The sequence below is a fragment of the Mesoplodon mirus genome (genome assembly GCF_964341445.2).
Source record: "Mesoplodon mirus genome assembly, chromosome: 5".
NCBI lineage: Eukaryota > Metazoa > Chordata > Mammalia > Artiodactyla > Ziphiidae > Mesoplodon > Mesoplodon mirus.
In genome coordinates this window covers 179,376,557-179,447,916 of record NC_138980.1, presented here as the reverse complement: position 1 = coordinate 179,447,916, position 71,360 = coordinate 179,376,557, and the positions used below count along the sequence as shown (strand labels likewise).

The window sequence follows — 71,360 nt, the reverse complement described above, 5'->3', positions numbered from 1 at the left end:
AGTCGCCCGCCAGGTAGATGCTTCCCAAGCACCGGGTGGTTCAGGTTCAGCTCCTTGAATCTCACAATAGGCTGGTGTCCCAGGGGTGGGGGGATGGGGGCTTGTTTAGCCCCTTCCCTGAGTCCTGTGACCAGCTGGGCAAAGCAGACACACACACACACACACACACACACACACACACACACACAGGTGACCAGAGAGCCAGTCTCACTTCCTCCCAAACCGTAAGCCTGAGGGAGGGACAGAAAAGCCAGTGTCCCCTCGAGAGGCTGGCATTCATCACGCAGGACGCCTGCCGCTGGGATTTGCTCACCAACACCAGCCCCTGCCGAGAGAGGCAAACCTCCCTGTCCTGGTGGAGCTTGCTGTCTAGAGGGAGGGAAGCAGACAGAGAGCGAAGCACACTAGCTGCTAGAGGCCATGTGGAAGCGCAGGTGCCAACGCGACCGACCGCGAGGGTTTATGACAACAGGTGAGCACCTGGGCGGGGCCCGCGGCTTCAGATGATGAGAGAGAGGGCTTGGGAGACATCTCAGCTCCCAGACTCTGGGTGACACCTGACGCCACCGCTGTGGCTTTTATGCACATCATGCCAGTGAAGACCTCTACTAGGACTCTACTCTAGAAGACCTCTACTAGGACTGTCACCCCTGGAGGGTCACAGCCAGCCAGGCAGAGGCTAAACACCCACACAGACACACCTGGCCACCCTTCAGCCCCGTGAGAGAATAGGGAAGAGCCTCATCCATCCGACTCCTGGGATCCAAGTCCTAGAACAACAGAGATCTACGGAGATCCCCGCCCCTAACCCAGACCTACTTAACCCAAGGTCATGTCAGTCGTGCCAGCAACACAGCCTCTCCTGAAATCTAACCGGAAGCACAGGGAAAGCCCACCTCCCAAGATGATGGCACTAACCTGAAGGCACCCACTTGCCCACCACCATCACCCCTTCAACTTTGGTCCCTTTGAGGAGTGAATAATCAAAACTCCTTGACACTATTATTTCTCATTTCTTAAGTCTGCGTGGGGCTGTCTAGTGGTCTCTTGCACATCTTTTTCTGCAAATTACCTGTGTCTCTCCTTTGCCTACTTTTCTCTCAAATTGTTCATCTCTTAGTGATTTGAAGAAGCTATTTACATAGCATGGAGGTGATGTTATCTGTTATACATACGGCAAATATTTTCTCTCAGTGTGTCACTTTGTAAAAATCTTTATGATGTCTTTTATCTTTATCAAATCACTGAACTGTTTAAATAAAAGTTTTTTATATACCTTTCCAGTTCATTCTCTTGGATTTTCATACATAGATAATTATCTGACCTGCAAATGATGGCAGTGTTGATCCCTTCTTTCCCTCACTTCTTCTCTTGTCCTCACTGTACTGACCAGGACTGTCGATGTGGACTAATTGTTACTCAGTTCTGGTTTCCAATATTTTTACCCTTAAGTATGATGTTTGATACAGGATTTCTGTCAAATACCCTTCATGAAGTTAAAAAAGTTCCCTTCTATTCTTAGCTTATTTTTACTTTTAAGGTAAGGAATGAGTCTTGAATTTCATTAAGTCAGTATTTTAATTTTTCTCCTTTGATTTTAATTTTTCTCCTTATGATTCCTTATGTAGCTGTATTAAATGTATACATTCATAGTTTATTTTATAATGTAAATATATAATAAATAATATCTACAGTATATATAATAAAATATATAATTATATAGAGAATGTAATTCCTTATGCCCCGTGAATACATCATAGCACATCCCTTATTTTAATTCCCGGCTTGTCTTGTCTCACTCATGTTTTACTCAGGTCTTTTCACATCTGTGGTAGTGATGTGTCAGCAGCAGGGTTTCCTTTTTTGTATGTGTCCTTGACCACTTGGGGCCTCCTGGGTATGCCCACATAGAATGATGGGGGAAATGTCCTAACGTTTTCTATAAAGTGAATTTAACATAGGAAAGAGGTGTTCCCGGAAAATTTGGCAAAGCTCACCTGGAACTGCCCCTGGGCCTCGTGCCTGTTTGGGGCGAGGAGGTGGGTGCGTCTCCAACCGCCCTTTCCCTATGTTTCTCTCCGTGTCTTGGAACAAATCTGGTGATTTCCTGTATGTTTTCATTTCACCCATGTCTTCCAGCCCATTGGCACAAAGGGGGGTGGATGTGTCCTTGCACACTTACGAGTCTCTCCAGTAGTGCAGCTGCCTTCTCTCACTGTCTCTTTCTTCCTTGAGCAGTTACCAGAGATGTGCCTGTTTTACTGGTCTTTCCAAAAGCTTCTGAATGATCGGTCACCCCTAATGCGTATGTGTTCTATGTCATTACTTTGTGTTTGCTCAGGCTTGTTAATTGATACTCAAATCCCTATATTCTACTTTGCTTGTCAATTTCTGATAGATGTTATTATTAAAATTTCTTAATATAACTGTGGATTTGTCAATTTCTTCTTCTACTGGTAATATTTTTTGCTTTTTTAGTATTTTGTTGTAAGGTGTTTTAAGGTTAAAGGCTGTTATATGTTTTTGGTAGATTATTTCTTTTATAAGTATAAAATATATAAAATATTCCTGTTTTTCCCATTTAATGTCTTACAATGAATTCTGTTTTATTTGATATTAATATCAACATGCCTGATATCTGTCCTCATTTAAAATGCACATATTCCCTGACCAATAAATGTCACTGCTAGGAATTTATTCTAACCCACATGCCACACAGTATTTGAAATGAAAGGTACAAGGTTATTCTTGCAGGCTTTTGGGGTAGTAACAAAGGACCGGAAACAACCCAAGTGTCTATTCACAAGGTTTTGGCTAAATGGGGGATCCTCTGCCCGCTAAGAAAGAACGAAGCTCCAGATGTACTGATATGAAATCATTTCCAAGCTGCATTATTAAATAAAAGCAAATGCTAGGAGCAGAACATTCTGTATAGAAGTCATATTTGTGTAAAAGGGAGAAAATACCTGCATGGAATATCTCTGGAAGAATATGCAGGAAATGACTGATGCTCATGGCTGCCATGGAGTAGAAAGGGGGCCGGGCGAGGGTGGGGGGAGGCATCTTGCTGATCTGAACCCCTCAAATACTGAACGCTGTAAATGTTGGACTCTTCCAAATAATATTAAAGTAAAACACCCACACCTCCATCTTTGGTTAGTGTTTGCCTGTGTCCGTCTCGTTTCAATTGTTTGAGCTGTTTTGTCTTTCTTGTGTTTTCTTGTTATTTCTATCCTTTTTCCCCATTCTTCGCTCCCCTTAGCTGATAAAATTTTGTTACCTTTTTCCTCTAGTGGATGGGAAGTCATAATTCCTATTTTTATGTCTCTACCATGTTGACAAACACATGTCAGTTGTGTAGGGGATGCACCATGCTTGGGCACACAGCCCAGCCCTGCTTCCTTCCCTGGGCCTAGCGTTCTTATCCAAACTTCCTGCATGCATATCTCCAGCCCGGGGCTGTTTCCCAGGGAACCTAACTAAAACATGCATTGCTGAATCAGCCTTAGAGAACTGTCACCTCCCTCCCAAGCAGGACAGGCCCTCAGCACACCTCAACCTTCCCTCACCCACTGGACTTGACTTGCTGATTATCATTGGGAAGCAGACCGCTGCCCACTTCTATATTTATATGTACTTTATGTCTCTGCCTTTCCAAAGATTGGGCCACGCAAACGGTCCAACGCTACTAATGAGAGATCGGTTATTAAAAGGCATATCTGAACGTTGGCGCTGGTTGAATCCCATTAGTGCATGCTCTGGACCCTTTCTACTGTTTGTACTTGTCATTGTTTAAAACTGGCTTAAATAGTTAGACATTTTGTTACTGGGAAATGCTATCTGTTGCAACCAAAATCCACCTGGAAAAACAAACCACAGATATTTATTTTTATTTTAAAAAGTGTAGCCATTCTCCTGACACCAATGACAATCTTATAAATAATCTAATTGGAACACAAATGTGCATAATTTCCCAGGTGCTTGGATACTTTTAATGCAAGGCCGATGTTTTCCAGGTTTTATGAGTTTCTCATTCCCTACTTTAAAACTATCTTCAATACTGAAGTTTGACTTTAAGGATGGGAGAGCTGGTGATGGAAACTGGTGCTTGAAAATCAAAGAATGGGGTCCATTACACAGTTCCGTATTTCCTGCCGAGACCAGTTCCTGAGCTGCTACCCCTTGCATGAAACACCCCCTCCCCGAGCCCATGAAAAGAAGTGAGAGCAGAAGCATATGAACCAGGTGGTGCTATGCGGTTCCCGGGCTTTCCCTCCGTGTCTGACTGCCTTAGTCACTCCTGAGACTGAGGACCTTTGCAGCAACAGAACCTGTGAGCAAGAACCACAGTTTAAGCTGCATGTACTTCACCCCAGCTGATCTCTGTCTGCCTGATCAAAAGGTTTTATCCAAGAGGGAAAAGAAACAAAGGCTACGGACTTCGCTGGTGGTGCAGTGGATAAGAATCCGCCTGCCAGTGCAGGGGGACACGGGTTCCATCCCTGGTCCGGGAATATCCCACATGCCACGGAGCAAATAAGCCCGTGTGCCACAACTACTGAGCCTGCGCTTTAGAGCTTGTGCACCACAGCTACTGAAGCCCACATGTCACAACTACTGAAGCCCGCACACCTAGAGCCCGTGCTCTGTAACAAAAGAAGCCACTGCAAGGAGAAGCCCGCACATCGCAGCGAAGAGTAGCCCCCGCTCGCCACACCTAGGGAGAGCCTGCTCACAGCAACGAAGAACCAATGCAGCCAAAAATAAATAAAATTAAATCTTAAAAAAAGAAAAAAGAAACAAGGGCTTAGCAGTGAATGCCTTGTCCTAGCAGCCTAAAAAAATCAGCCTCCACGTTGAAACACTTGCTGTCAAGTGCTGTCCCCAGTGTGTCCCACTCTGTCACAACTTCAGCCCTATCAGGTGGGTGCTGTCATTATGCCCATTTCACAGATGAGGAAATGGAGGCCCAGAGATGTTAAGAAACTTGCCCGGGCTCACACAGTCAGTCAATCAGTCAGTAAGTGACTATATCAGTTATCTATGGCTGCATAACAAATCACCCCAGGATTTAGTGGCTTGAAACATTTGTCATCTCGTGGTTTCTGTGGATCAGGAATTTGGGTCTTTTCTGGGTCTCCGTCTTCAAGGTGTCTCACGAGGCTCAGTCATCTCAAGACTTGACTAAGGATCGACCCGCTTCCAGGCCCACCTACACAGCTGTTGGCAGGATTCAGTGCCGTGTGAGTTGCTGCCCGAGGGCCCTCAGCTCTTTGCTCCTTCAACACAGCACTCACGTCATCAAAGTGAGTGAGCCAGGGCAGAGATGTGCCGGGAAGAGCTAACACAGTAGGGCTGAGACCACTGTCCTCAGAAAGGCCTGAATGCAAGGCTGGCCTCTGGGAACTTGAATTTTGGGAGTGTTCCGCCCACCCTAACTGATTGGGAGGGTTTCTGTGCCTCGACTGTTTATGCAATGTCCTGAACACCTGCTTTCCTTGTGGAAGGCTGGGATTTTGAATGTGCCAGGCAGGGGGTGCCTACATGACCAGCCCTGGTACAAACCTTGGGCTCTGAGTCTCTGATGAGCTTCCTGGTGGACAGCACTTCACACGTATGTCACAACTGGCTGAATGATTCTCCCAGTCCACTGGGAGAGGACTCTTGGTTTCCTCCCGCCTTTTTGATGGCGGGAGTGTTCCTCTGCATGGTTAGGCATCATTAATTTCACCAGTGCCCTTGCCATGGGCTTTGCAGGTCTTTCCGGTTTTGTTACCATAAACGATGTTGCATTGCATGATGTAGACACATCATTTTGCTCACTTGCAAGTGCAGGAAGTGGACTTGCTGGGTCAGAGTTATGTATATTTGTCATTCTTTTTTAGGAACTTTATTTTATCATCTTCTCTAAGGTGGTATTCCAAAGCTCAAAGGAAACAGGCTTTTAAGTGAAAAATTTGTCTCCCAGGTTGCCTCACCTGCAACCAATCCACCGCTATTTCTGGACGTGTGGGTCTCCTTCAGAGATGCCCTCTAGGCAAATATGAGCGGTATCTGTGTCCTGGCAAGAAAACGTTCGTTCTTCAGCCAGATCGGTCTTTTCTCCTGCAACGCCCTCTTTTCAGAGCTGAAACCCCTCACCAAATGTTGATTAGAACTGGAGAGAGACCTTCAGTGTAAGTGTTCATGTTAAGAACATCCTTGTCAATTTTTATTTTTGGTTTTTAAACGGCTCATCAGGCTTAGCCATACACCATCCTCCTCTAGCTTATTTTTAATAAAAGGGATTTTTTTTTAAGAAGCTTTCTTCTCCCTGTAGAGTCTGTGCTTCTTCCTAGCTGCTTCGTCCTGTTTGCTTTGATCCCTATATTCAATGACAGAGACTGTTTCCAGGTGTCTGGGGAATCCTTGGTTGTCTCCTCTTGACTATGCGAGGGCTCCAAGGCGTCTCAGCTGCACTGCTGGGGAGAATGCCACCTGAGGGGGGACTCTGGGCGGCCAGCTCTGGGAATCCTGAGGCCACGCTTTAGATTTTTCCCCTGGAGCTGGACAGGTTCCAGAGAAGTGTCTTCCAATAATCTCCCACGGGGAGACCAGCTGCCCCAAACATTCGGGAACCCAGGGAAGGGCCGCCTGTGGACGGCTGCACAGCGGACTGCTTCTCGGCTGTGCTCACCACTGATTTCAGGGCTCACTCTCTCAGTTCTCTTATTACTACCGTGCAGTTTGCTTTCCAGCTTCTGAAATTGTGTTGCTTCTGTACTGCCCTCTGTTTCTGTTTGTTAAAATATGGTTACTGGAGCTTCCCTGGTGGCTCAGTGGTTGAGAGTCCGCCTGCCAATGCAGGTGACACGGGTTCGTGCCCCGGTCCAGGAAGATCCCACGTGCCGCGGAGCAGCTGGGCCCGTGAGCCATGGCCACTGAGCCTGCGCGTCCGGAGCCTGTGCTCCACAACGGGAGAGGCCACAACAGTGGGAGGTCCGCGTACCGCAAAAAAAAAAAAAAAAAAAAAAATATATATATATATATATATATATGGTTACTGTAGTTTTACTAGGGCTTCGGGGGACAGTGAAATTAGATGCCTGGATTCAATCCATGTCTCAAACCAAACCCTCCTAATTATCCTCTGCTTCGAGAAAAGCTCATAAATTTACACTTGACAAAAAAGTTTAGAGGTTTTAAATAGCCTTAATTTTAAAAGAAGCAAGAAAACATATACTCATATATCACATTTATTCCTCTGGAGGTTCACTCCTTACTGGCCATTTTGAAAAGCTGCTGAAACCATGAAAATGTGATCACTAAAAAGCAGCCCTTGCAATGCAGCCATCCCTTAAAAGGGGAGGTGTCCTGCGACAGAGGCCCCACCCACAACCGAACTGCCAGCTGTGCTCCTGTAGGTCAAGACTCCTTTAGAAATTGGAATCCTGTTAATTCAGGGAAGGAGCAGGAGGTCTGAAGAAAAAAAATTGAATTTATTTTTTCAAAAGGTAATGAAGCCTTGCTTATGTAAATAATAATAATAAATGTTATATACCAATTGTTGTACCCCTAATTAGGGAATCAGGGGAAATTCAAATTCAAATTTAAATTTGAATTATTTTATGTTTTGGTAACTAAAGTTCCCGTATTTATCAAAACAGCCTACCTGCAGGCTGCTCATAATGTGATAAAAAAAATAAACTACTGTGTTTTAAAGAAAAAACAAACATACAAAAACAAAAAAATTGGAATCCTGGCTTTGTCACTTACTCTGTATGATGTCTGGTAGTTACTTATTTTTGCTTCAATTTCTTTATCTGTCAGTAGGGGTGATAATACCCCCCCCCATTAGGCTGCTGTATTGAATGAGTCACATATCACTTGTCAGTTTATTGTCTCATGGCTCCAGGTTCATCCATCACTGCCCTCTCAGCCAAAACGGATCTGGGTCCTTGAAACAGTTCTGGCAGTTCTGTCACTAGAGGGCACTAGAGAGACACTGCAGGAAGAAGGGGTTTGGCCTCAAGATTCTGGTGTCCTTGCTCCCCAGCTGCCCCACTGTGTGCAGCTGCCCCACTGTGTGCAGCTGCCCGGTGTCCAGCTCCTGCAGGGTGCAATGGCCAGCAGCGCCCAGCAGCCAGCAGCCTTCCCCGGCACCCTAAAGGGCAGATTTCCAGCAAATTCCACCAGCGCAGAGCCGTAGCAATGTCCCTGCGGTCACACCCTCCTCCACAAATCCCGAGGTGAGGAGGGACGGGCTCTTCCCGAGGTGCCCTCGCGCACGGCTAGCTGCTCCTTCTGTCATCCCCACACCCTTCACCATTCTCTTTACTTTTCACCAGCCAAGCCCTCATTACCCCGACCCCACTACCGTAAGCCATCCTTCCTATTAAATTTCCCGTTCCCACAAACTACTATGTGGTTTCTCCTGGTCACACCTGACTGATACGAGTCAGTGTAAGTAAATCACTTCAATATCATTGGCAAAGGCCCGACACTGTCCTGTTAAATGACTGTTATTACCTAGGACTTCGTTTGCTTATACATTAAATTGGGATGAGATCTAAATACTCAAGGGTGTTTTATCGACTGTGTGGGCCCACCGTAACTATGATGCAGTGTGGACAGACCCGGGTTTGAATTATGGTTCTGTCATTTAATATTGGTCGTGACAATCTAACCATGCCAATAGAGACTACAGCTACACAAAATGTTTGTACAGTACCTCAACTGAACAAATGTTAGCCATCTTTACTGCAAAGAAAACAGCAAGGGTTCTCATTTGCCTTTAAGGTTACATAAACCAATGGTCCTCAACCTGATCACAAGTCAGGTCATATGGGGTTTAGACTCCACCCGGTCGTAAGAAATAAGTCTCCGAGCTTCCCTGGTGGCACAGTGGTTGAGAGTCCGCCTGCCGATGCAGGGGACGTGGGTTCGTGCCCCAGTCCGGGAAGATCCCACATGCCGCGGAGCAGCTGGGCCAATGGGCCATGGCCGCTGAGCCTGTGCATCCGGAGCCTGTGCTCCGCAACGGGAGAGGCCACAACAGGGGAGAGGCCACAACACTGAAGAGGCCCGCGTACCACAAAAAAAAAAAAAAAAGAAAAAAAAAGAAAAAAAGAGTCTCCAATAATAGGGCCAGAAATCTGCATTTTAAAGAAGCTCTGGAGAAACTTGAACAGAACTAAGAGCTCCCCCTTCCCTTTGGTTGGTGAAGTTGGCCCTGGCACAGCTGGTGGGAACTGGAAGGGCCAAGGTCTGAGGCTTTCAGCTCCAGTGAAAGAGGGGATTAGTACCTTCAAATGTTGAACAAATAGAAATAGGAGAATCAGGGCTATGCTGCTTATGTGGGAAAAACGGGAAGATAAATATGGAAGGGGGACTATAACAGAACCAGGTGTTGGGTTGGAATCAGAGGTATTGGTGTGACATGGTTTTAAACAATGTACAGGTAACGCATACAGATGTACAAATGTAAGGTGTGTGCACACACACACATTTACTTCCTAGCTCTCTCTGCTGAGAGGGTCTGTAAGAAACAACACCCCAGTAGCCGTGAGCACACCTAATACCAGACGTTGGTTTCTAACTACCGGGTTCCACTAAAAGGATCCGGGGATCCGGGGTGGCTCCAGGCCTGGACCATCACTGTGCCAGAAAGAAGCATGATGGGGACATGTGGAAGGATGTTAGAACCGACTAGAAGCAGCTCCCATCAGCATATCCTGGGACAATGACAGTAACATATAGCTTACTGAATAAAATAGGAATCCTTGAGTCCACATGATATAAATGAATAAAGAAGTAAATAGGGGAGAGGGGAAAAGTGTTTAGTGTAGAATGCAAACTAATAATGTAGAGGAGTGATAAAATCGCAAATTATCATTTTGCAGATCTCATGGTAAATACTGGTTCAGAAAAAATTACCAAGAAATGCTAAAGCTGGTAAAGTTTGACAACAAAGAGATACATAGTCAGAGTATCTCCCTGCAAAATACCTGTTATGGTTTTAAGTGAAGAAATGTGGAGGCAGTTTTACTCAAGTAAAACTTAACTAGGAAGCGACAAATCCACATCACGAGCCTCTTGATATGCTCCTGGTGCCCTGGTTTTTAGCAAAGACATGCTGAAGTACTAAGGGATAATGAAACATGTCTGCAACTAACTCAAATGGTTCAGAAAAAAAATTAGTTATACACACACAGACACAGGAATTTAGGTGAAGGGTAAATAGGAATTCTTCACACTACTGAGCTGGAAAGTATTTCAAAATCAAGAGACTTAGGAGACAAATCAACCAAACACAGCGTGTGGTCTATTTGTCCAAACCAATTTAAAAAACAAACTGAGAATAAGCAAATGTGAACATTAACTGAGCTATCTGTGGGGTTTTTTGGTCTTTATTTCTTCCCCATCTCCCAGCAACCACTTTTCCACTGCTTTTTTCTGAGTTCAACTTTTCTGTTTTAGATTCCACGCATAAACGGCACCTTGTCGTATTGTCTTTCTGCCTTATTTCACTCAGCACAACGCCCAAGGTCCATCCATGTTGTCACAATGGCAGGGCTGCTCTCTTTTTTACGGCTGAATAATATCCCATTGTATGTATATGCGCCACTTCTTTACCCATTCATCTGTTGATGAACACTTAGGTTTACCCGTTTCCGTACCCTGGCTATTGTAAATGACATTATGACTAACATGGGGGTGCAGATATCTCTTGGAGATAAGTTTCATTCCCTTTGGATAAATACCGAGAAGACTACTGAATCATCTGGGAGTTCTATTTTTCATTTCTTGAAGAACCTCCAGACTGTTTTCCACTCCCACCATCAGTGTACCAGGGTTCTCTCTTCCCCATGCCCTCACCAGCCTTTCTTCTTTTAGGTAATAGTCATCCTAACAAACTGTGAGGTGACATCTCATTGGGGTTTTGATTTGCATTTCCCTGATGACTGCTGATGCTGAGCACTTTTTCATGTATCTGTGGCCATTTGTCTTCTTTGGGAAAATGCCTACTTAAGTCCTTTGCCCCTTTTTTAATTGGATTTTTTTAAAATTCAGTTGTATGGGTTCCCTGTATTTTTACTATTAACAGGTTAAATTTTAGTATTAACCCCTTATCAGACATATGGTTTGCAAACATTTTCTTCCATCCCATAGATCACCTTTTCATTTTGTTGGTTTCCTTTGTAGTCCCACCTGTTTATTTTTGCTTTTGTTGTCATACCCAAAAGAATCATTGCCAGGAGCCATGTCATGGAGCTTACCCCTTATATTTTCTTCTAGGAATTTCAGAGTTTCAGTCTACATTTAAGTCTTTAATCCACTTTGAGCTGACTTTTGTATATGTGTAAGATACAGGTCCAGTTTCATGCTCTGTGCATGTGGCAAATCCTCTTTTCCCTGCACTATTTATTGAAGAGACTGTCCTGTTCTCATTGTATAGTCTCAGTTCCTTTGCCAAAAATTGACCATATATGCATGAGTTTATTCCTGGGCTTTCTATTCTGATCTACATGCCTGTTTTTCTACCAATAGCATACTGTTTTGCTATAGCTTTTTAATACAGTTTGAAATCAGGAATATGATGCCTATAGTTTTACCCTTTTTCTCAAGATTGCCTTGGCTATTCAGGGTCTCTTGTGGTTCCATACAAATTTTAGGATTCTTTTTTCTGTGAAGAATGCCGTTGGAATTTTTTAGGGCTTGCATCAAATCTGTAAGATCACTTTGGGCAGTACGGACATTTCAACAGTATTAATTCTTCCAATCCATGAGCATGGAGTATCTTCCCATTTATTTGTGTCTTCAATTTTTTCATCCATGTCTTAATAGTTTTCAGTATACAGAATTTTCATGTAAGTTATTTGATGTTAAGGAATTGTTACTGCTTTTGGTGTGAAGTTATTGAGGTTTGTTTTTTTTTTTTTGCAGTACGTGGGCCTCTCACTGTTGTGGCCTCTTCCATTGCGGAGCACAGGCTCCAGACGCGCAGGCTCAGTGGCCATGGCTCATGGGCCCAGCCGCTCCGCAGCACGTGGGATCCTCCCGGACCGGGGCACGAACCCGTGCCCCCTGCATTGGCAGGTGGACTCTCAACCACTGCACCACCAGGGAAGCCCCTGAGGTTATTTGTTATTTTTATTTTTTAAAAGATTTTTTTGATGTGGGCCATTCTTAAAGTCTCTATTGAATTTGTTACAATGTTGCTCCTGTTTTATGTTTTGGTAATTTGGCCATGAGGCATGTGGGATCTTAGTTCCCAGACCAGCGATTGAACCCACGGCCCCTGCACTGGAAGGCGAAGTCTTAACCACTGGACCGCCAGGGAAGTCCCGAGGTTATTTTTTAAAAAGAAAAAGGGTCCTTATCTTTTGAAATGTTAGACATGACTTACTTCAAAATAATATAAAAAGGTGGGTATTAATAAGACTGTATTCACTGTGAAAGCCAGATGACAGGGCCATGAAGGTTCACCACACCATACTCTTCTCTTCTGAAATTTTGATTGTCGTGATGTGTCACCCAGAACCCCGCCTGACACATAGCAGGGACCTGGTAAGTGGTTAACTGAAATGCTGCGCAGCTCCTGCCTGGTCAGCACGGTGCCCGAGGGAGCCCATTCAGCACTGGAGATGGTTCCCAAGCTGCTAAGCAACCCTTTACCCACCCAAATCAGGCTCACTGTAGCTGGAGGGTCAATACCGCCCTCCGGAGGATAAAAGGTAAACCCACAAGAAAGCCCTTCAAGCGCTTTCAGGCCTAACTGCTGACTTTATTCAAAAGCTGTCTTCACATTAAAATTCCTTCCACCAGCTAAGAAGGCTTTAATCCTAATGTTTCCATTTACCCCAAAATCAGTTAGTTCCTTCTGCCTCATGAACTGGAGTAAACACTAGAGTCGTACACATACCCATTTTCATTAATGACTCTTTATTTAAACTTTCCAAGGATCCCAAACCCCATTTAAAAATTAAAATTGCAGGGTACTCCAATAAAAGCACATAAAATCCTCATGACTAATATCACAATTCACAGTACAGCTCTTACTGTGAGAAAGTTTATTTTACCTTTTATTACAAAGGCACAGAAGTCATCTGAGACCTCAGATATTAACCCCACTGCGTATTAATGTCGCACTAATGGGCAACTTAATACAATTATTAAAGTTGATAGTACAGTTTTCCAACAATCCACACGTAGTTACAGATTCTCTCTAAAAAAGAATGCCTAAAAGAAGCACTAGGCCTTAAGACCAATATAGGCATAACAAAAGGGACCTGAAATTTTCTGCCAGGGCAGTTTTATTTCTTGGTAGACTTTAACAATGAAAGTCTATTACCGGCAACAGGCATACTGGACCCAACTTTGCCAAAGAAATGGGGAAATTCTAACAAGCTAAAAAAATACCTTCCATACGCTCCACGTGAAAGAGTCCAGGGGTCATTCACAGACCTAACCTTCCGTCACTTCCCAGTCTTTACAGACGTGTGCCTCACCAGTCAGTAGTCCTGGGTTTTGTCTCAGCGGCAACGCCGAGGTGGAGGCCCCTGCAGCCAGCGCACTGGGGCGGGCCAGCCGCCGGGTCACTGCCTGTGGCAGCATCCGGCTGGCCGGCTACTCTGCCCCTTGCTCAGCACCCACCTTGTCCTCCGGAGCCCCAGGGCTGGCTGCACTCTGGCTCGTTGGAACAGCCCCCTCTTTCTTCTTTTCTGCCAACACTTCCAGCCCCATCATCCTGAGATAGTGAAGCCGTTCGTTCTTTGGCACAAAAGTTCGAATTGAGGCCTTTCCCCGCCATCCACACAACACGATGGGGCACTGGAGCGTGTCCGGCTTCCTGTGAACAGAACGGCTCCAGGTAAGTGTTAAACATCCTCCTCACTGCACCGTAGGCAGTACTGACACACAACTGCTCCCCAAAAATACCCCCAAGCCACGGGGAAGACATTTTAGTCTGTGATTCTATGGAGGCTTTTCTCAAAGGAAAACCAGCTTCCTTCTTCCTGTCCTTCAACGCCCTCAGGTTGGCCAGTTTTTCCTTCTAAAAACTCACAATGGAATAACCCCCAAATCTGCAGATTTCAAACACTTTCAGTGTTAGAATCTCCAAATACTTGCATCTTCGCCAATGTGAAGACCTATCTGTATGCCCACCCTACCCACCAACAGGCATCTGTCCTGTCCTTCCTGGATCCTTGCAACTCCTGCCCATGTCTACAGGTGAGCAAACTGAGGCCCCGCGGAGGCCGGGTAACTGGGTCCAGAGTAACAGCGCCAGCCGCACGGGGCGCCAGGACCAGGAGCCAGGACCACCATTCTTTGCAGACTCAGTGCTTCCCGGAATTGGGTCTGGTCACCCACCCCCACACGGAGCCTGCCTGTGTCCGGCAAGCAGTGCCATCCGGGTCCAAACACCCTGCCTGTGCAACCGGCTTCCCAGGTGGCATCAGCTCCCCTTTCCTAACTGGTAGGGCGGCTACTGTCCCTATTGTGCATGTGCCCCTTATCAAGCACTGTGCGTATCAGCGTGTACCATGCATACTGTTATTTACTTTCTTTCAAACGTGACTCTGGTCTAGTTTTTAGGCTCCTAAAGCCCTCATTTAAGTAAACATGTGTCCCAAGCCTACCTGATGCCAGGCACCAGTGACACAGGCTGTGCAAGGAACAAACAAGCGTTTCAATCATATTTCTTAAAAAACAAACAGAAAAAGAGAAGAGAAAGGCCTGAACCAGGAAGAGAGAAACCACTAAGAAAAGGAGATGGAAACACATCTCCTTTTCTTAGTGGTTTGGTAAAAAAACGATGACAGGAAGACACCAGAAAATTCCCATACTCCCATTGTCTTCCTCTTTAAAAAAATCTAATTCCTGAAGCTGTCTTTCCCCCTGTCTTTTAACTTGTGTACTTCAACTAGTAGAAACCAGCATATGTGGAAAAGCGGACCCGCATCTTAAAACAGCCTACAGTTTTCTACGTGGGCCACACGAGCACTGTTACCTTAAAACCCACCTGCCGTCTTACTCCTAGTCCCCGCCCCGCCAGGCTGCTCCCCGCAGACGATGCTGGGTGCCGGGACCTGGCCTCCTGTGCAGACTCCACCCAGGCAGCTGTCCAGCTGGGTCCTGCCTACCAGAGAAGCTGCCCAAACCCCTCTCCAGCCCAGACCCTGTTCTATCTCCTCCTTCGGAAATGGTGCCTTACTTGACAGGGGCAGCTGTTAAACGTAAACCTGTCTGGGGATGCCAACGCTGACTCTGCCACCCCCTTGCTGAGGACCCCTGGGCCCGACATCCAAGTCCTCTGTCTTGTTTCTGGCGAGTGCTGACCACGCGGGACCTGCTGCCCCGTGAGGGGTGTCGCAGAGCAGTGGTCCCGTGCTCCCGAGGTGGCTGTCAGTCTAGCTACGGGGGCCGGGCCGCCATGCCCCGGCGCAGAGCAACACTGCCCGATACCTAACGGGAGATCCACAAACACCAGCCGCACCCACAGCAGAGCTGGAGGAACTCAACCTCTCGACTGTCCTATCTGTGCACTTCCTCTGCTCAAGGTAAAAATCAGAATTAGATTGCTGGGGCACAGAGAATAGGACTCTGCATGGTAGCTTCTCAATACAAATACACGTGGCTTGAAAGGGATGTTTTATCAAGAGTATCTTCATGATCTACAAGAATATTCCAGTTCTGAAATTTGTGCAGTACTGTTTGAGGGGAACCTCATAAAAGGCTTCTAAGACCACCCACCATCCCCCCACCACCAAGAACATGGAGGCTCCGATGGCAGGAGCGTCTCACTCACGTGGGGTCCGGTTCGTACTTCAGGACGACGCTGCCCTTGGCTGGAAGAGAAAGAGACACACGCTGGTCGAGCTCTGCCAGCAGGGACACCTCTGCTGTGCACGTTTATGTGCCCAGAGAACAGTAATCTAGACTCTTGGTCTCAGGGGTCTTGAGGCAGAAAAGAGGGCTTTCCATCTAAATTCACAACGCCACCCGCAAGCCAGGCACCAAGTGGGGTCACGGGGACAGTGTAGGAGAGGCTCACGTCAGACCACTGAGAGACTGCAACACTCAGCAAGCCTCTCTCAGGAGCAGGGAGGTCGGGATTAACTACTGCTTAATTCTCAGAACTCAAGACTAAATAAATACCTGCTCCAACTCCCAGAAAGAGCATGGAACACCACATCAAAAACTGTCAAAAATTATGCTGTGGTCGTCCAAATGTAGGATTAAAAGAGAAAGAGAACACACGTCCCCTCATCCTTTAAAGTAATCCCTACTTTGAACGCAGCCCTGCCTGGGGAGACGCCTCGGCACGGCGAGCTCTGACTGCTCAGGCTTCAGGCCGGAACGTGAGGCATGAGACCACGTAACTTCAATGACTGATTTGTGCCCTTTTCATCCAATCGAGCCGGAAGTAAGGAATAAGTTATAAAAAAGCAAGCAAGAATGAAAAGAAAAACAGAACTAGAGTCCCAGGTGGAATTATTTGTATTCTTAGGAGGAAACGTCACTCAGTGATTCGAGGTGGAAGTTTATGAAACAGAAAAGCAAGGATGTGACGCTACCCACAGAGCAGCAGGAACCTTGGGCAAGGAATAAGGATGCACATTCTACCGCCGGGGGCTGGTCAAGGTGTCAAACCAAGCCAACAGCCTGTGCTCATCTCTCCTGGCCTCAAGACACAGACACACCCGAGTGCGAGGACCTGCCCTCTGGCTGCCCGAGTGACAGCGGGCGGCTTGGGGCTCTGGCAGGTGGCCTGGCTGGGCCCTGACACCTGCACAGGTGACCGTGGGAGACTGGCTCGGGGCAGGAGAGCAGCTCCAGCAATGCCCTTGACCCTCAACGAAAGGGGTTGTCAGATGTCTCCAGAAATCCCTCTGAAATCGACACAGGCACCAAGAACAGAGTCACAACATACATAAAGGTGGAAAAGCTCCATCAAGCAGGAACACCTGCATCTTCATTATGTGTACGAGGACAAGTTACGTCTCTGCGCCAGTCAAACTGCTTACCCATGTCCTTGACTTGGCCGTATGCCTCACTGCTGAGTTTTCTAAAAAATGGATTTTCCTGGGTTAACAGAATTTTAACATCTTCCATCGAGACGGTGATAATTCTTGAATTAATAAATGGATACAACGTATATATTCCCTGTGGGAATAAAGAGAGGTGGCCATTACGAATGGCAGCAATCACCACCCATGCACGTGAGGCGAGCCCTCCCCTCACAGCAGCCCCTCCCCTCTCCACAGCCCCTGGCAGGCGGGACGCCAGTGACACACACGGGACACACGCCAGGAAGCACAGCCCCACCCTGGCGCCCCGGGAAAGCTCAGTGTCTTCGAGAGCTCCCCTGGCAGAAGCTGGCCCGGTGCTCAGTGGTCCTGACCTGCCGGGCCGGCTCAGAATCCCCCATCCACGCCTCCGCGGCTCGTACCGCCCCACCGGCTGCACTTACCTCCTGCGCCAACCGGAAAGCACAGTCGAACTCTTCACCACTGTTATTTCGACACCAGACTTTAACCCCAGTGTTAATAACCTGGGATGGAAAATATCAGATGAAATGCACGTAAGTGAAAGTCAGGATAATCGACTAAAATACTCCTTTCTAACACAAGGAGACAGGGCTCTAAGTAGCTGCGGAAAAGAAGGAAAAAAGGAGTGGAAAATACTTCAAGAGTCATCTGACTAGAATAGACGTTCTCTTGGCCCAACGATAACTCTCACATGGCTTTGGTTTCTGTGGCTTATACAGACTGATAATTACAATAGACGTTAAAACCAGGAACCTCTGAGAACACAAGAATAGGTCAGCACACATTCCACGGGCCATCGGGAGCAAGGACACTGTCAGCCTGGAAGCCCCAGTGGACACCCAAGAGAGGACAGGAAAGACAGCACCTCATGGCCTAGCACTGTCCTGAGAACACTCTGACCTCGGGGGCCTCCAGACCACACAGAGATGAGCTGCATTAAACAAGCAGACAAGAGGGAAATGAGCTGGGAAAACTGTAAAGCAAATGAAAAGAGGGCCCAGAAGTGGAAAAATTCTAAGGAAAATGGAAAAAAACAAATAAAGCTAAGCGCCCACAGGAGCAGCAGGCAGACGTCGATCCCCCGTGACGCAGACGGCGTGAGCCCAGCGGGGCGGACTGGATGTGGCCGGGCAGCCTGTGCCTGGCAGCAGCTGAGGCCCCCAGGCAGCTTGGCTCGCCTCTGCCCACGGCGGACAAACTGGCAGGGCCGCATCAGGGCCGGCCCCTCCCGACCGAGTCCGGGCAGACGCGAAAGCACGGCACGCTGAGCGCGCGGGCCCCGGGGCTGGGCGAGCGGTACCTTCACCCTCTCGCTGTTGTTCAGCAGCACGTTTCTCAGCTCCTTGGACACCATGTAGAGCTGCCTCCTCTTCCCCTCCACGGTTCGAGTTAACAAGTTCATCTTTGGGAAGGAAGGGCCCAAAGCATAAAATTTCCTGCGAAAAAGACAGGGCTGCTTACAAGAGTTCCATTCAGAATGTGACGAATGCCTCTCGGCGGCCTGCTCTCCCCGACAGACCCCACTTCTCAAAGCTGCTGTGGTTACGGGTGCTGGCGCTCTGCCGTGGACGCCCACCTGCACCCGCTTCACCTGGGCCTCCAGGAGCTTCGCCTGAGCGCAGCTAGACCTGGGACCTGCGTCAACAGGTGCAACTTCTCCCCTCAACTGCTGCTCTAACACCACACCCGAGAGCACCCACCTGCCGCATGGGCTTTTCAGGAGGGATTTTTACAAACATAGGCAAAGGACCCGTTATCTACAAGACGATGAAAGTAAGTGACCATCTGGTTTATAGATACTAAGTTCGACAAACAAGGAAGAGATGAACCCAAGACTGTTATCCTGAGCACCTTGTTCCACCTGGAAATCCCACCCAGACCCACTGCTCCTCGTTTCCTAGCCGGGAACAAGGCGGGGAGCCCTGGCCGCAGTCCAGAGTTCTCCATCTCTCTATCATCTACACCTTTGGGTGGTTTAGGTTCTCTGATTACTGCTCACATTAAACTGAAGGGTTCAGTAAACACCCTCTAAACTTTCATCCAGCTCTGACATGCGTTGTTAAAAAGGGGCTAAGTGAAAAACTACAGTTAAATGTGACCACATGTGCACTGAACCCTACAGTAAATTTAAAAGAAGAATTTAAAACGTTGAATTCATCCTTACTGGATAGGTGGAAATAATGGGTCGTCTTCAGGAATAAATACAAACGGATCTTCTTTAAATCCAAATAACTTCATTTTCTTAGATGGAGGAGGACTGAGAAGGGAATGGAGACGAGGTAATCTGTCATTGGAGGAATACCACTAAATCCCAACAGCACATCCCTCCTCCCACCCAGCCCTCATCCCAGCTCCGTGCCGCCCGGGCTGTGGAGGGAAGTAGGTCTCTTCCCTCCGGAGGACAGCCAGCGGCATCCACCACGGGGGTCATCAGCACTGAACCGTGTCCTATACAGCAAGGACCTTCTCACCCCTGCAGAACCACCCCCGAGAGAGCTCTGGGTTCCTGTTTAATCTACGAGGGCTGGGGAGACACAAGAACGTGAGGATCAAGACACAACCACTGAGCTTCCCTGGTGGCTCAGTGGTTAAGAATCTGCCTGCCAATGCAGGGGACACGGGTTTGAGCCCTGGTCCAGGAAGATCCCACGTGCCATGGAGCAACTAAGCCTGTGTGCCACAACTACTGAGCCTGCGCTCTAGAGCCCGCGAGCCACAACTACTGAGCCTGTGTACTGCAACTACTGAAGCCCGCATGCCTACAGCCCGTGCTCTGCAACGAGAAGCCACCACAATGAGAAGCCCGCACCCGCAACAAATAGTAGCCCCCGCTCGCTGCAACTAGAGAAAGCCTGTGTGCAGCAGCAAAGACCCAACGCAGCCAAAAATAAAATAAAGACACAACCGTTTCTTACCCACACACACCATCTTTCTTATTTCCATTATTCTCTAAATTCTCAGCTCTTTCAGTTGCTCCTGTGTCGCTAATACCAGCGGCCGGTTTACTCTCCAGCTCCAAGGGGTGGGAAATGCTCCTTCCCATGGGATCTGCGGGGCCCGGCTGCACAGGCCCCCGCGGTTCTGCAGACTCACCCTGCAGCTGGAACAGGGGGTAAGCTTGTTTAAACTCAGACAACCACCTCCTCTGCCCTGATACAGGAAAAGAAGGAACTCAAAACGTCGCAAAATCCATCCAAATGAATACAACAGCATCTCATGTACAAAAGAGAGACAACAGAATTTTTTTAAAACAAGTGTCTTAAATCTATCTGCTATTTTAAGCAGAATTCATGGGCACTGACTCTAGTTTTAACTTCCTGTTTCCTAGCAAAGGCCAACAACGCCAGCCTGTCTTCACTCAGAAATGCTGCCGTGCATCTGCTCTGCGTGATGAGTCACATGCTGCCCCAAACATACTATCTGGGGCCGAGGAGACAATGACATACATAAAGGACAGTGGGAACTCTCCCAGGACCCCTGGATAGACCGCTGTGGAGATTAGAAGAAAGATAGTAGAAAGATAAAGTGCACCTCTAGGGACCGAGAAACTACCTGTAGAAAAACGAACTTCTGATCCGGGATAAGAGTATAAATTTGGCTTTAAGAATGTGCAAAACGTTTCACTTACATTAATTTTTTATGTATATTTTATATAAGATCTTATATTAGAAAACTATTACATAACACATAGCACAGCGACTACAGGTAATAACACTGTTGCATATTTCAAACTTCCTCAGAGAGCAGATCTCAAAAGTTCTCACCATAAGGAAAAACATTCTGTAACTATGTATATACAAACAGAATCATTATGTCATCCATCTGAACTAACATAATGTTGTATGTCAATTACACCTCAACTTAATAAAATTCTTTAAAGCTACACGTCCTTTCTAACAGGTCACAAGATTGGTAAAAGTGATAATTCTCAATCCCTATGAAGCGAGTTTACGAATTAGGACACTTGAACACAGAAAAGTTCAACACGTCCCTCAGTTCACAAAGCTATTAAGTGGATAAGTTGGTAAGGTTCTAAAGCTATTAACACTAGGCAACACTGCCTCCCAGAAAATGTACTCTATTTGTTTTTTTTTTTTTAAAAAAAAGGCAAAAAAGAACAAACCCCCAAACCCTCTGACAAGGCTAGCAATGGTACGCATCCTTTCTATGCCCACCTGGGCCTGCTGGTCGGAGCCCGTCTCCCACGCCCCTCTGTGCAGGAGGCTTTTTCTGTTCCATCGCAATGACCCAGATCTAATCCCGCCCCCTCACAAGGATACCAACAGCATTTTGTCAGCATGGCTCTCTCTGGCTCCAATTCTGACTGTATTTACAAGCTCCATCACTTCAACTAGACAAGGGCGTCCTGAAGGCTGAGAATCTGAGTTATCAATGTGGCCCCAGCAGAGTCACGCTGGGCGAGCTCACAGGTCAGGCCGCCAAAACAGGTTTTCTCAGCTAAATGAATGAGGAACTGACATACTCACAGGAGATAGAAAAGGTAGTAAGATTTAAATGAGCAAATGATACCAAGTTGTTCTAAAAAGATGCCACATCAGAGGTGGCACACTGAAGAAAAAGCTCAAAACCACTTACGAGACAAACATGTCAACACAGCCCCAAGTGCAAGTGAATCTGAAGTACACATATGTGACAGGCTCTGACCAGTACCCTTGTAGTACAGCAGCAGTCGTGCACTCTGACCATGTCAAATGTGACCGGTGCTACGTAAGATGCCTCTCGGAGTGAAGTTCACACTGTGTTTAAATCTCGGAACGAAAGCAGGAAAATTACTTCACTAATAACTTACTTTAATTGCATGAAAGTCACATTTTATTATAGTGTGATAAATACAATGTCATTAATCTCACTTTTTCGTGTACTTTTTAAAATGTGGCTGCAAGAAACTTTAAGTTACCACGTGGCCGGCGTTCATGTGTCAGGCACGGAGCACTGCTCCGGGCCCCGTGGCCCCACTCCTGACTGGGAGTGAGGGGCTGTGACAGCCAGGGGCCCCGCCTCTGGGAAAACCTCTCCAACCTCACAAGCGCCGTGGCGACGGCCCGCAAATGCCACATCGCTTCAGTGTGAGTCTGTGCCCCAAGCATTCGTCTGGATTAGCCATACCCCAGAAAATGGTTTCCTTTCTGTTTCTCCAAAGGCCAAGCATTCTTTGTCCTCGTTTTCCAGCATGGACTGTGACTCCAGGCCATGTTCCACGGCAACGGAAGGAAGGCTGATGGACACGCTAACAAAGTTCCCCATGTTGAAAAGGGGAGGAGAGCGCATCACACGGCAACTTTGTGTCAAGACTCAAGGCTGCCCTCTCCAAACCCCTCGGCTTCATGGCCTCCCTTACATAACCCAGGGGGCGGCTGAGGTTCGTTTGACAGGTCAGGCCCTATCTACGTCCACTTCAGCCAGGCCTGGACAGCCTGTCATTACCTCTCATGGCCGAGGCAAAGACGGGCTGGCCTGAGGTTGGCAGAGTTGTTCCGACTGAGAACTACCCACAGGAAGGCAGACACAGACACCACCGGCCTGCGGGGGTTCCTTCTGATACTAAACCACAGAGCAGTCGTCTTTATGACTTTCCAATTTTTATTAAAGAACTGGATTTAAGATAAAGAAGAAATGCATTTCCCAACTCCGCCTTTTCCACCTCCCTTGTAAGACACGGCTGCTTTCTGGAAAACTCAAAATTTAAATTTAAGAACACCACCATCACCGCCTCACACACAAAAACCCTCCACTGACCTCGGACAGCTTCTGCCTCAACTGCACAAAAAGACCGCACGGTATGCTACATTGCTCTGGAAGATGTTTACCTTTGGGGGACGTTTATTCCATGGCATTGAAGACTTTTTCACTAATACTGCCACGAAGAACCCTCCAGTGTTTTGATGATGTGGTAATATCCTAAGACTGAAAGAAAAAAAACAAAAAAACCCACACAATTTACCCTTTTTAACTGATCCTAATACACTCTTTTGCTGTAAATATTCACCCAACCCTCACTGACAGAATCGTCAACGTGTGATGTGTAAAAAGTTAACGTAGTGGCCAAGTATTACCTAATCAGGTTCAAGCCATTTATTTTTGTTATTTACAAATGCTCAACGCCTGCAGCTCAGGCCCTGAGAACCTTACTTGCTGAAAAGTTCACACAAGAGCGGTCAGCCATGGGCGCAGCCCAGACCACGCAGAACACGCCAGAGGTCCCACCTCCCCACAGGCTCACCACCGCTCTAGGTGCATCGCCTGTGACTTCTCGGGGTCCTTCGGGGGGAACATGGTAGGCCGGATTTGGGTGTGTCTGCTGTGCGGAACATCATCCCACGCTGCAAACCACTGCCCATCCTTCGTCATCACCTGCAGAACGAGAGGGTGGGATTCTAGATTACCAGCCCCACCTAACAATAGGAAAAGTCAGAGTGGGAGATTCTCATTTCTCTCCAAAGCGAGGACTTTTTGCAAAAATAAAAATGAGACAACCTTTTATTCCATGAAACAGGACAATCATTCTATAAAGCAGCATTTTCATTTTCCATGTGTTTTTTTTTTTTTTTCTCTTTTAAAACAAGCCTCAGATTGTTCCCCGTTTAAAACTGAAAAGTGAATTGTTTCATATTGGAAACAAGGCTTGAATTCCAGCCAGTTAAAAGAAAAAAAGCAAAACTATACTTATGGGGATGAGAATAAACAAAGCTGACCTCTAACTGCAGAATAAAGACAGGAAAACTTTTCCAGTGCCAGAGAGAAATATTTGCGTAATCATACCATTTGTCATTAAACATAATTTTGAAATTGATTCTAAGCTGCATAACCAAATGTACTATTTATTCAAGTTACCCAACTGTGGGTGCTTTAAAACATCCACAAGTCTAACAGGTCTATCAAGTTGTCTGCCCTTCTGAGTCAGAGTCCTTGCAGAAAGACTACCTTCCACTGTGTGAGTCCAGGCATCCACTTTAGTCCTGGCAACTCAGAGGACACATCAGCAAGTTCCAAGGCACCTATGTATCAAACAAAAAACAAAACAAAAATTCACATCATGCCCAGTGAAAGAAGCTAATTATAAAAGATCACATATTGTATGATCCCGATCACATATTGTATGATCCCATTTACAGGAAATGTCCACGGAGGGCAGATCCACACAGGCAGAGAGCAGATTCGTGGTTCCTGGGGCGGGCGGGGGTGGGAACAGGGAGTGACTGCAAATGAGCTCTTCTCGAAAATGCAGTGAAGCCACTACAGATCACTGAACTGCACACTTAGAACAAGTGAATGTTACGAGCGTAAATGACAGCACAGTAAAGCTGCTGCAATAACGAGCTGCAGAGTCCACACCACGTCCGAGACAAAGTCCACAGCAACAAGAGAAGCCACCGCAATGAGAAGCCTGCGCACCAAAACGAAGAGTAGCCCCCGCTCGCCACAACTAGAGAAAGCCCGTGCGCAGCAACAAAGACCCAACGCGGCCAAAAATAAAAACATAAATTCATAAAAAGAAAAAAAAACCCACTGTGTCTACAGTAGCACTACGACAAGAAGCTGTAAGTTAGGGCCATTACAGGAAACCTCTCACATGAACTACCACCCACAGACCACAGACAGATCAGACGGTCTCAGGAAGAGGAAAATCCAACATAAGCTCCCTGGAAGCTATGAAAAATGCAGGCAATCGTGAAAATAGAGCGAAAGAATCCCCGATGTGGAAGTCCAACGGTAAGAAACCTTTGACAAAAGCATCATACTGACCTCCACTAGTACATCCAAATAGTCTGGCTTTTAAAAGCCAACACTAAATAATAGTGCAAGTGTACGAAAACTGGTTTTCTCAATCAAACACTGCCCGGGCTCAGCAGTGACTTTCTGCCAGCATTTGGGTCAGAAGCTGCCAACAATGGCCCAGCACGTGCAGACTGAATGCGTATTGGCCACCCTTCCCCCAGCTGAGTCTGAGGACTTCCAGGTGGGGACCACAGCCTCTCCAGTCAAAATCCCCAGCAACTGCCAAGTCCAAGGTCCAGCCAAGGCCTACTGTCTGATGAAGCCACGTCTACACATGATGCCTCTACGTGACGTCTACACATGACGGAGGACGGGGATGAGACATCTACAGTGTGGTCTGTAGCAACCACGTGCAGAGATGGCTGTGAGAGCAAACCCGAGACTGGAAACCCACCTGCCTGGTTAGAGAGTAATTACAGAACAGGACACTAAGAGTTAAATTTACTATCAAATTACATCACTCACAGCTCTCCTCCTCCAATGCCTTTCAAAATAAAGTACCATCAAAAATGTAGAGCTCATAACCATGCAGGAAACACTGTTCAGAAATCACATCTTTATGTAAGTATAGCAAAACAAAATAAACACAACATAGTAAATTCAGGTCGAAAAGACCCCAAAGGTGCGAACGATCAGAGGGCTGACCACACAGCACAGAGATCACTCAGCCACTAAGAATGTAACGGAAGCCTAGATGGTCTCGGATACCGCCTCAGGAAATGCACACCTGTTTCGACATCTGCATTTCAACTTGCTTCATACACAAGTAGAAAACTCGGAAGCATTCTATTCTGGAAATGTAGTTAGTTTGAAATTTCCAATTATTTCTGTTAAGGAGAAACTGACGGAAAGGTTAACATTTCAGCAAAAACATGAAAACATTATGAAATGTTCTTACAACCTGTCTGGTCCCTCAGTATAAAACAGTGTGATAAGACCTCACACCCATTAGGATGGTTACTATCAAAAAACAAAACAAAGAAACAACCACAACAACCACACAAAAAAAAACAAAAACAAAATAACAAGTGCTGGCGAGGATGTGGAGAAATTGGAACCCTTGTGCACTGCTGGTGGGAATATAAAATGGTGCAGCTGCTGTGGAAAACAGTATGGTGGGTCCTTAAAAATAAACACAGAATTACCATCTGGTGCAGCAATTCCACTTGTGTGTACGCACATGAGAACTGAAGGCAGGGTCTAAAAGAGTTATTGGTACAGCCATGTTCAAAGCAGCATTTATTCACAACAGCTAAAATGCAGAAGCAAAACCAAGTGTCCATCAACAGATTAATGGATAAACAAAATATGGTCTAAACATACAATGGAATATTTTCAGCCTTAAAAAGGAAGAAAATTCTGATATATTATATAACATGGGTAAACTCTGAGTACAATATCCGAAAAGAGGTAAGCCAGTCAGTCACAAAACAACAATACTGTAATGATTTCACTCAAAGGAGATATCTAGAGTGGTCAAAGTCACAGAGACAGAAAAATAATGGGGGGGCGGGGGGCAGAGGGGGTACTGGGGAGTTGTTTAATGGGTCCAGAGTTTCCGTTTAGCAGGTGAAGAGCTCTGGAAATTGGCTACACAACAATGTGAATGCAGTCAACACTATTGAACTATACATTTTTAAATAGTTAAGACGGTACTTTTTTTTTTTTTGCGGTACGCGGGCGTCTCACTGTTGTGGCCTCTCCTGTTGTGGAGCACAGGCTCCGGACGCACAGGCTCAGCGGCCATGGCTCACAGGCCCAGCCACTCCGCGGCATGTGGGATCTTCCCGGACCGGGGCACGAACCCGTGTCCCCTGCATCGGCAGGCGGACTCTCAACCACTGCGCCACCAGGGAAGCCCAAGATGGTACATTTTTAAGTTATGTTAGTGTTACCACAATTTTTAAAAAAATGCAACAGTGTGGTAAGGATCTGACATAACCTTTCAAACTCAGAGAAACAAAAAGGGCCAACTGCATAACTCACGAAATACAAGAAACCCATTATATAAGCATGTTTTTAATCAGGGATACCTCATTTTAGGGTTTTTAGGCTAATCACACAAGCAAACGTAGAAAAAGCCTACAGAAAAATACACTATAGCAATAAAGTTTTGAAAAGTACATACTCTTATTGAAAGATCATCATGCACTTACCTTCACTCTTTTCCAGTAAAGATGCTATGACTGCTTCATCTTCAATGGGGTTTAGTGAACACGTAGAATACACCATCCTGCCGCCTTCCACTAGCTGTTCAGCGCCCCGAGTTGCAATCCGCAGCTGTAAACTAAGGGCCGGAGACTAGGTCACACTACGTGCTGAGCACATCTGCATGGCACACACGTCAGAGGCACTGAGTGTAGCACATATTCGTTACAAATTTTATGACAGACATAATAAAATATAAAATACTCTGTGTAAGGTGAGCAACTCCCATATAAACTCCATATACAAAACAACAAAAATATTAAGATTTTAAGCGAAGTTAGAGTAACCCTATATAAGATGTTCCCTGTTTATCTAAAAAGTACCTATTTATAGATGTTGTTACTATATGTTGTTACTACAATGTTGTTACTGTTCTGTTAACCTTTCCCAACATGCCAACAAGCAAAGCATAAAGCTGATTAACAACTGAATTCAATACATTAGCTAAATTTCACTATTAAAGTCTCCATACTTATGGAAATATTTGCTTTTTCTTTCCATGAGCAGTTTGTATCTCTTAGTACATTATAATCCCAATTGCCTGTTTCACAAAAACAGTAGTAAATTTTTAACAGAGAAACAAAATTTCCTGAAGTTATTTATGGTAAATATTCATTAGTATCCTCCAGATCACCCATAGTTCTATATTTGTATAATTTTAATGTTAAGTGAAAAAAAGAAAGCAAAGCTCTGTAGACAGTACAATCAAAACAGCTATTTTAAAAATCCCTCTGAATGGAAAAACACCGTAGTACACCAGGCATGACCAGGCATATCTTTGAGTTATAAGAGTTTCTCTTTCCTTTCACTGCTAAGAACTTTCCAAATTTTCTTTAAAGACAACCAAAACATATTTCTGAGAGGTCAAAGTGTTAAGCAAAATAATTCAACACAAAAGAACTGAAAACAGAGAGGAGAAATATTAGTAAGAAATGGTCATTTCATGGAAAGCACGTTTGAAATGTTACAGGAAACTTTTATAAAAGGCATTCTCAATAAATGTATACCTGAAATGTATACAATCTTCAGTTTCCTACTCTTGAGAGGTTTTAAAAGCAACTACTTCTGACAAATAAGCAAACTCGCATGAAGGTGGCCATTAACATTCTGAGGATTACAGTCAGTCGGCTGAAGCTCTGGATGCCCAGGTAATTCAACCATGAACCTTCACTAATCTCTTAGTCACACAGGGCTACCAATTACACAGTTTATTTACCCATGCAGCTGCAAGCTGTTTAAGGTGCTCCACTTTTTCCAGACGTCAATGTTTTTTCTCATAGTGCCATCTCCACTGCAAAGAAAGATATTTAAGAACTTAAAACTCTGTACCAGTAAGATGATCACAGCTTAACAAATAGGTCATATTCAAGATAAATCACTAAATAGGTATCATTATTATTATTATAAACACCAATTAGAAAACGATCTAAATTCTCACAAGCTACAATAAACTTTCTATTTTTGTTTTGGGGACTCTAGTACAATAAACTAATTGCACTTCCATTTCAATGCAATAAGGAAATAAAGATTTGAAAAGAACAAACACCTCTCTCAACAAAAAGGTAGTAATTTGTTTCCATTTGAGAAAAAATACTAGCAAAACTAATCTTCAGACCTAGGACACAGAACCTTTTGATCCTGCTACTTAGAAAAGAAACTTGGCTAATCAACAGTAATGTTTTAATCAGAATTACAAGAATAATGATAAACTTACACTCATAAAGCATTTCCACAGCAAATTCAATTAAGCCAATTTAATTTCTTTACCAAGATTTTTCAATATATCACATTTAAACATTTTTTAATTTCTGCTTTTACTTAATGGAAATCATTTACATGTAAATTCCATAATACAGAGTTGATCAATTAATCTTTCTGTCTATGTCGAATTTTATCTACTCAGAATTTGAGTAATTCCTGTGTCTGTTGGCTTTCTCTGTAAAATTAAATTTTCCTTGATGGTCTAGTCACATGTCCTTGAGGCAAAGGGTCTGCAGGATGGAAACGTCCTATACAATATAACTGCTTTCAAATGACATCCCTTGCTTGTATGGTGGTGGCTTAAATTCTAATTCCCTCAGCTTACAACTCAGAGCTCATGAGGTCACATCTTTCTCACTGTATGATATTTGTGATCGAAAGAACACAGGGGTGGGAAAAATCAGTTTTCCTGACCCAAAGGAAAACTAAAAAGCTGCAATCTGGAAAGAAAGGAACGTAGCTCATGACCTATTTCAAGTTTTTGAAGGAGAACTCTTTTCAGTATTTGACAGGCAGTCACACTCAGTGCTAATGAGTTCTGCCACCAGCACTAATCTGCCCCTTGTTTAAATAAGACAGGATTTAATTCCGATGTGTCCTATTTAAACACTGTTTAGCGCTAACAAAGTTCTGTGGCAGCGTTTGTACTAAACTTTGTTGAGACAAAGTTTGTGCTTTGTCTCAACGAAGTCATGTGCTCAGAAGGTATTAAACATGTGTGACACCAGTGCCTATGTCACTGCCTCCAGGAAAGTAACAGACATTTTAAGTTTCATTCTCTTCTTTTTGGAAAAACTCAGTTATTCAGCTATGCCATGAGATTCTTTTATAGGTAAACTCTAAAAATCTAAAATTTGTAAAATTTGAAGAAAGTCATGTGTACAAATACACGAGTTTCCCAAAGGTTGGAACCCCTGAGTTTCACTGTGCTACATAAGATTCACCACAGAAGCCCAATGTGATCACGTATTATCCTAAGACAAGTATCCTACATACTCACCGGAAGTAAGCACAAGCAAATCGCTCCCGGCACTAACATTCTGAAAAGCCTGTTAACAAGGCTTTATGATGACGCTGCTTGCCTCTCAGGTATCTTCTTCGTGTCCCTTTTTAAGACGATCAAAACCACCCCCTTTCTGATCTCTTCGTTCTGTTTATCACTAGAATTGAGTTTCTGGCTTCTGATTTACGCTCACAGTGTCTCTCTCTTCAAACCAGTTGCCACAAGATTCACACGTGTGCAATTGCACGCGCACCGTGTGCAGATTCACTTTAGACTGTATCTGATGTGATTTCGGGTGGACTCTGGGCTTTCTGGCCTCTTAATCGTACCTGCAAGGGACGTCACATAAGATGCGGTCATAGAAGAGAATCTCCTTCTTCCCGTTCACATCCATCTGGAGCCGAGGGATGCAGGACGCATCATGGTTGACCACCATGATGCAGGGACTGCTCAGCCGCTTGGCCTGATGCACAAGCAGGTAGCAGCGCTTGTTGTCCACGTCATTCGCGATGACAAACCCCTCTGGGAACATAAAACTGTGCGTCAGGTGAAAGGTGGCATAAATGGAGCAATTTCCTGAAATGTGTCACCTCTAGGCTGGCAGGTGAGACTGGCAACTGAGCAAACTTCAAGACCGAGCTTCAGGTTTGCTAGAACTGGGGAAGTGGTCCAGAAAAAGGAACCAGGTGGCTCGGCATGGATTTTACAGTTACTTAAAATGTCAAAACTTCAAGATTCATCTGTTCAACAATTATTCACTTTGTACCAATTACTGTGCCAAAAGTAACGTTTCCATTATTAACGATTAACTAAAAAGGAGGGTGAGGGGAGAAAGATGTAGAAAACCACAAAATCCCCCAACAAGTGTTTAAAATAGTGTGCGTGTGCTGGGCCTCCATTCTGGACCCTGCGAATCCGCTTCCTGGGGAGGGGCCGAAGCTCCTGAGGGTCAAGTCAACCCGCTCCCTGGGAGACTCTGACCTTTGCAATCTTACATAAGGTCCTCCAAGTTCAAGACAGATGTCCCATTTCGTATGTGATGTCTGGCAATGTCACAGAACTCACCTATTAAGTGGCGGTGGGATTTGAACCTAGGGAGTCTGACAGCAGCTCTGAACAACTACACTCTCCTGCCTCTCACATAGGTAGTAAATAGTCAAAAGGAAACAAAAACCCCAATGTGAGACTGTTACTACCGAAAACTCAAAGGGCAATCTACCTACTATGGCTTTAAAAAGAAACAGCACTTGCTTTTATAGAAAATACACATAAGTCTAAAGTAAAGGCCCTCCCCGCAGTGCACGTGCGGGTCTGAGGACACGTGACAGGTGTGCACAGCGTCCAGCTCTACTTTCAGAGACACAAAACCCATCTGCCTGATGCCTCCTGTGTTATGCTCTTTTCCTTGTCTACAACCCACCAAAGTAGCACCCCTACCCTTCAAACACCAGCCCAGTGCATACCTGGGAAAGGCACGCTCATGTCAGCATGCAGCATTTCGATTAGCTGTGTGGTCTTTGATCCAGGTGCTGCGCACATATCTAAAATCTACTGAAAAGCAAGAAAATGTCTGATGTTCTTCTTTTAATAAATCAATCATTCTACATTTAATTTAGAATGACTTAAAACTAGTTTTTCATTTCTATTTCACAACCCAAATACATTTATTTATAGAATGAATCTATAGCATGTTATACTGAACTTCCAGGGGCCTAATATTATATGTCCCCAAACCACAGAAGGATAAAGATACTTACTCCACAGGGGATAGGAACAAAATGGCACTAGGCACCAGTGAAAGCAATAAATTTAGCGACGATGAGTAAAGATGCTAAGTGCAAGAAGCAGTATAACAAAATGCTAAAAGGCAGAGCTAGCTGGGTTCAAGTCTCAGCTCAGTCCCTGATGACTAGTTTGTGACTTCAGGCTCCACTTTTCTTTGCCTCCTTCCCCTCATCTGGAAAAATGGGGACAGTGATAGCATCTACCCTCACAGGGTATGCGGATAATAAAGTGAAGCGATTCACAAAAAGAACACAGAACAATCCTCAGCATTCAACACGTGCTCAATACATGTTCACTATGATTTTCAACCGATTTAGTCAATCAGGAACACTGAAGATTATCTGAGTAGTAAGTAAAGAAACTGAGTTGTAAAAATTGCAAAAAGAACCTAAAATAAAATACATGTCATTCTCCACTTTACCCAAAGTGAAAAGAAAAACAGAAATGATTAACTATATAAAGAAAAAAAGGTCTCAACAGAACAGAGAGACACAAACACGGATAGTAGCCTACCCACCAGAATTTTCTATTCAATGCACGATACCTTATGGTGAGGGTGAGCATTAAGCAACAGTGGTGGAATCATGCTAACGGCTTCTTGACGACTGATGTTTCCCTTAGAAAATAAAATTTTTAAAAAATCAGCAATGGCATTAAGAAAGGCAGAAAAAAATTAATACTGGGCATTATTTCCAATGCAACAGGAAAACACCGTATAATTATACACAGAACACAAAAGTTAGTACTATCACATAGACAGTAAGTAAGACAGATTTTTATACTAGTGGATAAATGGTTGCTACCAAAAGACTAAGTAAGGATGACCATAAATATCAAAACAACATTAGAATATGAGAAATTCAAGTATAACACGAGCACAGGACAGGACAGAAAGTCCCCGTTAGAAGTTTCATAGCTGAAACTGTAAGGTCTATCTCTTAGTTCTCCTGTTTCCAGAACAGCCCATGCCTGCTCTGTATTCCTGAGAACTGTCCCCATCAACCACTGCCCCCATGTTTCCTGTGGAAGAGAGAGAAGAATTAAAACTCCTCACTAAACCAGCCATCCTCTAGACCTTCACTCGTGGGTCAGGACATCCGTTAAAATGTACAGCTGTTCAGATTCAGACAAGTTTCTTAGTGAAATCCAGCACTTGTGTCAATCACAACCCTATTTTAACAGCTTAGGACTAAACGCTTAACAAAAAGCCAAAGAAGCATCAGCTACCAGGAGGCTTCTGCTTCTTTAGAGCCTGGGGCCCCCGTCCTGGAAAGGCACCCAAGCAGCCGTCACTCATCTTACACCTGCGCACCTGACCGTCAGAACCTAAACGCAGGCCTCCACTCACACCTGCTCCTTTCACCTCATGGGTTTCCGGCCAGCACTGCATCTGTGAGGACTGCACCATGACTGCCTCGCCAGGGGCACGGATCCCAAGTTCTGGATTACACCTGTGATTCTGATGAGCCTGCCTTCTGTTTTCACCCGAGTTGTCACTCAGAGCATTCACGTAGGACGAGGATGTCAGGCCCTTGGCGAGACACCCCAGCAGGTGGTCCCCGGATTCATGGACACTCCTTGCAGTCAACTGTGAACAACCCAGGGAGTATGGCACCCTGCTGACTCCTGATCAAAAATCTGGACTGGTTCCCTACCATACACGCCACCAACGCTGAACTCCAGGGTCCTCTACCTTTCGAAGCTGCCAAAACCCAGCTCTTCACGACCTGCCGGACTGCGTATCCCTCCATTCCCCACACACCCTCTGCTCTGTTGAAGTTCGAACCTAAACTGCTCTCTAACGCATCCACGCAGATTAAAAGCTGAGCCAGAGAACCCCTTCTTGTATGAGCCTGAGCACAGAATGGGGCCCGTGGTGGTGCTCAGCTCTGTTTCCTCCTTACCAGGGTGGGGACGGGGGTGGGAAACCAGGCAAGCGGAGCCCAGGTTGCCAGGTTACCAAGCTGGACACAGAGCCACAAGAGGGAACAGCTCTACCCTGGACTGAGAAGCTACTAGAAAGGAGCGAGGCAAAAGGTTTCTAAATTGGTTATGGCTTCAAGGCAAGAAACATGGGAAGCACGATAATCCTGTCAGCTGGACACAGAAGCTCCGGGTGAAAAAGAAATAAAAACCATCTGGTGACACACAGAGGCTTCCTTGGCTAGAAAAAGGAGATTAGAAAACCGGAAGGGGCAGCTTCTGATTTTAAACGTGAGACTATTAAGAATGTCAGAAAAACAGAAAGTAAACTGCAAAGCTCACAACATCCCAATTTTATGGGCATTCACTCAATCATGCATTACACGCGGGAACAGCTATTTTGTCGGGGAAGATGTGAGGCTAAAGGTTACAAGTCCAGTGACTGAACCGCCATCAGGGAACCTGGGGAGGCTGAGGGGCTGACAGGGCGAAGGCGAGGTCGCTCTACGAGAACCAAAGCTGTCGCATTTAGGTCTTGTTTGTCTGCCTGGCAAAGGCGGGGGAAAACACTTTAATAAAATACACACAGCCGGGAGAGCGTATCGCTTTCTCCGCGGGAAAGGCGCGTGGCATGCGCACCTCAGAAGGACGTGAGAGCAGACGGGGCAGCTGCTCCTGAGCGAGGCCCGTGGAGCAGGGCGCTGTGCCCACCCCACCCCCGCCCCGGCTGCGGCCACCCCAACCCGGAGCAGCCAGAAACAAGGAGCCACGCCGGCATGTGCGACGGTTTCACGATCACACGGACGTTTCACAATCAGAGGCGCCGAGACAGCAACCACGAAAATTACCAGAAGTTCAGGGGGCGCACACACGTCAGCGGGTTGTTCTCCCCGCCTCATCCACCTCGTCACTCCCAGAGGCACGTATGGTTAAAATAAAACTACCGGACTGGGGCTTCCGTGGTGCCGCAGTGGTTGAGAGTCTGCCTGCCGATGCAGGGGACACGGGTTCGTGCCCCGGTCCGGGAAGATCCCACATGCCACGGAGCGGCTGGGCCCGTGAGCCATGGCCACTGAGCCTGCGCGTCCGGAGCCTGTGCTCCGCAACGGGAGAGGCCACAACAGTGAGAGGCCCGCGGACCGCAAAAAACAAACAAACAAACAAAAAAACTACCGGACTGATACTAAGGCCCATTGAAAGTTTCAAGGAAACCAGCAAATGTAGGGGTATCTACTCACAGATTCAGTTTCGCTAACCAGAAACTGGTGAAACTTTTCCAATTGTGGAGACTTCCTCAAGATTTTTCGACTTAAGTTTGTGTGCCAGGCAAGCTCTTCAGGATACCTGACCGAAAAGAAAGCAAAACATTTATGGGTTATGTTAAAGCGGCCTCTTCACGACTTCTTGCTTATACAGGTCATGAGCCAAACGAGACAGGCAGCTGTGTTCCGGCCGCTCAGTGCCGTCCCCGCTGACGGCCAGCAGCCCCGTTGAGAGCTCTGGGACACACGGGCGCACTCTCACTGCCCCACGGCCCCGGCACAGGCGGCCTGGGCGCTCTGAGAGACACGCGCACACGACACCACTGAGAAGTTATGGTGACACGTGTCCACGATCTGAGCTGCTCCCCACTGCGCTGATCTAACGTGACGGCGCGGGGGCCAACGGAGGACACGAGGTGACGCATTACTTACAGGTCACACAGAATCAAAGTGATGCCGTAGGGCAGATATTAGAATGTTTGACAAACGTTTGATTACAATCCTTTTTACTATGTTCTTCACTATTTCCAAAACAAATCAGTCCAATAATGTACTGAAATGTTTTACATACCAAAAAACCTTGGAAATCACCAGTGCATTAATTTGAGCTCCTACGCCGCTGCTTATACAGACCTAAGAATGAAGCTTCTCCTGCCATTTCTGGGAATATATTTGAACTGTCTATAAATCACGCCACCACTGATTAGGAAGTGTGTGCTTTTTCATCGCGGCTTGTACCTGCCCACCCACTGAGCTCCAACTGCACAGGTCAGTACACAGATAGGACACGTGGGGCCACGCTCAGCGTAACGTGGCACTTGGTGACAAATCATACCGAACTCATTGTTAACTCTGAGGGACAATAATGAGCTCAACTTAACAATGCAGGGTCACAATGTTTCCACGTGTCAAACTGTGGCTAAGGTGACAGCCATGAAAACGAGGCCGGAACGTCTGAAAAACACCACATCTGACTGCTCTCAGACTCTGATTACTTGACAGACACAAACTCAGGCTTAAGATCTGAAGACACTGCTCAACTGTCCTGTTTCCATGAGATACATTTGAAAAATACTTTCCACGAAACAATGAAGATTAAACTGGCTGAATCTGTTCACGGCCACCCTCCACATGTCCCAGTGCTTTGTTTCTATCTCTTATGCCTGCTTCTCTCTTCAATATTTAACCTGTTTCAAAAATACAGAACCAAAATGCAATCATACTTATCAGACTTATCAAAAAGTACTTATCAAAAAGTTTAGCTTTAAATATTCCCTTTGGCCTCACTAGAGGTGAATGGCAGGGGTTCACTCAGGTTGGCTCCAGCTGTAGAACTGAAGGAAACCTGCTGACCCACTGCTACCTTTGCTGACATACAAACGTCTACTGGCAACCCCAAACTGTCTGTGACTGATGGCAGCACACGTGCCAGTTACTACTTTACCAAGCCACCAAACACCACTAATTTGAATGCTGCCTGCCACTATTTACTGTACATTGCTGAAGTTTCATTTTCAAATAGAGACATCAGTCTCTAGATATAACCTGTGGGAATATTTCCTTACGTGCCTTACAGGTTGAATTTCTAGTAGATAAAATGTAAATTTACTATTACACGAATAAAATTCGATTGTAAGTTATTACGATTGTGAAAGCTCTTACTCATATGAGAAAAATATGTAAGAACTTTTAGACAGTTAAATACAAAGACAATTAAAATGAGAAAGTAGGTTTCTTATGTAGCTTTAGGAACAACTCTTTTGAGCTAACAAATATTTAGGAAAATCTTCACAGATTTCAACATCAAACAATCTTAAAAAACTGTATTTAATTTATAGTTATGTAATTCAAATTTAGCTCCTGAGTCTTTAAAGTCCTATTTTGCAAACTTGTCGTATATTTTAAGGATAAATTAAAAGCACCACTGTCCCCTTTGTCCCTAAAAAATTCTTAAGAAAAACAGTCTCTAAGTATATACAACACCTACGATAAATCATCTTCAACCCAGACACTTAAAAAGAACACAAACAGCGTGACAATAAGGTGTGTTCTCAACAACTGATTGTCAAAACAAGGTCTCTTAAAAAATGCTTTAGGATAATTCCTTACAGTTCCTAGTCTATGAAAAGGATAAAAATAAAATCTGCCCAAGCTGTAAGTCCTATACATAATAAGTCCTATACCTTCTAGAAAACCTGGTTCCCAGAAACATTTCTCCTATATTATATCCCACGATGTCCCAAAAGGTTAAAAGAATACATGATCTATTTCATTTTGAACAATATAGAAAACCACCAGAAGTACTTTAAGTTTCTGCTTTACTTGCTTACTGATTTATGGGCTTCCCACACTTGACAAGTGAATTTGATTAAATGTTTATACAATAAAACTTGATTGATTAAATATTTATACAATAAAACTATCACACAACTGTCACTGATAATGGAAAAAGGTTGAATATCAGGAACCCAAATCTTACAACATGCTGCTCACACCCTTCAGCCACGTTCAGAAAATTAAAGCAAACAGTAATGTGCAGAGAATGCCTGGCTGTTATTGGAGTGACTCGCTTGTGTTCTTCACCCACAGGATACCTGCAGAGCCTTTCCAACAAGTCTGGGAACAGACTGGTCCTGTACCCATACCCCAAATTCAAAAATCGACAGCAAAAAATAGCCGTTAAATGTTCAATGAGCTGGTTAAACAAAAGTATGACCACAGTTTGCAGAGAACAATAAAAATAGCAAGACTAGGGTTTCCCTGGTGGCGCAGTGGCTGAGAGTCCGCCTGCCAATGCAGGGGACACGGGTTTGTGCCCCGGTCCGGGAAGATCCCACATGCCGCGGAGCGGCTGGGCCCATGAGCCGTGGCCGCTGGGCCTGCACGTCCGGAGCCTGTGCTCCGCAACGGGAGAGGCCACAACAGTGAGAGGCCCACGTACCGCAAAAAAAAAAAAAAAACAGCGAGACTAATTCCCGTATTTGTTGGAGCTGTGGAGGAAAATCCCACAAGGACAGGCCAGAGAAGAGGCACCTCTTTCCCACAGGAGCACGTGCTGAATTTTCACCTCCTCTTACCGCCCAGACCCAGAGGACGCTCAGAGACCTCCGCATCCGAAAAGCTGTGCCTCTGAACATAAGGCTGAAGGAATAAAAATGTTTTCAGGTGATTGCGAGAGGCAGCAAATGCAGGTAAGATGATTAGAAATAGAAACGTGCACAAAGACAACCTTAAACCTGCTTCTGAAAACATCAGATGACCCCTACTTAAGTGCCAGGACATCAATCACATCTCCAAACCTTGGCACGGGAGAGTTAAGTCTATAACCCAGGTACTCTGAGAGGAAGAGCAGCTCACCACGTGAAGCTACCTCACACGGCAATGCTGTAGGTACAGCAACTGGACAAACGTCTTCCTTGTCCACTGGCCTCAGGACAGCGGACATGCAGTGAGTGACCACCAAGAGCCACCTAGCACCTGAGTCCTTTTCTGTCCTCTAACAGTCAAGCTTTTAAACTCTGACTAAAATCATTTAACGAAAAAAACCATCATGAAATGTTCTGGCTTAATATTGAAGGTTTAGTCCTGTGTCCCAGAAATGCATTCTATGATGCTGACATTTGGTTTTGATCTGATTTTAGCATCTGGCCATTCAGCATTCATTCTAAAGGTGGATGATGTGCACATCTGTGATACAGACACTGAAAATCCCAACGGCCAACAAAAGAATGAAAAGCAGGGCCTCCCTGGTGGCGCGGTGGTTGAGAGTCCGCCTGCCGATGCAGGGGATACGGGTTCGTGCTCCGGTCCGGGAGGATCCCATATGCCGCGGAGCGGCTGGGCCCGTGAGCCATAGCCGCTGGGCCTGCGCGTCCGGAGCCTGTGCTCCGCAACGGGAGGGGCCACAACAGTGAGAGGCCCGCGTACCGCAAAAAAAAAAAAAAAAAAAAAAAAAAGAATGAAAAGCAAGCAAATCCACAGCCCATGATTAATGAGAACCTGACCTTGGTTTGTGATCACCAAAGGGTATCACAAGGGTAAAAATGAAAGGTAACATCGCATACTTGAAGAGTCAAAGGCTGCCAGGAAATGCTGGTTAAATTCAGCTTTTTATAGCAAATCATTTAAAATGTGTTGTTGCCGTTTTGTGAGAACTTGATCATCTGAAATGTGGAACTACAGCAATGTAACGAGTTTTCTGTTTATAAATTAGTCCAGGGCTTGGCATTGCTATGGTTTGTGCTCGAGTACTCCAGACATTTTACGAGACAACGTTCTGCCTTCACACACCTGAGCCCTGAACTGGACCCTGAGAAACAAGTAAGCCACAGGACACCTACGGGACAGTAAGATAAAAGGGCGGTAAGCAGAGAGGGCAGGAGTGTGCTTGGGCCCTGGAGACAGCAGACACACAGGACGGCTGAGGCGGCCTTGCTGAGCCTTTGCCAGGTGAAGGGCTATGTTGTGATTTCTAGTCATGTGATTCCTACTCTCTCTCCTTTTTTTAGATAAATTTATTTATTTTATTTTTGGCTGCGTTGGGTCTTCATTGCTGCGCGCGGGCTTTCTCTAGTTGCTGCGAGCGGGGGCTGCTCTTCGATGCCGTGCGCAGGCTTCTCATTGCGGTGGCTTCTCTTGTTGCAGAGCATGGGCTCTAGGTGCATCGGCTTCAGTAGTTGTGGCACGCAGGCTCAGTAGCTGTGGCTCGCAGGCTCTAGAGCGCAGGCTCAGTAGTTGTGGCACACGGGCTCAGCAGTTGTGGCTCGCAGGCTCTAGAGCGCAGGCTCAGTAGTTGTGGCGCACGGGCTTAGTTGCTCCGCGGCATGTGGGATCTTCCCGGACCAGGGCTCGAACCCGTGTCCCCTGCATTGGCAGGCGGATTCTTATCCACTGCGCCACCAGGGAAGCCCCGACTCCTACTCTCTTGTATGACTTTCGGCGGCGTTGAGTAGTCTGAAATGGAGTCACAGTGACCAGCGTGAATCTCCGTGGTGACCGTTCGGAAACATCCCGTGTTTGGTAACGTCCTCAGAAAGACGGCGTGGGAACAGAAGGGGCGACAGATAGAGAAGAGAACCCCAGGTGCATAACTCTTTAAAACACTGAGACAGTGGCTGGAAGGCTCATTGTCGCAGGACCTGAGGCTCCGAGGCCGAGGGGCTGCTTCAGACAGACAGACACGCTGCTGGAGGCACTGTCAGAGCAGATGGTGACTTCCCGCTCGCTCACACCCCAGGAAAGGGGACCAACACTCATGCTGAGACGCCCCCTTCGTCACCCCCTTCCTTCCCTCAGGTGCATGATTACCTTCTCTTGTGCAGTGTGGTGTGTACAATAAACCGAGCGATTCACAAACTGAATATCGGCTACCCTCCGTGTTACCTCCCACGCCGCGATTCTTACCTGGCCTAACCGCTGACCCTGCAACAAAACATTAAGTCTGCAACGCTTCTGACATGAAGACAAGGGGTGTAAGTGGAAATGATGGAAATGGTGGAAATGGTAACGTCAAGGAAGGAAAAAGGCTGGACTGACTTGGAAAAATTAACTGAACTCAAGACTTCAACACACTATGCTGCAAATCACATAGGAAAACTTGCACACCAGCATGAACTAACAGCGATAAAAAAAAAGCACTGGGAAGAAGAACAGGAGAATGCCCGGAAAGTATATTCAGGTTCTTTCATGCCAACAGCAAACGCGCTACCAAGAAATACATTCAAGTGAGAAAGATTAAAACCTCAGAGAAACATCCAATAGGATGAAGCCTTGTTATACCTACCAACTCAGGGGCTGTGGAACTTCAACTTTCTGCCCGTCCACCTCCAGGTCCTCCAGTTCCTTGAAATACTTGTTCTTTAAGCAATGGAGAATCTCTTTTGCGTGGCTATTAAAAAGTAAGCAAGTTTCAAATCCATCTGGAAAGCTAATTTAATAAATTTTACCTCTTTGTAAATTCAAGATTGTTTTAAAACTAAAACCATCGTTGTGTGGAGAGAACACATTCTTTAATTACTGCCTTTTTACTCTATTCTTTCAAAGCTTAACAATCCTCATTGTCTGACCATACAATACTACTGCGTTCCTTCCCTCCTAAATATTCCTCGAGTTCCAATTTCACTTTGCAGGTCATCTTCAAAAGGTATAACTGAAACCACACCCTGTAACTTACACACTCAAGGCCCATAAGGCAAAACACAGTGATTAACTGAGACCTCTAAGCTTGTTTTGCAAAAGACCGGGGATGTGCAGACATGGAAACAACGTGCTAAAGGCCCCTTCGCGTGGCACAGGCGCGTTTAGGGACTAAAATAACCCACGGTAAACTTTAGACATCACAGGCTGAAAATCCACCGCAGGTAACAGACAGAACGCCCCACCCCGAATCTGCACATGTGACCCATAAACAGGCATGAAGAACCGAGAACCTGTAGGGAACTCCTGAAACTCCCCCCAACTTTCCGCCCATCATTTCCGAGCCCCCTCCTCCTCTTACTGCCCACCCCCCAGATAAATACCCCACTCAACAGCTGACGGGGAAAGCTGAGCACTGCCTCCTGTCTCCTTGCTTGGTTGCCCTACAGTAAAGCCTTTTCACTCTCTGCAAAAGCCCCTTGCCTCGGTATTTGGTCTTTGTGCAGCGGGCAATGGGCAAGCACTTGCTCACCTACACGGCTACAAAAAAAATTTTTTTTAAGGAAAGAGAACACTGTCCGTTTCATTTAAACTCGGTAATGTCACAAATTCTCATGTGTTCCAAAGGGTGGGCATCCTCAACTCACGAATTCCCAGGAGTCAACCCTTCCTCAGGCTGCATTTTCCTTTCTCATTCTAGCCTCCCAACTTGCAATCCCTCCTTTCCCTGCGCCGTAGGACACTTATGCTCCCTCCCCTCAAGGCCTCCAGGGTCTCCAATCCGCACCGCTGACATGCGCTTCTTGGGGGAAAAAATAACACCCGCGTTTTAAACCTTGGGCGTTCTAACCCCAACTTTCCAAGAAATACGAAAAGCATGACCCCCTACCTTTTGTAACCCGTAATTCTTAAAGTGGCCGGGAGAGGCTCCCTGAGCGCTTCCATGAACTGGTCCCACTCGCCTTCGGGCACGATCTTGAGTTCCTGATAGTAGTGCTCGAACAGCTTGTTCTCCTTGACGATCTCGGGGTACCCGCCTTCCCAGCCCTGAGGAATAAGAGGGACGTGTGCCCAGGGCCGGAGAGCCCCCGCTTCACCGCCTCGCAGGCCTGGGGATCGGGGAGGGGATGGGGGAGGCCCCCGCGGGGCCCCGGCTCTTACCGCCCCACTGCGCTTCTCGCCGTCCTCGGCGCCGTCCTCCGCGCTCCCGGGTCGCTGCTGCTGCTGCTGCTGCTGGAGCCGCCGGCCCCGCGACCGCCGCCCCATGGCCCACGCGGCAGCGCACACCGCCCGCACACAGCGAGCCGCCACCCTCGGCCGCGAGCACTTCCGGGCTGCAGCTCGAGGACCCCGTGGGTCCGCGCCTGCGCCTCTCCCGGACCTGCAGGACCCTTCAGGAAACAAGCCAGAGCGCCGCGACCCTTGCTCCCGCAAAACGACGAGCAGGAGGAGCCGGGGACAGCCCTGAGTGGGAAAGTGGCTCCAGAGAGCAGGCCGAGAGACGCCTGCTGGCCGAGGGCCTGGGTTTCCGCGCAGGCTCAGGCGGAGATGCGGACAGCCCGAGGTCACGCGTGCGCACCAAGGCGACGGGGGGCGAAGCGGGCCCGGAGTGGGCAGGGCTCTAGCTTGTGGGCGGGGCGAGTGGCAGACCCGCCTCCCGCCCAGTCCGCGGCGCGCCCCTTGGACTGGTGGAACAGGCGGGGTCAGCGTACCCACTGCTTCCTGGCCGCCAGGGCGGCGTGGGTCCCGGCCCCGGATTTTGACAGCGGGCCCCGACCTCAGGTAACCGCGCCTCCCGCCGCCCCCGCCGCCGCCCTATATGTGGCGCGTCGCGGCTGCCGGGCCATGGAGCACGCCTGCCGTCCCCCACAATGGAGCTGGCCGAGCGGTTCCTGCTGGACGCGCTCGCCTACCTGGAGTGCGCCCTGGGCTTCCTGTGCTACGTGCTGCTGAAGCTGGTGGGCTCGCCCTACGGGCGCTACGCGTCGCCGCGCTCCGCATTTCGGCTGCCGGCGCGGGCCGCTTGGGCGGTGCAGGAGCTGCCCTCTCTGGCGGTGCCGCTTCTAGCGTGCGCGCCCGCCGAGCGCCTCAATCGCTGGCCCAACTGCATCCTCCTGACCATGTTCCTCGTCCACTACGCGCAAAGGTGAGGGCGGGCGGCCCCGCGCCTCTCCCTGCCACCCCTGATGCGCTGCCCTCTCCCTGCCACCCCTGATGCGCTGCACTCTCCCTGCCACCCCTGGTGCGCCCCCTTCTCCCTGCCACCTCTGGTGCCCTGTCCCCTCCCTTCCACCCCAGGCTGGCTCCCTCCGCCTGTGCAGCAGGGCCTGGCGCCCTCTCCTTGCGCTTCTCCTCCCTCTCCCAGCATCCTCTGTCTACTTTTCTAGTTCCACTTTGGGCTCTTTGCTGTGGGTGGAGGAGCTCTCTTCCCCCAGCCAAATGGTCACCTGCAGCTTGGGAGCCTGGTTTCCTCAAACTCCTTGTGACTTCCCCTTTACAATGCACGGACTGTATGGGCTTGAATGGAGCACGTTCAGAGACTTTCACCTCCACATTACGCAAGGGCCCCCGCACCTGTGGAAGTGGCTTTCCAAGAAATAACCTTAAACACACATAAGGTCTTTACATTGACTTCCAAGTGTTTCGTTTTTGTGAAGAATGCTCAATGGCTGTGTCTGAACTGTTCAGGTCTCGTAATAAGTTGGGACTTTCTCCAGCTCTTAGGTTTTGGCTTTTACACCGCTAAACCAAATGGCTGGACAAAAGTTTAAAATCAGAATTTGAAAATGTGTATTCAGACTTCAAAAGGTTGCCAAGTTAAAAAGGGTGTTCCCTGCATGCGAAAGACCTGGGCTCACCTGCTCTGTGAACTTGGACAGGTTACTTGACCTCTGTGATCGTGGGTCCCACCCCACTATGCCCACTTCATAAAGTGGGACAGGAAGGAGGTGTGGGTGTCTCTAAGCCTCTCTTGAGTCCCTGGCACAGCTGTGTCCCCATCTGCTTTTAAGCAGGCACTGGAAGTGGGCAGAGTCAGTGTTCCACAAGGCTTTCTGGGTGCCCTGTTTCTGACACTCCTAGAGAATTCTAGTAAGCAAAGTTGTTACCAGACTCATGGAGGTTCTGTAATGTGATTGAGCATTACCGCAATTTGCATATCAATAGAATTCTCATGACTACGTACATTTCTCCATAAATATGCCAGAACCTGTGTCTGTCTGTTTTTGGCACAACTAAAAGCAAGCTCTGGAGTCAGACTGCTAGGCGTTATCTCAACCGCATCACTGGTGACTGGTGAGGTAAGTTATTAAGCTGCTCTGCAGCAGATTGCCCCATCAATTAAATTAGCATAGCTATGGTACCAGCTACCCACCAGTGGGATTGGCATGTGTATTAAATACTAAAGGCAACTCTATAAAGTGCTTGTGAGGTTCTGGGAAATCTGAATGCTCAATGGTGACAAATAACACCACTTTATATCACCATGCAAATGGGCATATCCGCGTACACACTCTGCGTGACATTTGTGCACGCTGCAGCCAGCTTCAGGTGCCAAGAAAAAAATCTGAAGACATTGAAGGCATTGGAAAGATGTGAAGGGAGCTTTGTCTGACAGCCTGGAGTTGCAGCTTTTTGACGTAAGGTGTCATGTGTAATTGCATCGGGGCTCACTCTAGTGGGAGACTGGGTGCAGCCTCCCGGAGGGCCGAAGTCACTTCTACAGATAGAACTGGAATAGATCCTTTCATACAGATGAGGCCACGGAGCCACAGAGTTCAGGTGTTTTAGCCAAGGTTGTTGGATGAGCGATCGCCGGGACTAACACCCTGCCCGCCTCCTCGGTCTCTAGACCAGTGGCTTCAAAAACTCTGCTCCGAAGGATTTGCCGGGTCACGTGTAGTTTTTTAAACTGCTGGGCTATTTTTCTTTCCCCAAGTCGTTCATGTTACTAAACACATAGCCCATGTGGTTTGGGGGCCTTTAAGTTTTTCCAAATAGAAAAGATAAACATCTTCCATTCTACCCAAGCAACTAATTTATTAAACGGTCATTTGACCTAAGTCGGTGAGCACTTGGACGAGAACGGAAGTGCAAACCACATTGAGCGCTTGTTCCAAACCACTGAACTCCTTGACCCAGAAGCTGTTTCCTCAGCCCGTCATTTGTCAGGGCTCTGTAGACCAGACAAGACAGTAAGAAGGGAGACAGGTGAATCCAAGCCTGAGTCAGGCTAGTGGCGGGAGAAACACAAACCATGGGACATGCTTGGGAGACACGAGACCGAGTGGGCAGCAACTTCCAGAACTTGGCAGACGTGTGCCGAGGCCCTGTGCTAAGACGTGGGCTGACACAGGAGGGAGGCGGGGCCCCGCCCTAGGGGAGCTTGAGCCTCTTGAGGACTGAAGCCAGAAGGAGGCTTCCCGTGGTCTGTGGGAAGGGGTGTTTGCCTGTGTGTTTTTAGCTCTTCGTTCGGCACACACTGACTACGGATTGTTGGATGTATTTGGCATTCTACTCACCGTTGGGCGTGCAGAGTTGAGATGTTCTCTTGAGTCAATGAATACAGGACAGACTGGAGAATCAACAGGATCTTTGGGGCACGAGAGCCAGGGATGGGAGGGAAGGCCTGCCTAGGAGGGCAGGAGGGGACAGCTGTGGGACAGAACACACCAGGGCCCTGACCAGCTCCCCAGGGATGGTGAAGGATGTTTGTAGTAACTTTTTTTTTTTTTTAATTTTTTGGCCGCACTGTGTGACATGTGGGATCTTAGTTCCCTGACCAGGGATCGAACCCATGCCCCCTGCAGTGGAAGCATGGAGTCTTAACCGCTGGACCACCAGGGAAGTCCCCGTAGGAAGGTTTTTTTAATCTATGGCAAACCACATGGTTGTCCCGCCAGCGGCCGGCGGCCTTTGCATCCTGTCTGCACTGAGGTCACCTCCTGTTGGTCACGGGCTTCTGAGTTCCCAAGGGCACCACCGCATCTTCTCACACCGCCCTTGGTTTTGTTGGGGGGGGGCGTGTCCGACCTCTTGCCTGCTCACCTGAGGCAAGTGTATGCCGGAAATGGGCAGTTGCCTGTTCTCAAGTCAACTCAGAGCTGCTCTGCATTTGTCAGAAGCCCAGGTGTGGCTCCCTCAACCCCGTCTCACCTTGTGTTCTGCTGCTTTCTGTCCAGCCATGCGGAGATTCAATATGACCCGAACCCAGGGTACCTGTGTCACAGATTTTCCCTTTCCATTCAGCAGTGAGTGAGTGAGTCACTGATTATATTTCTTACCAGCTCATCTGTTTAGCAGTAGTTACAAACCAAAGTCCCACTTGAGTGCTGAGCTGTTTTTTTTACCACTGGGGCCCCAGTCACCCTGAGGCCCCAGAGGAAGGGTGCCAAACACCCCCTGCCAAGTATGCAGACTTTCAAACACCCACCCCAAGGTCTGCGCTCAACCAGATCTGTGACCTTGTGGGATCTTGATTCTGTTGTCATCCTTGATTGCAATGCCTCAAAGCACCTCACCTACTTCAGGCTCGTCGTTCCTCCTGCTGGGGCCTGTTGATGGTCTGGGGAGAGCCTGGCCCAGCCTCTCTTTTAACTGTGTCATAAAGCATGTATAACACTAAAACACAGCAGAGGACTGGAGGGGGTGAAGGGCACACCAAATCCTTGGCCCTTGCCTTGTGGATTCAAATAATTTGAGAAAAGGAAAACTTTTATGTCAAAGTGTAGAATAACAGAAAGTAAAGTATTCATTGTGTCTGTCACCTTGCCTTGAAAGGGCAAAGTGTAAGTATGTAGCTTTACTGCAGTTTAATCACTACCGGGAAAGAATCTTTTACAGAAGGAAAAAAAGCAAAGGGAACTGATCCAAATCTAGGAAGTGCTGTAGATTTCAATGATGTCAAATTGTGGAGAAAAAAGTAAGACAGTCAGATATTAAAATCAACAACCACTCTCAGTTGTAAACATTTAAAAATGGTTAAATCTACCATTACCCAAATTACTGCCAGATCACCAAGTCGGTTACTTAGTGTTCCCAAACTTGGGTGGGCGACACTATAGGCTGTCCTAGGAGATGATGTCCAACTGCTTCCATTTCCAGAGTCAAATCATTTGCTGAATGATTGCGTTATTTCTCGTTGCAAGAAAACTGCAGTGCTGTTATTGAAATTGGGAAAACATTTTAAGAGAGAATTCTTATACTTCACTATGCAAATTAAGCAGTCATGGAGCTTGTGTCTGGGAGCCCAAAACTTGAAATCTTAACTTTCAACGATTAAAGAATTGTCATTCCACATGGTTGCTGGCATGTTGACCTTTGAAAGGAATGCTTTCGCTTGAGTCTTTCCAGCAGATGGGTGCAGTGGTTATTTGCCAGTTACTTGGGTTTCGTGTAGGCATTAACCCTACTGGCTTGAGTGGTTCAAGAAGGCACGTGAGAGCTGCTTGGGAGGATGAGAAGCTTGGGTCTCTGGGCACTACTTTGCAGTGAGTAGAAATGTGGGCTAGCTCTGGGGACTTTGATCTTTTCTGTCATCCATTTTCCTTCATGAGTGCTAATAGGACACTTTCTTGTTTCCTTAAAATTCAGGAAAAAATTTAAGGAAAAATTTGTGGTTTGCTTTATTAATTTTGCCTGATTCTCTCTGAGCCTTTGCCAATAAGCAACTGCAAGTCTTCAGCCCAAGAAATCAGATTTCTCCCTCTCACTCATCAGGTCTGTTCTGAATGCATTAGGTTCCAGGACTTAAAGTACATGTGTGCGTATTGCATGCAAAAGAACCTACAACTGAGGTGCGTGCTCCTGTAGAAAACTTAGAAAACGTGGAGGAATTGAAGGAAGAAAATAAAAACCACCTATAGTTCCATCACCCAGAGATAACACTGACGATATTTTGGCATATCTCCTTCACTGTCTTTAATAAGTTTTTGATTACTTTTTTTTTCTAAGCAGTGAAGATAACACGTATAAACACGCATAAAACCTTATATCCCACTTTTGTCCCTTAACATAAGTATTATACTGGCCTAGTAGAAATACCTGCTGAAGATGACTTCTAAAGACCAATGTGCCGCAGAGTGGATAGACAGAGCCAGCCCTGCCTGGTCCTGTTTCTCGCCACCACCTTGCGCTGTGTTGGGTGGCACACCTGGGACGTTGCCTCGGAGCCTGCCCCCTTCCTAGCCAACTGTCTCTCCCCGTCACCCAGGGCACCATATTCCTCTGAGCCTCTGGGTCCTGATCTGTTAAAGAGGGTAAATAGTAACAGTTCTGAAAGTATAAAAAAAATGTGGTATAGGATTAGGAATTATTGGGAACATTTTTATCAGGAACTACAAGAAGCACTTTTATGCTTTCTAAGCATGGAAACTCACCCAAAACGTAAACAGGTGGCAGACTGCCCTGAGCATCAAAGCCCCACGGAGTTTCCGGCATCTCAGGGCTTTTGGTTCATCCAGTCATCAAACATTCCCTGCATTCCTGATTGTCCTACAAACACAAACTTCTGTAAGTTTCCCTGGGTAATAAAAACAATTTGATGGAAAGTACATGTTCTTTCTTTACATGGAACAGAAAGAAAATAAAATAAGGAAACTGTAACATAATGAGGAACAAAGTGTCAAATTCAATCCCACATCTGCTGATGATACAGGAAACAGAATTCCTTCCTAGCTCCTTGGGACCTGGCTACTGTGTATCCAGAAGAGGAAATGGCTTTATAACCCAGTACCTAAATAAAATACTTTTAAGTCCAAGTGCTTCATAGTTTCTCAAAAGATTATTTCTATTTTAAGGAATTTTCAACCTCTGACTTAATACCGTTATTTTAAAGAGGGGTGGTATTCATTTCCCACAGGTGACTGTGAGGGTGAGGCAATGTCTGAGAAGAGCTTTTGAAGACGATTGTCTATTGTAACCAGGGTGGCTGGGTCCCAGACCCTGGCATGTGACTGGTGCTGTTTCCATCCAGCAGGTGTACCTGCCTTCCTTACTGTCTGAGCCTGGATCCTTCACCATGGTAAACGGCTGGGGTCCACGGCAATCCTTGAGCTGCTCTTGCCCCTCCAAAGTCTGGATGAAGACTCAGATGAAAGCCATGCCCAGAAGCCACCACTCCTTGGTCCCATTCTGGTTCCTAATTGGCCCAAGTCAAAGGAAAACACTGCTGACAACAGATGCATGGATTTCCAAGGAAAAGATGTAAAGCTAAAGGGAATAACCCAAAAAGAGAAAAATAATCGAAAAGATGCCAAGAGGGAGCCCTCCCCTCTGGAAGGCATGTTGCATTTGGACATCTGGCCCCTGAAGACCCTGGCCGGCATGTCCTCAGAGGCAGTCCTAGAGGTCTGCAGGCATAGGTGGCATTGCTCAGCATAGCTTGTTCTGACTTCGATGGTTTTATGGCCAGGCCTGGGGGCATCAGGGTCACTGCTGTCCCCTCCAAGGGCAGAGAGCAGAGAGCAACAGAAGAGGCCCGTGTCAGCCTTTATAAGGCCCTGTTTCCAGTCCTTGCCCCTTTACTGACATTCACGTGAGACCAAAGAGGTAAATCCTCTCCCCAGGTCCTTTATGACTGTCTTCCCCAAGTTCCCCCCAGGGCACGCATAGGAGCAGAAGTCAGTGCACCTCTCCTGCCTGGTCAGGTAACAGGACACAGGTACGCAGTCCCTGCCAGCCACCAAGCCACAGTGAGCCCCGGGACGCAGTGGCTGCCCGAAGTCCAAATGCCGGGGCCACAGGCAGGAGTGTTTTCTAAGAAAATCAAAGTGATGGCTCTAGGTGAGATCTCCTGTTTTAATCTAGACCAAGGGCTGTGAACTTTTTGGGAAAGGGCCAGATAGTGCATATGTTAAGCTTTCTGGGCCAAAGGACAAAATAAGGTAGATGGTGTAGGAATTTATAACAAAAGAGAAAACAAGATTTCACAAAAGTTGTATTGACAAAATTTGAAATATGATACCTTAGCGCAATTTTGGTAATACAGGTGTAATGAGAAGAATGGGGTTCTTTTTTTGTTGTTGAGGAATAACATTTAACTTAATTGGACATCAGGGTTAGGGCACCTTCTTATCATAATCTCTTGTAAGTGTCTACCTCTTACCGCGATGACATTTTATCTTTGAAAATGTCCTTTCACGCAGGTATGTCCTGCCAAATATATCAGTCCACAAGTTTATGATTTTAATTTAACACAACCCTCGCTTGAAAGCCTTGTGTGAAATATTTTTAAACTTTATTTTATAAATGTATTTATTTATTTATGGCTGCATTGGGTCTTCGTTGCTGCGTGCGGGCTTTCTCTAGTTGCGGCGAGCGGGGGCTACTCTTTGGTGCGGTGCACGGGCTTCTCGTTGCGGTGGCTTCTCTTGTTGTGGAGCACAGGCTCTAGGCATGTGGACTTCAGTAGTTGTGGCACGCAGGCTCAGTAGTTGTGGCTCGCAGACTCTAGAGCACAGGCTCAGTAGTTGTGGCGCATGAGCTTAGTTGCTCCACGGCATGTGGGATCTTCCCGGACCAGGGCTTGAACCCATGTCCCCTGCATTAGCAGGCGGATTCTTAACCACTGAGCCACCAAGGAAGTCCCATGAAATTCTATTGCATTCTTCTCTCTTGATATCTGCCTTTTAGTGGGTCATGACATTGTAGATTAATATCTTCCGATTGAATATCAGGTGGCAGCTCCTCGATTACACAGCTAAGTGGATTTTGAAGTATGGAAACCAAGGTTTGAGAAGCACTGGTAGAATTAGTCTGGGCTTAGAAAGTGTGTCTGTCCACTGCACATTGATGTGAGAAAGTAGACCTTGCTGCTGCTTTTAATTTTAACAGCATGGAAAGTATTAATATATAGAGCAGTCTGACATGACTTGTGATTCAAACAGTGTCAGTTGTCATTGAAATAACTAACACAGTGTAAATTTTGCACTAAGTGATTTTTGTCCTACAGTTTGAGGTGGATTCACTAAGCAGGTGAATCGAGCCTGCAGCAAAAGCTAATTTCCAAACCCTTTAAAACTCAGTAATACTGGGCTTCCCCGGTGGCACAGTGGTTAAGAATCTGCCTGCCAATGCAGGGGACACGGGTTCGAGCCCTGGTCCGGGAAGATCGCACATGCCACGGAGCAGCTAAGCCCCTGCGCCACAACTACTGAGCCTGCGCTGTAGAGCCCGCGAGCCACAACTACTGAAGCGCGCACACCTAGAGCCCGTGCTCCGCAGCAAGAGAAGCCACCGCAAGGAGAAGACCACGCGCGGCAACAAAGACCCAACGCAGCCAAAAATAAATAAATAAATAAATTTAGTAAAAAGAAAACAACTCAATAGTAGTGGTTGAGAGCAATTATTCTCAATGAGAAAATTTGTCTTGAGCTCAAAATAGTGGTCAGGTCCATGGAGGGAATGTCACATGCATTGTTGACACTACTGATTCAGTCACACACAATAGATTTTGTTTGTTTTGCCGAGTACCTGATGGCATAGCTTTAAACACCTTACATTTTCACAAGCTTTGTAAATTTGTAATTTATCTGTGTGTCCCACACATTTTTGCCACCATGAGTAATAACATCCTAGCTGATTCCACTTTAGGCTGTCCTGAACTAGTGTTTCCTCAGCCTCTTTGGAAGTATCCTCACCTTTAGTTGTTCCACGCAGACTGTTTAGAGAGCCTGAGCCTGCAGTCACTCCAGCTTCGGCACTGAGCCCTAGAATAAACAGCTGAGCAATAGCATCCAGGTCCGTGGACACAACAAGAGCCAAGGATGCTCACATGCTGCATCTTCTGCCTCGCTTTTTAACTGTAGACGTCGCTCCTGGTGTCCTAACTCCTCAAGCGCTGTTCTCCCCAAAAGGCTAATAATAATGTACAACAAGTTTATATTCCCTGGACATGTTTCTTTGGCTGCTGCAATTAATTGCCTCACCATTGGCATATGGTTCTCCTTGCTTGGCTAACAAAATGAACTGCTTGGTAGCTGCCTGTGGGTCCGTAGCCTCATCTTCATTTCTTTTGTAAAGAAATTCTGTCATGGAGTGCTGTTTTAAATTCTCTGATTTTTTTGATCGTTGCTTTCCTGGGAGTTGGGGACACTGTGGTGACGGCTCAGCCTGGTAGTGGGGATCTCTGTTATAGTCTCCTGGCACAGCTATAGTGGCATTGCATCCCAAAGAATGCTTTGCCATCGGATGCAGTAACAAAATAGCCCACACTCCACTGTACCTTCAAAGCACGAAGAGGCCATCAACTTTTCTTGTTCTGACAGGATGGGTATGCACTGGTCATACACAGCCCAGTGCTGTGCTTGGTACTCAGGTCACTGCATCACGGTGCTGGGCAGCGAGCACACCAAGCAGCAGTGCAAAGTGATAAGATGGCCACGTACAGGTTCTGTCACAGCTCCTGAGCTCTGCGCAGGCAACGTGTAAACAGAGGACCATGGTCATGTTCCAGTACTGCTTCATTTATGGACACTGAGATTTGAATTTCATATAATTTTCATGCGTCATGAAATATTCTTTTGATTCCCCTATCCCCAATATTTAAAGACGTAAAAAGCATTCTTAGCTCACAGACTGTAAAAAACAGGTGATGGACAGGATTTGTCCCAGGGGCTGTGTTTGCTGACACCTGATCCAGACTCACGTTGATATCACAGGCATAGAACATGAGTGACAGATGAGGAACATTTGTGAAGGCAAAACAAAAGAGAGGTTTGGGTTTCACCTTTACAGTGTGCCGGCCAACGTTTGCCAGTTCAGAATTCAGCCCTGAACTTGAAACCGGATTGGAGAAATCCGTCAAAAGTTTGCTGTACAGAAACGTCTACCACCTTTGCAGAATGTTTCCTCAGACCTGCTTCTTCAACACTTCATACATCTATAACCTAGAAATTTGTGACAGCTAGCCTAGAAGTTTGCCTCCCACCATTTTTTGGTACCTGGTTTTCCTATTCCAAGCTTACTGTTTTTCCCTCCACTCTCTGACCCTGCGTTTCTATTAGCCTGTGTTGAACTCAGCATGTGCTGTTCAGGACAACAGTCCCAGTCTTTCAGGAACGGAGCATTCTACATGTTCACAGGCATCTTTCTAAACCAAGTCCAACCCCTGCGTCTCCCACAAGTCTTATATCCTGCTCTCTCTCCTTTTTTTTCCGTGTTTCTCCAAACTTGGAATTCTAACGCTTTCTCAGTTCAGTCCTGCAATTTGCCTCCTGGAAATTTCCTTGAGACCATAACTCCCCGAGGAGTTTTTTCCTAACTTTCCCACCATACTGTCCCCTTTCTACTTTCCCATGGCTAGAGAATCCCCTACGCTGACTGTGGAAACGGGGCTGCTCCCATAACCTAAGAACATGATAGTCAAATTGCCCAGGTGTACACTGAAACTCAGCCACTCTCTAGCCCTGTGGCCTTGAGCAGATTACTTAACCACTCTGAGTCTTAATCTTGTCCTCTGTCAACTGTGCGTAACACTGTCTCCTGTGCAGGTAGCTGGGAGGCCTGGCTGTGATGGGTACTCAGGGAATGAGAGCCATTGTGATGGTGGTGGACAACGTGATGGTGGTCCCCAACTCGTAGTGCTCAGACTAGAACAAGTTACTGGTTTTAGGATGGTGGGAATTTTGAGAGCCTGTCAAAGCCTTCAGCCTCTCTCATTCGGTGTGTCTGTTTCACATTCTGTACAGTTGGAATCCTGAGTTTGTGCACAGTGGTGTCCATTATTGAAACACGGTTAATTCTTTAACTAGAAATGCTGCTTTTAACAGATGTAGTACTCTGGGCAAGTATTACTAAGAATGACTTTGGTACAAAAAGCAGGATTAAAAACCCAAGACACTTAAAGTAGAATTGCAGAAATTAGATTCTTTATCGTTGTTGCTCTAAAAAAAAAAGTATACATATATACATAAAATTTTTCTTTTTTCCGAAGGGCCTTGATTTTCCCATTTCTGATCCGAGGAGGAAAGCCCATGCCATTGTACACCTTTATACTGGCATTCATATTCTGCACCTATAATGGCTACTTGCAGAGCAGATACTTGAGCCAGTATGCGGTATATGCTGACAACTGGCTCACTGACCCCCGATTTCTAACAGGTGAGTGTCCTTAGTGATGCACTGCATCCTCCTAATCATAACTTCGGTGCTCACCTTCCAGTAGTGTCCAGTTAGAAAACGCACAGTTCTTGAGAGAACAGAGAGTCTGCGTAGGTCCGTGACCTAGCAGGGGGCCGAGCACTGGCGGGAGGGAGGGTCAGGCTGTCCCAGCGCCGCATCAGTAGCCGGAGATGATGCAGGTGCCTGTCACCCTTGCCCACTCAAGCACTGAAAGCACAAATACCTGTTCTTTTTTTTTTTTTTTTTTTTTTTTTTTGCGGTACGCGGGCCTCTCACTGTCGTGGCCTCTCCCGCCGCGGAGCACAGGCTCCGGACGCGCAGGCTCAGCGGCCATGGCTCACGGGCCCAGCCGCTCCGCGGCATATGGGACCCTCCCGGACCGGGGCACGAACCCGCGTCCCCTGCATCGGCAGGCGGACTCTCAACCACTGCGCCACCAGGGAAGCCCAATACCAGTTCTTAAGGCGAGCCTAAAAATAGCAGCCGGCTCCAGCAGAGTGAGCAGTGGATGGAGAGTGTGTTCATTTGGGCACTGACTGACTGTGTAATCTAAGACAGTCGTTAAACCTCCTACGGTTTCTTCTGGAAAGCAAGAGAAAGTCAGACTGGGTCATCTTCCAACAAGGTAATTTGACTTTTATGGTTATACTGACTTTAAACTTGGAGGTTTGTGAGGTTTTTGAATTTTCTTTTATTTTGGTCAATGAATGTACTGTACATTTTCAAGTTCTAATTATAACCTTACAAGTTCTGAACAAAAATGATAGAACATTAGCCATCAAAAATATTTGCAAGGAGGTTAAAACTACATGATTTGGGAGCTCCTGTCTTCTTCTATATGTTTACCCTCCCAACGTTTAGACATTCTAGCGCATTCAGGTATAGCTTACCCCCAAGGTAGCATGCTAAGAATCTGCAGTTGGTCCATCAAATTCTCAAACGGCCCCAGAGCCCTTCACCCTAAAGTACATAAAGTGACCTGACGTTTCATCTGGCTTTTTCTCCATGTGTATGAATTTGTCATACTAGAGAAAACGAACATTTGCGTAGTACTTTGTTGTCGACGAAGCGGTTTCACATTTCTCGGTCATATTTTTTTCTGTGCATTAAAATTGTGCTCCCAGAGCAGAGTCCTCATCAAACCTGAGAACTGTGACGACAAGGGATCTGCTTCCTCATCTATCAAAGGGGGGACGGATGCGAACATTTTCAAGAGCCTTTTCTAGCTCCACAAGTCTGTGCCTCCGTGAAACACCGGACTAAATGGTTTTGTTCGCACCCTGCCCCCAGATATCATCTTGATGTAGCTGCTCCCTGACGGTCTGATTTTCTTCTGCCACGACTCTCAGGAGACAGGACAGGCTTGGCCATCTGCCAGGAGCTGTACCCATGCTTCTCCCTCTCCGAGGTTCCGAAAAGGGCAAAAGTTAGGTCCTTTTCACAGGAGAAAGAAAGGTTATATGGTTAAGCAGCTGGCCCCAGATCTAAATCCAGTAACAGCGGAGTGGTGGTTTAAACCAGATCATCACACTGGCCCACAAAAGGCAATGAGGGACAGAGAAAGGGGATTGTTTTCTAAACGAAAAGATAAAGGTTTTAAATGTTTATTTGAGATTCTCATGGGAATCGTTTTTATGATGAATGGTTTGAACTTTTGATGAACAACAAAACAAAAGAATCCTTTGGTCTGTGAATTTCAATGCCATTTAAAGGAGCTCTGTAGATAGACCATGTTACCTGCAGGTGCCTTTGAAATTGGTCTAAAATTTAAGACATCAATAAATGGTATACAGACTTCTTGACTTCTCTATGATTGAACAGAACTAATTGAAAATGAGGAAATATGCCAACTGAGAAACAAACTGGGTTACTTTTTTGATAGTATATTCATTTCATAAAGTTTATAGCCTTTGTAATTACATGAATAATTTTAGAAATCACATAATTAATTATACTTACAATAGTTATTATGAAAAGGTTAAGCAAGCATCAATAGTAATAAAGTCTGAACAAAAAGTTTCCCGGAGAAGTAAGAGTGGTTAAGCTAAAAGAATTTATACAAAGATTTTAAGATCCCTAAGCATGGAATTAAATGTTTAGTTCAGATAAGCACAAATATTCGTTTTCCTACGAACCTAGGCAATAGAGGGGGCTTGTCTCTTAAAAGACAAGTAAAGGAAGCATGGAATTTTGAGAACGTGATGCTTTCTGGAACATCAAATGGGGGGCCAAATCACCTAGAAGTGACATAGTGAAATTCAAAGAAGGAAGCGAGTCAGCCATAAATTGATGGATCCAATAAGTGACTTACAAAGCGTATTAGACAATTTGGTACAAACTGTTTAGAAAGGAAGCTGCCTAGTGAAATCAATAGGAAGAAATCTTGAAAGTCTTACTGTAGACCTGAACATGATTTGTATGTCCCTGTTCTAACTGTGGAAAACTATTTAATGCCACTGGGGTAACTGATGAATAACTAATAATGTTACTCCAAGTGTACGTTTCTTTGAAATTGAATTGAATACCACCATTAAGCACCATCTGCCTTTCACATTTTTTAAATATCTCAGAATAATCAAATTAACTCTTTTTTTTTTTTTTTTTTTTTGTGGTACGCGGGCCTCTCACTGTTGTGGCCTCTCCTATTGCGGAGCACAGGCTCCGGACACGCAGGCTCAGCGGCCATGGCTCACGGGCCCAGCCGCTCCGCGGCATGTGGGATCCTCCCAGACCGGGTCACGAACCCGTGTCCCCTGCATCGGCAGGCGGACTCTCAACCACCGTGCCACCAGGGAAGCCCTCAAATTAACTCTTTTTATGAAATGAAGTTATTCCTTTTATCAAACACTGTTTTGACATTTTGCCTTTTCTTGTTGGAATTAATTGGTATGATACTGATAAGTCTCCTTTAAGTGATGAGAAACCTCTGAAGGCCTTGAAGAATTGGAGAGAAAATGTTCAGATGCTGTGGAATATCTACTCAGAGCTGGACAGCTGGCAGTTGAAGATTTAGTTGGGAGATGAGGTGGACGAACAGACCCAGGAACACCAACTGATGAATGAGCAGGAAATCAGGGGTGGGGGAGGCCATGGATGTGCGTTAAATTGTTCAAATGAGGTTATAGGGAAAGAAGAGAAGAGGACCAGAGATTAGCTCCTCAGAACCGCCCCCTGAAGGGGCCTGAATGCAGCCAATCATGGTAAAGCACGCACTGGGATTTCCGGTCTCCTCTTCTGCCAAACAGAGGGGCCAGAGGGGGCGTCGTGCTTCAGACAGTGTTTGAGAGGACAAATAAACTTTGTGGGCTGACCCACTGACAATGGTCATACCTCTTCCTAGAAAAGAGCCTTGTGCCTTAGTCATAAGTCCAATTTCTAATCATACCAGTCATCCTAAAAACAGAGATTGTGGCCATCAGGTCAAGCTATCTTAAGTAGATTAGATAATTTAATAGTATTATTAGAAAAGCAAAGCCCTATCTAGCAGGCCTAGAGCAGTGCTTATAAGTCATCTTTCTAAATAAAGCACAATATTTATTATATACAATGATTTTTGCTATCAGTCATGGCTAATATGTTATACCAATAATGATAATGTGAAGGGCAATAATACCCTTCATTCAGGCTTGGGTTTGTAAACTTTGTAGTCTATTAACCATAATACTCTTGAATCTTTTATTTTCTTTATATCTTATTTTCTTCAGGTTTTGTCTTGTGGTTGTTAGGCATGCTGATAAACCTCCATTCAGATCATGTCCTAAGGAACCTCAGGAAACCAGGGGAGACTGGATATAAAATACCAAGGGGTATGTACCGAAAATGGGGAACTTATTCTAAAATTTTATTGAATGATGCTTTGCTGTTTTAGTTTTGCCAGATCGCGTAACTAAAGTGCAGTAGTTTTTAGCTGCAGGTTTTCAGTGTGAGTCACCGTTATTGTTCCTAACAGTGGCTGATTACTGTTTTGTTAAAATGATAGAAGAAGCAATTCTAAGCGAACGCTTATTAAGCAGAAAGGAAGCTCTAGTTATATCTGTGTTTGGAAAGAGAGATCCGTAGGAATCTGTGGTCTACAAGGGGTGCCCAGTACTTCCTTTCTAGCCACAGAATAGAATCGATACCTTGATTGACCCTCCCTCCGAAAACAATTTAAAATGTTGGGTGAAAAATTTAAATGCATCAGTGTGGTACCAAGAAAGCAAGTGATCATCAGAGGGCAAAATCTGAGTGCTAGAGTCCAGAGTGCATCTTGTTTTAATCTGCGACCACTAGCTGACCCTCCTGCTGGTTTTGTGGCCCAAATTCGTGCCACGTGCCTGGTCTGAAAAACGTCCAGCTGTGAATTAGGATCCATGTATTCCTGGGGGTGGTGCGCTCATGCCTGTGGCCAACGCAAGCCCAGATCCCCAAGGAACCTGCCTTCAACTCAGGCCTCCGAGAGCCCAGCAGACCACACACCACAGAATAAGGGCCACAGTCAGAAGTTGCAGAGCCCATGAGGAGTAGGGCACCATGAACAAGAGCTTCACGAACGTGAGCGATCTCAGATCTTAGAACTCACAGACACAAGTTGTGAAGTGAATACTTAAATATTAAAAAAATTAAAAAGGGATTGAAATTATGAGCAAAGGAGCAATATACTCTAAAAAGGACAACATAGATACAAACTGGAAAACCATAGAGCTTCTGAAAATTTTCTTTAAAAATCAGTAGGTAAAACTAAAACTAGAGTGAGAGTGAGAAGTACACAGCAGCACTTAGTTTGGAATCTTTCAGCTTCTCTTCCTGGAAGCCATACAGGAATAACAGCAGAACAAATGACCAAAAAACCCTGTAAAGCTCAGATGACTTAAACTGTGGCCCTGGGGTTACCCCTGGAGTGTGCAGCTCTGCCCTCCGGCCCGATGACTCCCAGGCCCCCGCGCCCTGCCCTGCCCCTTGGGTTCCCCCCCCCCACACCCTGGGGTGTAATGGCCCAGATGTTGGGGGAGGGGTCTGGTCCACACAGCACCCTACGTGCTTTGAGAAAGGTCTGGCCTGTCATGTAGACTTGATGAATCTGTGAAGATTTGAGGAGTGAATGAATGAGTCTGTCCTTGAAAATTCTTATTTTCTTCAGCTCTTTGTCTAGGGGTCCCTATAGGTCCATTTTATCAAGTTGGTTCATGAACTGTCAGCCTGTGTTCCCCATCCTTGTTTAAGTTTTGTCAGCTTGATTCATTAACCAGTGAGGTGATATATTGAAGTGTGTTAAAACCGTAGCATTTTAGAGTCAGACAAACAGATAGGTATTGATACAGGCATGTACTTACTACCAGAAGTTGTGATATGAAACAGTAAAACCGGTCATGTTAGATGTGTCTCATGGATGAAAATTCTGTAAAGGTTGTATTTCCCCAGAGTTGCTTTGTACGTTCTCCGAGGAAGTATCCACTGGTATCTCTTAAGTCAGGATTTCATTAGGCACTGTTTCATAGTAAACGCACTGCTGGGTCTCTGTTTTCTTCTAGGGGGCTTGTTTGAATACATCACTGCAGCCAACTACTTTGGAGAGGTCGTCGAGTGGTGTGGCTACGCCCTCGCCAGCTGGTCCATCCAAGGCTGGGCTTTTGCTCTGTTCACCTTCTGTGTCCTGTTCACCAGAGCTCAGCAGCATCACCAGTACGTTTGAAAACACTTTTATTTCTAATTTGTCCTCCGACCTTGGTAGAGCAATTTGCACGTTAGATTTTTGAAACGTCCATACCAATTTGCCAAATCCCAGTTTAAACCAGGCTTTAGCTAAACGAGCATGGAACCACGCAAATGTCTGAAGAATAGCCCAGCTGTAATCGTCAGGTATGCGTCAGCCACATCATTTGCACCACCCTGCTCTGAGCCTCTTTGAATGTCTGCTGCTGGACTCGGTGGTCAAGTTGAATGTCAGGCAGGGGGATTCAGGGTCTGACATGGACTCGCCAATGACAACAGGGGACGCTGACCGGGCAGCATCAGCATCTGGCCCTAGCAGAGCCCCTTCCCACAAGGGCATCCCACTGTGCAGGGTCCCTGATGGACTCCTGGGATACCGCACCCCGAAGTCACATTGCTTTCCAGAGTGTGAGGCCTTTATCAGATCCCCAAAAGGGTCTGTGATCCACTTGACCAACAACATAGAAAACAAAGTATGTTAAAGCTGAAGTGAGCTTGAAGGGCATCTTCCCCATCTAACAGGTGGGGAAACTGAGGCTCAGGTTCAGACAGGGTGGAAGTCACGTGTCACTGAGACTGGAGAGCTCGCAGACCATCTGAGCATTGGGACAGTCCCCTGATGCCGCAGCAATGCTGGAAGTTTGGCGTGGCTGGTTCCCCAACGCCCACATGGACAGCTCGTGTCCTCTGAGCTTGAGAGGACGCTGCTCTGTTTCCCTGGCTTCATTCACTCAGAAACATTCCATCCTAATCTCCAGGGCTGCTGACACAGAGGCATCAAAAAATGTATATCGGGCTTCCCTGGTGGCGCAGTGGTTGAGAGTCCGCCTGCCGATGCAGGGGACATGGCTTCATGCCCCGGTCCGGGAAGATCCCACATGCCGTGGAGAGGCTGGGCCCGTGAGCCATGGCCACTGAGCCTGCGCGTCCGGAGCCTGTGCTCCACAACGGGAGAGGCCACAACAGTGAGAGGCCCGTGTACCGAAAAAAAAAGTGTATATCATTGTCCTGCTTCACGGACTTTGCCATCTCTTTGGGGAACAGGACAGAGCTGGAAGGCCAGCAGAAGAATAGATGATGTCACGGTGCAGTGGGAAACACAGACTTCTTAGAGTCCGAAGTCCTGGGTTTATTTCCCAGGCTCACCATGTATTTAAAGACACAGAGGATTATTATTGGAGGTAATGAGGAAGAGCTAAAAATACCTGTTTAGCTAATAGTTGAAGACATTACAGCAAAAGCGTGAGAGTTGTTGAGATCCTGAGAGCAGCACCTCTGTTCTTTGAAGGGCGCCCTGCGCTGGTGAGCTGGTGATCTTCCCTCCTGCCAGTGAGGGGAGCAGGGCCACAAAGCCAGGACCCGTGTATATCGCGGAGCTGCTGTGAAGACCGGGGTGGGAAGGAAGCCTGTACCAACGAGGGCTCAGGAAAGGGGTTACAGCGTCAGAAGTGGCACAAACGCACAAACGCACAAACGTTCAGGAATGATTTGCCGTCTAGGGTTGGATTGAGTCCTAACCCCAGGAACAGGGTCTGTGTAGACGGGCTTAGTTCAGGTGAGGTCACCCTGGAGTCAGGCCCTAGTCCAGTAGGACTGGTGTCCTTATGAAGAGGAGACGCTTGGACACAGACATGCACGCAAAAGAAGCGACGGCTGCGTGCAGACAGACACAGAGGGAAGCTGAAGGCCAAGAACGTGGCAGTGACGCAGCCACAAACCAAGGAACCCCGGAGGGCAGCCACAAACCAAGGAACCCCGGAGGCTGCCGGAAGCTGGGAAAGGCTGGAAGTGAAACCGTACACCTCATACTGGGACTGAAACCCATGTGCCGGGACTCGAACCCGGCCGAAACCCAGATTAGGACTTGAACCCACGTGGCCGGGACTCGAACCCGGCCCAAACCCAGATTAGGACTTGAACCCACGTGGCCGGGACTCAAACCCGGCCGAAACCCAGATTAGGACTTGGACCCACGTGGCCAGGACTCGAACCCGGCCCAAACCCACAGTCTTCCAAATGAGGTCACACCCTGGGTTTCAGGACTTCCATGAAGCTCAGATTCTTGATGTCTCATCGCAGAATGAATTCAGTGAGAGACAAAGTGATAGGTAAGAAGTGCATTTATTCAGAGAGAAACACACTCCACAGACAGAGTGTGGGCCAAGTCAGAAAGTGAGAGAGGCACCAGGGTAGGGGAGCGGGTCATTTCATAGGCTAATGAGGGGGAGGAGTGTTCCAGCTGTTGCAGGAAGGGGCGGGGATTTCCGGGAATTGGGCCACCGCCCACTTTTGGATCCTTATGGCCTGTCTGGGAACTGTCATGGCGCCTGTGGGTGTGTCATTCTGCGTGCTAACGTGAGCTTGCTGACACTGAGGCTCGAGGTCTAGTGGAAAAAGTCGACTTGACCGCCATCTTGGCTCCATTTGGTTCTAATCAGTTATGTCATGTCCTCGGGCTGTGTCATTCTTTCAAAGGTTGTGCCCCGCCTCTTTCCCTCCTGTTTCAGAAAGCCCCTCCCGGGCTTCCCCGGTGGCGCAGTGGTTGGGAGTCCACCTGCCGATGCAGGGGACGCGGGTTCGTGCCCCGGTCCGGGAAGATCCCACATGCCGCGGAGCGGCTGGGCCCTTGAGCCATGGCCGCTGGCCTGCGGCTCCCGGAGCCTGGGAGGGAGCAGTGGCCCTACCACACCCGGACTGCGGGCTTCTGGCCGCCAGGCATAAATGCTGTGGTTTCAAGCCCTGGGTTTGTGGCTCTTTGTTATAGCAGCCCTGAGGAACCAACACCCCAGCCCTTCCATGATTTACAGTCCATGGGGCCGTAAGCAAAGGCAGTGAGTCTGAGGGCCTCAGTTTTCTCCTCTGCTAGATGATTTCCCCAGATCTCATGCCTATGAAACACTTTTCTCAGAGCCAGAGCAGGCCTGGCTGAAATAATATGTTATTGTCACTTTAGAATAAAAGTATCTAACAACGTCCTAGAAAACGAATAAAGCAAAACTAGGTTCATGTAACAGCAGTGAGAACAACTGCCAGCTATCTTCCCCACCCCCACCCCCACCTCCCTTCCCCTCCCCTCCTTCCCTCCCTCCCCCTCCTCCACCTTCCTCTCCTCTTCCTCTTCCTTCCCCTCCCCCTCCCCTTCCTGTCCCCATCTCTCTCCCCCTCCCCCTTTCTTCTCCCCTTCCTCTCTCCCCTGTTCTTCCCTCCCCTCCCCTCCCCTCCCCCTTTCTTCTCCCCTCCCCCTCCCCTCTCCTTCCCTCCCCTTCCCTCTCTCCCTCCCCCTCCTCCCCCTTCCCTCCCCTCCCCCTTTCTTCTCCCCTTCCTCTCCCCTCCCCACCCTTCCCTCCCCTCCCCCTTCTTCTCCCCTTCCTCTCCCCTCCCCACCCTTCCCTCCCCTCCCCCTTTCTTCTCCCCTTCCTCTCCCCTCCCCACCCTTCCCTCCCCTCCCCCTTTCTTCTCCCCTTCCTCTCTCCCCTCTTCTTCCCTCCCCTTCCCTTCCCCTCCCCCTTTCTTCTCCCCTCCCCCTCTCCTTCCCCTCCTTCTTCCCCTCCCCCTCCCCCTCCTCCCCCACCTCAGCACCAGCACCTACCCCATACAGCCCAGTGCAGGGGCCTAAGACCACCTTCTCATGGCCATGGGGGAGATGCTATTCCTGTCCATTTGTTATATTAGATATTAAAAAGTGAATATTGGTTGGTTTCTAATAATAAAAGCAAAAGAGATAATCCTGACATTTTAAGAAAGTGGAACAGAGGAAGACTGAACAAGCACACACTAGGTCAATCGTAAAGACGTTTTCTCAGATGAAAACAGGGCACAGGAAAATCCCTCTCAGGGCTACAGTGTGACACAGACAGAAATAGAAAATAATCCTATTTTCCAAATGAAAGTCTCTGTAAAGAAAACCCAGAGGTGTTCTTTGCAGATTCACGGGTTGAAAGGGCTCTTTTTCATTCATTTGCTGTTTAAATTGATGTCATTGTGAAAGCAATTTTAATTGCTGAACAATTAATTCGGTTTAGTGGAAGTATGTTCAGAAATGTTAGATTTACAAGCTGAGGACAAAATAAAGCCTATCTTTTTTTTTTTTTTTTTTTTTAAATCCAGTCAACCCAACTAATGAAACAATCAGATAAATTGCTTCCAAAAGGAAACAATCCCTGGGACTAGTCCTTGCACTATTTGACTTACTGACAATGTTCCTAAAGCCATATTTTATTACAAGGAGCTTCTCTCTGTAACAGGTAGACATGAAGTATTTAAATCCATAAATGATTGTTATATTGATAATTAGATCTGTAGATCAGAAACTTAGGGTCACCTGTTCCGAGTAGCTAACAGATATTCAGGTTTGAGAGCCAAATTTCAAGGAATGGTTAAGGGGGGCACGTTTTCTCACCGTTTTCTTCCCTGCCAGCCTCCAGCAGCCATGCTTGTTGGATGGGGCCAGGGTGTGGCTGCCCATGTGAGAATGAACTCAGGCGTGTGCTCGTTCACACCCGGGCACTGGAGGTTCGGGCCGGCCTCAAGCACAGTCTTTGAGGGCAGACTCTGTTGAAATAAATTATTGCATGCTTATCTATTTGTTAACTTTAATGTCATTTTTAAAAATGAACTCAATGTGTCTTCAAGACACTGGTTGATGACACAATGTTTTTTTTTTTTTTTTTTTTTTTTTTTTTTTTTTTTGCTGTACGCGGGCCTCTCACTGCTGTGGCCTCTCCCGTTGCGGAGCACAGGCTCCGGACACACAGGCTCCGCGGCCATGGCTCGCGGGCCCAGCCGCTCCGCGGCATGTGGGATCTTCCGGGATCGGGGCACGAACCCGTGTCCCCTGCATCGGCAGGCGGACTCTCAACCACTGCGCCACCAGGGAAGCCCGACACAATGTTTTTTTTAAAAAGACCCACACGAATATGACATGCTGCCATCTTGTCACAGCCTATTTCATGACACTTGAGTGCATAACCGTGATTTGTGAATGCTTGGAAAGTGTTTACTCAACTGTCAGTGACCCGTCCCTGTGTTCACAAACACAAAGCTCTTTCTGAGCCCGAAACACACAAACGGTTAGGGTTTATTTTGCATTCAACAGAAAGGAAATGAGATGTTGGTTCAGTCTCCACAGTAATAAAATCAAGACAAAAAATTGGTATCCAGCCCTGGTCAGTGTCACATAAGCTTTGATTCTAGGGGTAGAAACATGAATGAGAAAAGTAATAGAAATATGCTGCTTGTGCTTTTAAAAGTATCTATACTTACACACATACTTAAAGTACTTTTTTCTTTTTGGCCGCGTGGCATGTGGGATCTTATTAGTTCCCTGACCAGGGATCAAACCCATGCCCCCTGCAGTGGAAGCACAGAGTCCTAACCACTGGACCACTGGGGAAGCCCTTTAAAGTATGTTTTCTTGAGGTGGGTTTGTGGTCTCAGTGTTCAAACAAATGAGAAGTCTCCTGGGTGGCTGCACAGCGCCTGGAGCCGTCCCGAGGGCGTGGGCAGGAGCTCCTGTCCTGTCCTTGCTGTCTTTGGGCTGCCGCCTTCACTCTTGCCCATCTGAGGCCGGTGTCCCAGGTCCCTGGGCAGTTTCAGGACAGGGGCTCGCCTCCTGCGCTCCTAGCGTGCCGTCCACAAAGCTGCCCCATGGGAGGCTCTTAGGAACTGGCTGCTGGTCCGTGTCCCGGATCCCGAGCGGGCTGTCTTCCTCTGTTCAGGCTGCTGTCAGAAACATGCCGTAACCCAGGGCCTTATAAACAACCAACGATTATTTCTCAGAGTTCTGGAGGTTGGAAATTGGAGCTCTGGGTGCCAGTACTGGCAGTTCTGGGAAAGGCCCCTTTCTGGGTTGCTTTCTCGCTGTAACCTCAAGGACAGAAGGAGCCGGGGGGCCTCTTTAATCAAGGCACTAATTCCATCCTTGAGGCTGCACCCTCATGACCTCGTGACCTCCCAAAGGCCTCACCTCCTAATGCTATCGTTGCCTCGGGCGTTAGGTCCTTCACATGACTTTGGCGGGGGTCGCATTCAGACCGTAGCACAGGCTGACGTGAGTAAATATGTGGACTGTACACATTCTTGGCACCTCTGCTGCCCGTAGCCCTTCTTGTCTCCACACACATCACTGATCTGGAAAAGTCCATTGTTACTGTGCCCTCATGTCAGAGGAGGTGCTGCTTGATCTGAGGTCCAGTGACCGGCTTCTGTGGGTGCTTCTCATCATGTGCTTTTGGGGAATACAGAACAGCGCATGAGACCACCATGGTATCCGCTAGGTTGTAATTCTGTATTTGTGGATGACAGTGTTGAGTTGATCTAAAATTGACAGGAGTTTGTTGACTCACTTTCAGGTGGTTGTTTTCATGTTTCTGCCGTCTTAACAAATGAGCTAATTTTTTTTTGAATTTTATTTTATTTATTTTTTTATCCAGCAGGTTCTTATTAGTTACCCATTTTACACATATTAGTGTGTATATGTCAATCCAAACCTCCCAATTCATCCCACCCCCACGCCCCCACCATTTTCCCCCCTTGGTATCCATACGTTTGTTCTCTACAATAGCTAATTATTTTCCATCATTGTTTTTAGTCTGTTTAGCACTCTTTTGTACTTATGGAAAGGCTTTTTCTGCCTGTTTCTCCATTGTGTCAAATTATTTTTAATCTTTTTCTCCACCCACCTAGCTGCCACCCTTCCCAACGGGCTAGTACCCCACAACAAATGAGTGTGCCTTTGTTGATTTAATTTATATCAAAGCTGAAAATACCTGTTTGAGTGCAGGGCCGAATTATGAACAACGCATGTCACGTGTTCCTAGGTTTGTTTGAGAGTCACCTGGCATGTAGCTGCGTGCCCCTGCCACAGACCCTGGGTCTGGAGCAGTAGTTCTCTTCTGGGAACTGGAGAAAACTCTCGGGGTAACTAAGAGATATTCAGGATACACCTACGTGGTTCCTCTCCCCTCCCCCAGTCAGCCTGCTTCCCAGGATCTGCAAAGATAGCACCCCAGTATCCTGATCTGCGTGTTTATCACATGCCTGTAATTTTCCCTGCCAATATAGAGGTGAATTATATGAGTCACATCTTCGTGAATCGTGCTGTACAGTCTGATATGTTTATTCATGATACAGACAAAGTCAAGCTATGTGTCTGAGATGCCAGAATTTTTGTTACTACTTTTAAAAAGCTCAGTATCCCTTTATGATGAGAAATAGTTTTATTAGCAACTGTTAACTGTTTCAGTGAGAAAATTAACTTTTTTTTGATGTATTTTTTTGTCTTATTTCAGGTGGTACCTTGAGAAATTTGAAGACTATCCAAAATTCAGAAAAATTATGATTCCATTTTTGTTTTAAGTTCGTTGTCAGTAGGGTTACCTTCAACTGGAAGCTTTTTGATCATGTTTCTCTCAGGATGATATAAATGGATTTAAGTCTCTGTAATTTTTCTGTTCCTTCACCTTTTTCAAGATGTGCTCTAGGATTGTGTAAATGATAAACTATCTAATAACAGTAGCAAATGTGTAAGCTACCTGATAGCAGTCTAATCAAACTGAAATGGCAGGTGGAAGTATGACGCTGCATACCAGGTCACGGATCTGGAGCTCTGTAAATGCAGCTTGACCCTCCTCTCATTTCTTTGCCTCTTTGGACCAAAACATTCTCTAGCCCTTGCACAACTTCCTACAGCAATGGGTTTAAGGTCAAAGGTGATGTTGTCCCCTCCGCCTATGGAGGCGTGTTCTGTCTTCATGTCCCTCTCATCCCCCTAGGTCCGAGAGGCCCGGGTCCCCACAGAGTACCCACCACAGCCTCTCACTGTTGGGTGCTGGGCAGGCAGAGAAGCTGGGCGTAGAGAGAGGAGAGGCCCAGCAGAGGCCGGTGCAAAAGGCCTCTGGCCCTTGTTCCAGCCCGGACCACCAGGTGACTTCACTGGCAGGACAGGGCACTGGAGGCATTCCTAAGGAGCAAGCTGCTGTGTCCCCCATGAAAGGGACTTACTTCCTGGAAGCCCTCAGCTGGGAGCACGAAGGTGCTGTGGGGCGGCCTTCCCATCTCGGGTCACTCGCCATGAGCCATTAGGAGTCTCTGGCTTGGGATGATTTTTCTTCCTCCTTCTAGGTAGAATTAGCATTTTTTAAAGGCACTTTTTCTTTTTAAGTACCTCTCAATATTGCAAAACTATAATTTGAAGCAGAATTTCTTATTTTAGATGCACTGAAAACCTCCACGGAGATGAATGACAGTACTAAAATGTACTACTTATTGCCAGATAGGTAAAAGAAATCTCCCCACTGGAAGGCTACCTACTGAGTCTCTTGCCCCCTCTGTGAAAATCCAATGAACACATGGTACAGACCCCTCCTCACCTGGGACAGCGCTACCTCTACTGCTCCCGCATTTGCAGGGGTGGGAACCGAGCAAGGTGTAAGTGGAGAGAGTCCGTGTTCACTTGTGATCGCTAACGATGCTGGGTGGCAGAGGCCTCCGGGACACGCCTGACGTTGTGTCCTGTATGTTCTCCGACCGACTGCCACCTTTGGGTAGGGAGCAGGCCCTCCTGCCCCCTGCACCCCGGGGCCCCTGGACACCCCATCGGCTCCCTCCCCCCTTCTCCTGGCTCACCTTCCCAACCAGGGGCTCCCTCCCCATGAGGCTTCATATAGAAACTGTGTTTATGATCAAATAGACTTTGGCCCTTTTTCTGACTGAATAATTACTTGAAACCATAAAACAATAAATATTTAGGATCTCCTCCAGAAAACTCAAAAATCTGAGCAAGTCTTGACTGATTTGGGCCCTTGGGCTCTGGAAGGTGTACCTGGCCAGAAAGATGCTTGTCTGAGAGCTAGAGATGCTCACTGTGATTTTTACTTCTGTCGGTGCTTCTTTTTTATCTGAGTGACCAAAAGTTTGGATTAAATGGGGATTTGATGCATGGTTGCTACTTCACTACCATGCGCTGGGTGGATGATTGACAGGATGAAATCTTGTTCTATCTTGTCTGCCTGTCTTCCCTTTGCTAAAAACTGTAACTAGCAAAGTATGACAATTTGTTATTGTGTTAGTTATAATAATTAAGGAGATTAATAAAATTACTGGTAAAAGTTCGGTTGTCTTGTTACCCTTCTGTGTGGACAATTCTTCACGCTAGGAGTTCAGACAGCCCTGAAATCCCTTTCCCACCCATATTAATATTTCATAGTGCTAAATATTCTCTTCTATCTCTCAGTAGAGCCGTGTGACATTCTTCGTATACATCCTGTGCATTTCTGCTAAGGATATTTTTATTTTTATTTATTTAATTTTTTTAACATCTTTATGGGAGTATAATTGCTTTACAATGTTGTGTTAGTTTCTGCTGTATAACAAAGTGAATCAGCTATACCTGTACATATATCCCCATATCCCGTCCCTCTTGTGTCTCCCTCCCACCCTCCCTATCCCACCCCTCTAGGTGGTCACAAAGCACCGAGCTGATCTCCCGGAGCTATGCAGCTGCTTCCCACTAGCTATCTGTTTTACATTTGGTAGTGTATATATATCCATGCCACTCTCTCACTTTGTCCCAGCTTAAGGTTATTTTTAGATATATGTGAATGAGAATATGTCTCCAAATATATTTTATAACCAGGATAAATCAAACCTATTGATGTTTGTATATTTGTCACATCCAGCCATGCTACTAAGATTATTTTATGAATTCCAACCTTTTGTTGCTGTTATTCTTAGGTTCTCTAGCTTTACAGTCATACCATTCTCAACAAGTAGTTCTTATTTTGCAGTATTTGAAGCTGTTGCTATTGTCGTTTGCTACTTATATTAGCAAGAAATTCAAAAGCAATATTAAATAATAGAAGTGATTGCTAGGATTCTTGCATAATTTTAACAGGAATGCCTAATTTGAAATTATTATTTTGAGCACTCATTTTCTTGTGTGGTTATTGTTCTGTTTAAGCTTTAGCTGTTGGGATCTTGTCTTTGCTTTTTTTTTGTTTATCTTTTTATTGAGAATTTCAAATGCACTTCCTACAAATCAGAAATGAAGACAAGGGTTGGCCAGCAGGCGTAGAGAAGATGGCAAACTAAGAACAGGCCCACTTGGACATTCTGATCTTGTAGGTTATTCATTAGATATTCTTGAACTTTATCTTTTTTCTGTTTTACTCTGTGTTTTTTATGGTCATTTCCTCTGTATTGCCTAATTTGTTAATATTCACTTTGATCTTACTTTCACTATTCTAATTTCACTCCTCTAATTTGGGGGAGATTTTTCTTTCCATTGTGTTCCTAACTACTGAGAAGGAGTGCTTCATTTCTTTTCTTCTGAGCATGTGTATTTTGGGCTTTTATTAAGGCTCTGTGTTTCTGCTAAGTAACATTGACCACAATTCCTTACGTTTAACCAAGTTCCTGTAATTATGATCCTGAATAGTCCCAGCTATACTTCTTAGATTTGCTTTGATCCAAATATTTTTAGGAAACTAGTTTTTTGTTTGAAATGGTGCTTTTTACTTTTCAGCCATTTGGGGGGATTTTATTTAAACATTTTTTGTTCTTTTCACATGTGTGGGTATAGTAGAGACCACTTTCTGTGAGATTTCTCCTTTGTGGATTTTGAGTTTTCCTTTGTAGCCTCAGACCTTTTTTATAAAATAGCAACACCATTTTTTTTTTTTTTTTTTTTTTTTTTTTTTTGCGGTACGCGGGCCTCTCCCCGCTGTGGCCTCTCCCGCAGCAGAGCACAGGCTCCGGATGCGCAGGCTCAGCGGCCATGGCTCACCGGCCCAGCCGCTCCGCAGCATGTGGGATGTGGGATCTTCCCGGGCCGGGGCACGAACCCGCACCCCCTGCATCGGCAGGCGGACTCCCAACCACTGCGCCACCAGGGAAGCCCAACAACACCATTTTTAAAGTTGGTGCTGTTTGTTCTATAGTTAATTCGAACATATTAGTTATATTGTTAAAATTCCCTTTTTTTTTTTAGCACCTTAGGAAGGATGTTATGTTTTTAGGAGTTCACTTAGAAGCTCCCAGTTAAATATGATGAGCTGAACATACGCTTTGACTTCTTCCTCCCCATTCTGACCCCATTACAATCACTGTGAAGGGATTTAAGGGTTAAGGAGGGATGGCCCCATAAAGAGAGTGAGAGCGGGTCACTGCAGCATATCCACAGCACGTGTGGGAGTGGAGACAGGTAAAGCTGGGCAGAGTGGCTGTGAGGATGCGCAGAGCCCGCGGTGTGCCTGCCGAGATGGCCCTTCCTAGATGCCAGGGCTGATGGGAGTGTGGGAGGGAAACGTGCACCTTCATATAAGGGCCAACTGCACAGAGCAGGCGACAGACAAGTGCCCCCTTCCCCACCCCACTCTGGCTCCCCAAAAACAGCACGCAAAGCCCAGAAATCAGCTGTATACTCATTCCCAGGGAAAAGCATGGTGGGAGCAGGGGTGGGAGGCCTGCCATGAATAAAAATTAGCTCTCTGGGGAGAGCGCAAGCAACTAGATGTTGGCATCCCAGGACAAAATGTCTCCTCCACGTTTTGGTCTTTAGGGACCCTCCAGTGTAGCATGGTAGTTGGTCAGCTTCTGCCTGGGGCTGCCCGGGAACCTGGGGAAGCATTGTCCCCTTAGTGA

At 46.6% G+C, this 71,360-nt stretch overlaps 2 protein-coding genes across 2 annotated transcripts; one reads left to right on the top strand and one right to left on the bottom strand.

Annotated features, from left to right (window-relative positions):
- Nucleotides 1–12,895: 12,895 nt before the first annotated feature.
- On the bottom strand, nt 12,896–42,459 carry NSUN2 (NOP2/Sun RNA methyltransferase 2). Its single transcript, XM_082621032.1, has 18 exons — nt 42,072–42,459; nt 41,800–41,957; nt 40,558–40,662; nt 34,752–34,857; nt 32,135–32,206; nt 31,269–31,353; nt 30,135–30,327; nt 26,990–27,120; nt 23,979–24,052; nt 23,278–23,408; nt 22,865–22,961; nt 19,952–20,136; nt 19,201–19,293; nt 18,337–18,472; nt 17,459–17,539; nt 17,013–17,151; nt 15,794–15,833; nt 12,896–13,831 (listed from the first exon to the last, which is right to left on the bottom strand). The coding sequence occupies exons 1-18, from the start codon at nt 42,174–42,176 to the stop codon at nt 13,609–13,611; spliced, it is 2,154 nt and encodes a 717-aa protein (XP_082477158.1). The 5' UTR covers nt 42,177–42,459; the 3' UTR covers nt 12,896–13,608.
- Nucleotides 42,460–42,594: 135 nt separating this feature from the next.
- SRD5A1 (steroid 5 alpha-reductase 1) lies at nt 42,595–68,395 on the top strand. Its single transcript, XM_082621031.1, has 5 exons — nt 42,595–43,056; nt 53,842–54,008; nt 57,734–57,835; nt 59,540–59,690; nt 67,010–68,395. Exons 1-5 carry the CDS (start codon nt 42,782–42,784, stop codon nt 67,074–67,076), a joined length of 762 nt encoding a protein of 253 aa, XP_082477157.1. The 5' UTR covers nt 42,595–42,781; the 3' UTR covers nt 67,077–68,395.
- Nucleotides 68,396–71,360: the final 2,965 nt, after the last annotated feature.

Coding starts and splice junctions, on each gene's coding strand:
- NSUN2 (XM_082621032.1), bottom strand. CDS start 42,176: ATGGGGCGGCGGTCGCGGGGCCGGCGGCTCCAGCAGCAGCAGCAGCAG. Junction 40,663..41,799: donor AGAATTACGGGTTACAAAAG/GTAGGGGGTCAT, acceptor ACTTTTTAATAG/CCACGCAAAAGAGATTCTCC. Junction 24,053..26,989: donor TTTACTGGAAAAGAGTGAAG/GTAAGTGCATGA, acceptor TTTGATACATAG/GTGCCTTGGAACTTGCTGAT.
- SRD5A1 (XM_082621031.1), top strand. CDS start 42,782: ATGGAGCTGGCCGAGCGGTTCCTGCTGGACGCGCTCGCCTACCTGGAG. Junction 54,009..57,733: donor TGACCCCCGATTTCTAACAG/GTGAGTGTCCTT, acceptor TATTTTCTTCAG/GTTTTGTCTTGTGGTTGTTA. Junction 57,836..59,539: donor TGGATATAAAATACCAAGGG/GTATGTACCGAA, acceptor GTTTTCTTCTAG/GGGGCTTGTTTGAATACATC.